A 69,535-nucleotide genomic window follows, 5' to 3' on the forward strand; every position below is an offset into this window, starting at 1 on the left:
GCATCGATTCAGTCCCGCAGCTATCTCCAATTGGCTATTTTACTGACTTCTTAATCGTCGATTAAGGGGAAAATATCAAGCTGTGTGTTTTCCATGGATTCCTTAGATCAACCGCTTCACTTGAAGCTTCCTATCTTACGCTTACTTCTTGCTTCGATTAGTTGCAAGTTGTAATCTTTCACTTGTTATTGAGGAAGGATTACTGCCGATTTAAGGTAATTTCGCTCTGGTTATAAGCTGCTGCTGAAGTGTGATGAAACCTACTTCTAGGGTTTGCTTGATTGATAAAACTGGGCGATAATTGCTTATCCTTGGTTATGGATGCTAGTGAAGGGGAGGAAAATAGAGAAATTGCTAGAAACTAACTTCGATTGGAGATGATTTGAGGTTTGTAGTGGATTTAGGGTTAGGGTTTTCGGTGGAAAGGGGAGGGGGAGAATCGCAGTGGCTGACGTCACGCGAGACACTCTCTCTCCTCGGTGGTTAGCAAACTTGTGTAGGATTCACCAAATGATGTGTTTTTATGATGCATGCCCTCAATAGTGTAAAATGTAAGTTTTGGTTTTGATTATCCCCAAATTTCTTTTGAAGGACATTATGGGTCAAGAAAAAATAAATAAATAATAAAAGAAAGAGGTCAGTTGGTAAAGCTCTGATTAAAGAACGGAAAATATGAATTAGATCCCGTTTAAATGGATTATTTACATGCATTTTAAAAGTTAAGAATCAATTACAGCAAAAATCGAGTTTGTGAAGGAGACGCCATTTGGAGTGTTGCTTGATCTAATATACAAGAATTTAATTACTGCTAGCACAATAAAGACAACATTGCTAGTTTTTTAGTGGACAAAGTACTGAAATATTTTGATTTCAATAGTTTGGGATTCAACATAGCAGACAAAAAGATCAAATTTACTACAGATGATTTTACGCTATTGTTTGGAATTCCAAATCATGGAAAACAAATCTAACAAGAGAAAACCCGAAAAGTTATGATTTTGTACGTAAATATTTCAATTGATCAGGAGAAGTAAGCAAAACAAATATCTCTGACTGTTTGTATGACCTAGAGACCAAGACAGAGGAAAATTATCAAACTTATGATGAAGATTTTGCTAGGCTATTAATTCTATACATGCTAGTGACACTTTTTTATGCAAGTGGTACAGTCTACCACAAAATGTACTTAGTTTTGCCTTTGATTTTGAAAATATGAAAAACATCAATTGGGCAACTAATATTTACAAAGAGTTAATGGACAAGTTGTGAAAATGTGGAAAAATTTCAAATTTATTAGCCAGATGTGCAATTGCTATCTTGTAAGTTTCTAATCATATTTAACTTTATTATTGCCTCTTTTCATTACAAAATGTTTTCTCATGAATCGTCATCTTTTTGTAGTATTTATTTTTTGTGAAAGGGTTGAGGGAAATGAAGCATGAATTCTCCGGGTCGCCAGATGAGATCTTTTTTCTTTACAATCAACCTTAAAAGAAGTTGATCTTGCCAATATAAGGAGCACAATTGTAAGATCTTTTTTTATGTTTTAATGTTAATGCTTTGTCACTATAAAAAAGTTGATTCAAACTGTTTGTAAACATCTTTGCAAGGTCTAGCAAGGTTGTTGCAAGGTCCTGCAAGACCTATCTGCAAGGTTGCTGCAAGGTCTTGCAAAGTGATTGAAACTTTTTGCACATGCCTTTCCTTTTTAATGCTTTTTTGTTGCACTTTAGAATGAACCTTAACAAGTTATCAATTATGTATTCAATACATGTTTATGATGAGTTTGAAGACCATTAAGAAAGACTGTTATTGTCTTCTTAAATCATTTTAGAGAGATTAAAAAGAAATGAAAGCTTACCTATGCAAAGAGTCAATGCTTCTTCAGGAAAAACAACAATTGAAATTCTGACGAAAATGTTGGATGATCAAAATAATGAAATCAACTTGCTGAAGAAAGGGTGTCGTTTTTAGAACAACGTCCCAAAGAAGTTCATCATGGAGAAGAAATGAAAGAGGATGGAGAAAGCAGTGATGAGATAGTACAAAAAGTGATGGAGAGAGCAGTGAAGATTGTTCTGGTTCAACACACTGATAAAAAGGAAGACTTTGACAAAAAAAAGCAGAAGATGATGAAGATAGCGGAGACAAAGAGAAAGAATGAAAACAATATAAGAGGATAAAGAGAATAGTAGAAGAACACAAAGTTAGTCCAGAATCTGAAAAAAAAAAAAAAAAAAAAAAAAAAAAAAGACAGAAAAGGATGGAGAGAGGAGCGGAGAAAATGACGAAGATAGTCCAGATAGTGATAAAAATAAGGATTTTGAAAAAGACAGAATAAGATGAAAAACATACAAGGAAAGAAGATGAATCTGAAAACACTTAAAAGGGTAAGGAGCAAGAAAGAGATCCTTTGAACGATGTGGGAAAAGAAATTCTAGATGTAGTTAGGGACATAAGTGATGGAATAGCAAAACAAAATGAAAAGAACAAAGCAAATGAGGAAAACAACGAAGAAGATGAAAAACCAGAAAGTGATGTTAAAGTTAAAGAAGAAGTAGTCAAAAGCAAAAAAAAGAACATGGGAGGAATTGACGAGGGAATCAATGTAAAAATTGAAACACTTGTTGAAATAAAAAAAAAATTGTTAAAGGGTCCATAAAAAAGAAGGTTAAGGAGCATCCAAAGACAAAACATCTAGAAAAGACCCTCTTATTTTTATGACAAAAGGGCAAAGAAACTAAAAAAACCAATTGATTTTTCAATGGAATCTTTAAAATGTTGACAGAAAAATACAATTATGAAAGATTGGTCTGATTATCAGAGAAGGTAATGAGCAATTACTTTATTTTCAGAAAAATATAACTTTTCTTAAGTAACTTAACTCTGTGTGCATTTCTATAGTGATTTTGTGTGGTGTTTTCAAGAGGATTTGATCAACTAGAAGATCTTTGCTTTAATTCATTTGTAAATAAGGCTATAGTTGACTTTTTGCATACAAATTGAAGACAGAAGGGCTGAGAAGAAGTTCACTTACATACACCACTTCGAAATGGTTTGAACAAAGAGTCATTCTCATAATACAGTGAAGAAAGAAGAAAATAGGAAGATACATCGAAAAAAACATAAGATGAAGAAAGGTTCTTCATTAAAAATGGGTGATAAGAAAAAGATTATGTAATTTCTGGTATACTTATTTTGTGGTTTGTTTAAGAAGGTTAAAGCAATTTATTGAAATAATTAATGTTACTAAGGTTGTGTTTGCTTTTTTATTTTTGTCTGGACCTAAATTAGTTGATTCTAAATTGGTTGAACTGAATTTGCTGAACTAAATTGGCTGAACTAAATTAGCTGAATCTGAATTGGTTAAATTAACTAACGAGTTAAATGTTTGTTTTCCAAGATCCGAATTACTAGGTCTGAATTAAAATTAGACATTTTAGCACTCATTGATATTTTAAGGGGAAAACCCTGGTTTACTTCATCTAGCTCTCTCACATGCTCGTCTCTTCCCTAACTGCTGCTTCTCTCTCTTTTTCCTTTTCTCTCTCTCTAGAAACGAAGATTAGGCATATCTCTAAAACTTGTTCACTTTCTTCCTCTCTCTCTCTCACCTCCTCTCTCTTTCTATCTCTGCACCAAAGATTAGGGCAAAGCTAAACACTCGCCAAAACCGACTAGGGTTTCAAACAAGATGACCGTCGATTCATAGATTTGGAGTGTTCACATGGATCTTTACTACAGTGGTGGTTGTGTGGGATGTTGTGGTTAGATGGATCTGAAAAGAAAAGGTTACATAGAGAAGTTCTTCGTTGAGACTAGATGAGTTTCTGCTTTTGAAGAAAAATATGAAATCCCTAATATTAGGTTGCGAATCACATGAATTTTGTGCTCTTGTGGTGGAGGTGTTGTAGTTTATGGTGATGGTGTAATTTGTGGTGATGGTGTAATTTGTGGTGGTGTTGTTGTAATTTGTGTTAATGGGGGTGTAATTTGTATTATGGATGTGTAATTTGTGTCAGTGGTGTAATTTGTGGTGGTGGTGGTGCTATGATTTATGGTCGTGCTGGTGGTGGTTCTAGTCGTCGATGGTTCTAGTCGGTGGTGGTTTGGATGTAACTGGTGTTGTAAAAAGATGAAAGCAAAAACATTTTCAATTTTTCCGGGGTATACTCGTCATTTGTATTATTTCAGAGGTTTAGACTTTCATTTCAGACTTGTTTTAAAGTCTGAAAGGAGTGGGTTTTATTTAGCCTTTTCAGATGCCAAGCTAGTTTAGGCACAATTCCAAATTTCAGATCTAAAAAATAATACACGACCTAAAGCTTTTTTTGTGTTGCTCACCCAAGGTATAAAAGTTTAAGGAAAACAACAAAACGTTTTTCTTAGCAAAGAAAAAATGCCCATGCTTTTTAGTTCAATTAGGGTGGTGGTGGAAGACAAAGAAACATAATAGAGAAAGACAAGAGGTGGGTGGTCGAAAATTTTGTTAATTGAGAGAGATGTGAAGACGAAAATTAGATAACAAATTATAATGAGTTAAAAATAAAATATGTCTAGTAACTCAATCTTGATTGACCAAGTCTTTTTTGATCTTTCACAATCAGAGAGCAAATTATAATGAGTTAAAAATAAAATGTGCCATTTAATTCTATTTAATTGACTAAAATCATGGGCATGTATTATTAAAGCTAAGTACTACAACTCAGATAGCTTCTGGAATGAAACAAAAAAATCAAATTCTTCGGCTCTATAGTCCTCCTTATTGGAAATCAGAGAAGATCTGCGGAAGCAATGTTGCTAGCAAGTGGGAGATGGATCCTCCATTCAAATCCTTCATGACCCTTAGGTGCCTGACATTCAAAATTTTACTCCTCGGGTTAAATCAAGCTTCCCAGCCAACATCTTTTGGGTTACGGATCTAATAGATCAACAAACAAAAAGTTGAAAATACTATTGATACAGGACCTATTTGAACAAGATTCAGCAAGGGCTATACTAAACATACATCTATCAGAAGCAATTCTATAGACAAACTAATCTCGATAGCTCAATCACAAGGAAGATTTACAGCTAAATCAATATACAGAGAAGTCATTCTGCATCACAACAACCCAAAAGTAGAGGCAAACTTCCAATGGATGAAGCTATGGAATCTGAACCATATTAAACCAAAGGTAAATATGTATCAAAACGAGAATAAACTGATTTACCCATTTTGCCCATTTTGGAGGAAGAAGAAATACATTCAATTTATCAAAACGAGAAACCATGAACCAGAATAGAAGAGAGGTGAATATTCCTGTACTACCCCTTGTTGGTCCCGAGGGACGGAGGAGGCTAGGGTATAACGAACATACCTTGTCTCCATATTGGATCAAGAACGGGGTCAGAAGGATCAAAGGAGTCAAGTTTGCTTATTTAGCTTTAGTTATATTAAATAAACCCGAGATTTTTGGACACTCAATTAAGTTCTGTCTGTTCGTCCTTCAATTTACGGACTAACTTAAGTTAAGTTCTGACCCTCAACATCATGCTCTAGTGGCTAAGGTCCAATCCCCTAGATATAAGGAGTCTTTCCGAGTTCCATTTGCGGCTAGAGGAGTGGCAAAGGAACACGGATCATTCTCTCTTCTGGATAATAGTCAGGGTATCTTGGGACCTGGCCCCGAAACTACTATACCTGAATCAATTCCTCCTAATACAAATAATCTTGGTGAATTACTAACAGTTTTAACGCAGGCCAAAAAAGCTAAATTCATTTGTTCAGATACGGCTGGTCCAAGTAATTGGATGGGAAATTATCATCAATCTGTTTCTACGGTACTTGATGTTACAGATTTTAGGGTCAACAAAAATTTACAAGGTCATCAATTCACATCTACTACAGAGTCCTCTGATATGACATCGGACACTCGGAAAAGACACTCTAAGAGATCGGCCATCCATCTCTCTGAGGAAAATCAAATCACACGGGTCACGGCAACCCCAATGCCGATGGAGCAATGAGTTATCTAGCATGGAACTGTCGGGGTCTCAGGAACGACCCGACAAAGTCTACTTTAAAATCGTTCCTCAATTCCACTACCCCTGACCTTGTTTTCCTCTCTGAAACTCATCTTACTTCTATTACCTCTATGCCTTCTTTTAATTATCTAGGTTTAAATAAAAAATTTATTGTTCCCTCTGCCGGTAGCAGTGGTGGTTTATTACTCTACTGGACTGATAATATTAATGTTCATGTTAATTTTCATTCCAAGAACTTAATTCATGTTACTATTACCGATGTCTCATCTTGCACGTGGGACTTATTTTGCATTTATGGCCCTCCCCGTCTTAGTGACAGACCTAATTTTTGGAGGGAACTTGCCAGTCGTATTCAAAATGTCAATGTTCCTATCGGTTGCATTGGAGATTTTAATACGATTGGATCCCACTCTGATAATTAGGGTGGCTCTGGTACCATTCCTTTTCTTGACCAATTTAAATCCTTAATGAACAATACTGGACTCTTGGACCTTGGTTTCAATGGTCCAGGTTACACTTGGACCAACAGTAGAGCACACCATCATCTAACTAGGGAGAGACTTGATCGGGCGATTTGCAATGCCCCTTGGCTTCTTAACTTCCCTAATGCGGGTCTTTTCCACCTTCCGAGGTATAATAGTGACCATGCCCCTATTCTCTTGCGCCTAGAATCGCGAGATAAGACCCTTGACACTATTGCCAGATACGAAATTCATTGGACTCAACACTCTGACTTTAGTGAGACCTTTAAGAATGTCTGGGAAACGACAAATGATTCCTTTCATGACAGAGTTGTCAAGGTTAAATCATCCCTCCGTGTCTGGAGTAAAAGGGCTTTTGGGATCCTCCAAAACAGACTAAAGATCCTTAGGAAGAGACTGTTAGATATTCAAGAATGTTTGCCCACAGTGGATACCCTTGACATTGAATCTGATTTGCAGGAACAGATATTGCATTTGGAAGAAATACAAAGGATTAAAGCAGAACAGAGATCAAGACAGAGATGGGCTCAGAACGGAGACCGTAATACAAAAGCCTTCCATCTCTCCATGACTCAAAGAAGACAGAAAAATAGAATCAGTCAACTAAAAAACTCGTCAGGAGATATTTTAAAAGAAGATAAGGACAATGCATTGGAATTGGTTGCTCATTTTCAGAACTTGTTCTCCTCGGAACCAGTGGGGCCCTGCCCCTAGAAATCTTACAAGCACATCAAGCCGTACCAGCCGAAGCACTAGGCAGTATATCTTGCGTTCCCACAGAGGAGGAAATAAAGGAGGTGGTTATGAGTATGGGGTCGTCAAAGAGCCCGGGACCCGATGGCCTACCTTGCCACTTCTACCAACACAACTGGGAAGTGGTGGGAGCAGCACTGATAGAGTTCATCCAACAGGTTTTCATCACATGTACCTTTGACCCCAATCTCAATAAAACCACACTGGCCCTCATCCCCAAGGTAAAATCTCCCACTACTGCCACTGATTTTCGGCCGATTGCTTTATGTAACACGGTTTACAAGTTCATCACTAAAATCATAGCAAACCGAATCCGTCCTTTTTTAGAAAATTGCATTAGTTGGAACCAAAACGCTTTTGTCCCTGATAGACAAATTTTAGATAATATTTTGATCACACAAGAGCTGCTCCATTCTATGCATATTTCTCAGGCAAAAAAAGGGGGGTTCGCCCTTAAAATGGATATGGCCAAGGCTTATGATCGCGTCGATTGGTCGTTTTTAGAGACGATTTTATCGGCTACAGGTATCCGTGGCCCTATTTTGAGCTTAATCATGCATTGTGTCACTACGACCTCCTTCAACATTCAAATTAATGGAGGCCTATATGGTGATTTTGAGGCTAGTCGTGGCCTAAGGCAAGGGTGCCCCTTATCACCCTACCTTTTCATTCTCATGGTCCAGTCCCTCTCCCTTCTGATTTCATTATATGAGTCTCGAGATACATTTACAGGGTATAAAATAAATAAAAACTGCCCTCGCATCTCCTACTTATTATTTGCTGATGATCTGATCCTCTTTGGGAATGCCACGGATAAAAACTTATTAGGCATCGAAAAGATCATTGCTGTTTACTCTAACTTTTCTGGACAGATGATCAACCTGGAGAAATCAGCAATCTACTTTGGTTCTCATGTTCCTTTGGATATCCGGAATCGTTTCACCCAAGATCTTCATACTCCTACTATGGATGAATATGCCAAATACTTGGGCTCTCTTATAAGAAAACCTGGAAACAGAATACACAGTTATAATTGGCTTCTTGAAAAATTCGACAATATGCTATCAGGATGGAAAGGGAAAATGGTCACTCAAGCAGGCAGAACTGTTTTGATCAAGTCTGTCCTCAATTCATACTGTACTTATCCTTTCAGCTTGCAAAAAATACCAAAGCATACCATTGATAAACTTGAACAGAAAGAACGAGCATTTTGGTGGGGACATGGCATAGAAGAAAGAAGAATTCACTTCATAAATTGGGGAATCATATCGAGCCCAAAGCAACAAGGGGGTCTAGGAATCAGAACCCTAGAACAAGTCAATGACTCTCTTCTAGCAAAGATTATATGGCCTATTATAACAAATTCAACAGCAACATGGGTCAAACTTTTAAAAGGTAAGTATTTTAATCAAAACAATTTCTGGAGTACAAATAATTCTAGCCCAAAATCTACATTGTGGCAATCTATTATCAAGATCAGACCATTCTTTCGACAACATGTACTCTGGTCAGTAGGGGATGGATCAAATATCAGGATACAACTTGATCCCTGGGTACCAAACATTCAAGACAATACTCCAATTTCTATCTTATCTTTACCTTCTAACATCTATTGGGTGTCTGACCTTATTGACACATCAAATAACAGTTGGAATATTACTTTGATCCACCATTTTTTTTATCATGTTACTGCCAATGCAATTATAAATATCCAAATACCATCAATTATTATACCTGATAAACTGGTTTGGTGTCCTCACCCCTCGGGCAAATTCTCTCCTAAATCCTTTTATGCTTCTATTCACATTCAACCCACTCTTCCTACTAATATCAGTGACTTTCCTTGGATGAAACTATGGGGAAAAAAAGACATGAGCCCTAAGATTCAAATGTTTATTTGGAGGGTACTTCATGATGGAATAGCAGTTTTAAGTAATATAGGAAAAAGAATGTATATTAACAGCCAAGAGTGTCTCATGTGTCATGATGGTACAGAAACTATTCAACATTTATTTGGAACTTGTCCAAAATTCAAACAACTCATTGAGTATACAGATTCAGATTTTCAGAAGCAATTATCTACAGATCCCATCATCAATTTAAAGAACATGCTAAACCAAGGAGAAAGAGGAAATAAAAATTGGTATATATATACTTATCTCCTTTGGGAATGGTGGTCGGGAAGGAACGATCTTCACTTCAATGGAAAACAACCAAATCTTTCTCGGATCTACAGATCGGCCACCCAAAACCTCAGGTATATTCCTTCCTTTATAGTTGATAACAATCCCTCATCAGTTTTGCAGATATCACTTTGGATTCCACCGAATGAAGGGAGAATAAAGATCAATGTTGACAGGAGTTTTACTCTGGAGAGAGGGTCAGCGGCGGCCATTGCAAGAAACTCCAGAGGCGAGATTCTTGCATCAAATAGACAAGAGTTCATCCCCAAATCCCCATTCACAGTGAGCTAAGAGCTGTCCGGCTAGGGTTGCAAATGGGACAACAACTAGGGATTCTAGGTTTTATAATAGAGAGTGATTGCAAATCCATCCTTGGATTTCTATCCAATGGCCTGGATGAGGCTCCATGGCGATTGATGGATATGATTGAGGAAACACGCGTGTTATTCTTCCAAGCGCATGCAGAGATAATTTATTGCCCTAGAGAACAAAACCAGCTGGCACATCTCTTGGCTACTCCACCACTTTAGATGGTTTAGTTTGTAGTCCTGCACTTATGTTAATTTCTTCTTTGGTCCTTTACTTTTTGTATTCAGACCTTTGATATTTATGGATTTATGTGCTTCCAAAAAAAAAAAAAAAAAAATTGTTTGTGGTTGTTTTAAGCTTACAAATTTCTAAGTAAAAGACCAAAAACAAATCATATTTGGTTTGAACGAGAGATCAAACATTTTTTCATACATCTGAAATCTCGTGCTTTTTGGTATTTTCTCATTTAATGTTTGACTTTCTTACTCCACTAATTTGAGTCAGGATTATGTTGTTTTGGAACAATAGGATAACCCTCACGTTAAAAAGGGAGATGCTAGAATGATTTAGAGGATAACTTAGAGGATGACATAATGACGTAGAATTCACTAAAAGACAAGGTTTTTTCAAAGTTTGACTACGGTGGAGACCGCTTTTCTTTCCAAATGAGGAAATATGTTATCCTCTAAGTACCAAATTCTAAGTCACTCTATCATTTCTCCGTTAAAAAGGCACTCCATTGCATGTGTTTTGTCGAGCTTCTAAGTTTAGAGTCAATGATCACTCATATTCAATCCCGGACCAATGAAATATCCAAGTTTGAAGTGGACGAAAAACAATTGAAGTTAACCGAATATTATTAAGTTGGGCAATAAATGAAAATTGAAGACCAAATTATAATGCATGCTGCATGGGGTATCTCTGGGAACAACTCTATCTAACGACCAAGATGCATTCCCTTGTTGGGATTATTTCATGATTTTAGCTTAATCCAATGAATGACATTCCTTGCGTGTTTTGCCTCATATCCAACGCACCTGAACGCAGTCTACTTTTTTTTTATGCCCACAAAGTAAAATGACTGCCAACAGCCACCTAAACTCTTTAGGGTAGCCAACATATGCACCGATTTGAAATCCACCCATTGGAAAGTTTTAAAGAGGACTCAAGACCACTCGGTTTCTCATTTCATTCAATCTCTCTTTTTCTTTTGAGTACATCAAACATTTCATGTATGTTTGGAATATATGCCTTAATCAGGAGATGAAATCAAAATATTCTAGTTTGTCTAAAATACGAATCAAAGTATTCCAGTATGACTAAAATCTAGAATCAAGATTTTCTTAATATGTCCAGAATTTAGAATCAAGAATGTTCTAGTGTATCTAGAATCAAGAGCGTTTTATTGAATTTAGATATTGAAGTCTAGAGCATCCTACGGTGCCTATACAAAATCACATAAGGAGTTATCTCAAAACATAGTCAAGGTTAATAGTTATCTCGAAACCAAGTCAGAAGTTATGAAGAAATCATGTGAGGAGTTAAGAATGTCAAGTCAAGAGAAGTCAAAGAGTTCATATTGGTAATCCCGCTTTCAGAAATTTGAGGTACCATCACGACCCTGAAAGAAAATCGTTGAATAATGGGAGACATACACCTAACTAGTGGTACCACTACAGGGTGTAAAATGTCTTAAGAAAAGTTAATTTATTATCGCCTCGTAAATCACTTTCTGTCTATACTGATTAGGTCGGAAAAAACGTTTATTGTTAGGAAAAAACGTTATCTATCTCTCGTTAATAACGAAGAAGGGATATTTTGTTTCAACTAAAAACAAAAATTCGGTTTTAAAAAAGTAAAACTTAGAGAGTAAAAACTCGCACCATACCATGGGAATGACGAGCTATTACAACTAACTAGGTTTGTGTCGCGCCCTGCAAACGCAACAGATCCCTCTTGGCTAACGTAGGAGATGACATTTAATTCCGATTCACATTTAAATCAAAATTCTTAAGAAAAATCTTTTGGAGATTGAATAAACAGAGAACTATTAGTAATAAAGACATGTCGATTTTGGAAAGAAAATAAAGAAGATAAGGGAGAGAAAATAAGGAAGGGATTAACCGACTCATAAATAAGTTGTTAATCATGAGAGAAAATCGTGGGTAGGGAGAGAAATATAGTTATTGTAGGGATATCCTAACCGATTTTGGTCGATTTACACTAATATCCTTATATTTTGAGTTAATTTAAATGAACATGATTTATATGAACCGTCGAATGTGATCTTTATGAAACTTCCAATAAAAATGGACGGTCAGACGTATACCTCTCATAACCGACTGAGCTGTTTTATTATAAAAGATTTCTACCACAGTGATTTAGAAACGATAAACATTTACTTAAAAGTCTCTCACTCATAATAGCAAAAACATAAAAAATATAACATGCAAATGTTATTTTCTTTGGAACTGTCAAAAAATTTCACTCTACGTGACATTCATTTAAGTTGAATCGTAATGGATGTTGGAGATTTTATAAGATATGTCCAAAGTTGTTAAAGATAATCTCGCTAAAGGAGACCTCCAGTTTGGTCAAAGACGATGTGTGATTAGGAGACAATTCCTAAATCAAAATTTGACCTAACGATGTCAAGCCGTCATGTGGCAGTTTCTTTATCTTCTTCTTCTTCCGCTTCCTCTTCCTTATTCTTCTCTCTTCTACTCTTTTCTCTCTCTCTCTCTCTCCTTTGTCTCCGACAAAGGAGATCCTCCCCTTTGCCGGAGACAGAAGAGAGAGAGAGAGAGAGAGAGTAAAGACTAAAGAGAAGAAGAAGAAGCAAGACGAAGAAGATCAATAGTAGAAGACAGAAGAAGAGATAATTTTTTTTATTTTAGGTTAGGTCACAGGCTAAAAGTTACCGGCTGAATTCGCGACCGACGATTTTCGTTGGAGACAAAGTACATTACCTTCGACAAAGTTAAGACTTTTCATATATAGGGAGAGAGAGAGTTTATTCCGCTATTTTTTTTGGAAGTTTTGTTATAGAAATTTGCCTTGTAAAATGGATCGAATAAAAAAAAAGTACCGTTGGCAAAAAGGGGTGCGGCTAAAAGCACCCGGCCAAATTGTTGTAGGCCCCCGATCAAAACACAAATTGTGAGATGTTACATGTACAACCCGGGTGCCTACAGCACTTTGAGCGGGGGTCTTTAGCCCCTCCCGAGCAAAATAGATTTTTTTTTGTTGTTGAGGGAGTACAGAAACTAAAACAAAAAAGAAGAAACAAGATCTTGCACTGAGTGCCAAGATCGACAACATTGGTTTTTCCTTCCCCATTTCACTAATTTGTCTGCTTCCTTGTTTGCTTGTCTCGGGGCATATGAGAATATAAGACCTTCGAAGCTTTTTTGGAGCTCATAGATTTCGTTCATGTGTTTGCCTGATTGCCATTGAATTGCTGAGGAGTGATTGTTGAGATGTCTGATTAAATTCTGGTTATCGCTCTCTATTTGTATGTGTCGCAGTTTGAGGTGGTTTGCCCATGTAAGAGCTTGTAGGATCGCCTGACATTTGCATTCTTCAGAGTTTTGACCTCGAATAGTATCTGCTAATGCCACTATGAAAGTTGCTTGTTCATCGTACATAATACATCCAATGTCTGCTGGTTCAATTATGGTTGTGAAAGAAGCATCAACATTGATTTTGGTGTAAGGGATTTGTGGGGGGATCCATTCCTTCATCTTGTGCTCTTGTTTTTCTTTTTTCTCTCTCTTTATGCTTGTCGTCGTTCCTTTAATATTGTTGATTATCTGCATAGGAGATTTCTTTCGAGGCAAAAGTTTTTTCACATCTTACTTTCCATATAGACCATAAAATTTTGGCGAATAAAGTTACCTGGTCTTCTTCCATATCTGTAGCGCCCCAAATCCCAAATCTCAAGCTAACCGCCTTGAAATCGAAGATTTGAGACCTTCAAGCTGGATCCACGAGCAACACCTACCATGAGTGCACAATCAATACCTGAAAAACAAAATAGCTGGGTTAAAACCCAACTGCAGTAGATTTCCTCAAACCTAAGTCTCGGGTAGGCAAGCTCAATCCCCAATCAAGGAAGCATTGCATTCATATTCATTATTGACATTATCTGAAATTTAACGGTGAATACTAACATAATATATCAGATTTGTCCAATCCCTCTCGAAACTAATAATTTATGTCCTTTGATTAATTATTAGGTTTTTTGGTTCTCGTATTTTAATCTAATACTAACCCTGATAATACAACGATCTTTCCTTTTTTTTTTCAGCAGATAGAAAATATTATGTCTTTAACTAAGGTAAACCTTTATAGCCACAAACTTGACATGTACGTCGACAAACACATTATGTCGAAAGACACAATCATCAAACTCTCGTTCAGATATCTCAGACCAATACACAACAAACATTGACTCTTATCAAGAATTACAAAAAAGCTCACCAAACAATTCAAGTCAACAACACATGACAAGTCAGAAGGGATGATGCTCATTGTAGATCCTCACGTGGATCGCAATCTCAAACAAGCAAATAAAAATAATAATTAACAAACATAGACTCACCACTAGAAGGTATCTACCTAGGAGATACATTCCCTAAAGAACAGAAACCATGTGAATTATCTCAACAAATTCGTCCATGGGAGACTGTTCTGACACCTTGTACGAAAACAATCATAACTTCTCACTCGAAAATCGGGTCAATGAACTACTAAAAAGTAGACAAACAGACCTTTCCAACCATATAAGAATCACACTTAGATTCATTATATATCTATACTAGATTCAATTTTAATATAAACCGACGTGCAGTAGACACTGTTCTGACACCTTGTACGAAAACTATCGTAACTCTTCACTCGGGACTCGTATTAACAAACCGTTTGAACTGCTAGAAAGTAGACGAAGAGACCTTTACAACCATATAAAAATCACACTTAGATTCGTTATATATCTACGCCAGATTCAATTTTAATATAAACCGACGTTCAGTAGACACTGTTCTGACACCTTGTACGAAAACTATCGTAACTCTTCACTCGGAACTCGTATTAACAAACCGTTTGAACTGCTAGAAAGTAGACAAAGAGACCTTTCCAACCATATAAAAATCACACCGAGATTTTTCATATATCAATACCAGATGTAAGTTGAATTTAGACCGAAATACTGTCCTCTCTATATGTTTTATGAAATTCTAGATAAAACTAGTCTCTAAGCCAATTAATCGTTCTTTGATGTGATTAAAAATACTATACCTATCATGGAATAAATAAATAAAATTATTGTCAAAAAAAATATTCTAACACAGGGTTAAAAGTGAAACGGAAAGTTATATTTATGCAAACAAACCCGCTCATTTATAAGGGACTCATAAGAAAAATCATGGAATTTTTTTGTACACATATGTTACTTGTACTCACAATATAAAAAATATCTATTATATTAAAACATATTATATTAAAACAGATCAGTCGGTTATCCAGGGGTAAGTCTAGCCGTCCATTTTATTTTAGAGATTTAGTTGGGAACACATCCGACGGATAATATAAAATCTTTTTATGTAAATACACTTAAAAAAGAAGGGTATCTATGTAAATCAGTCAAAAATTGGTTAGAATAACTACTCACGTATTTCTCTCCCTATTTTTTTCTCCCACGGATTACATCTTAGAAACTACCAATTTATAGTAGAAAATCGTGTGGGAGAGATCTAAATAACTAACCCACTCTCCAATATCTTCTTAATTTCTCTCCTAACTATTTTACTTAAAATTGAAATTAAAGCTCCCAATTTTTTTTATCAAATCTTTTCTGTCAGTGATATTTCTTCCATAAATACGGTTTTCCCTCTCTTCTCTTTAAACACACGGTTATCTCTCCACTATCGATTTCGGAATATGATTTACAAATTAAGGGAAGTTAATGTAATTTATGTTGTAATTTAAATTTATTTTTCTCTTCTTCAAAGGCGTTAGCCAAGAGGGATCTTCCCCGTCCGTAGGACGGGGAGGAAACCTAGTAATAATAAAAAATGTCGTCGACAGGGGGTTTCCTCGGTCGCGGCAGAGAGGTATAGAGAGATGAAGAGTGAGAATGAGGAAACCTACAAACGTGTCTTCTTCGTCTCCCCTCTCTCTCAGAACCTCTCTCGTTTTTTCTTTAATCCAATTATCTCTATCTTTAATCCGACAATTCCCACCTCCATCCATCCCTCTCGATTTTACTCTCATTTATTTATTTTTGATCATTATCTGTATCACTTGCAAAGATTTTCCCCCACAATCGTTCAATATCTATTTACTTTTTTTTGTTATTGATCAGAATAATTGAAATTGACAAAATTCAAGATAAATGTTGCTCTCGATTCGTAAAATTGGTGGCACACTTGTAACTTCTTAGTGACATAAGAGGCTGGTTGTCAAAAAATAATAAGTAAATTTGTGGTTAGTTGGATAGACATGCATTTGTTTTGTGGACTAGCTTGAGTTTCAAGAAGGTTGTTTAAGCTTATGGTAGATGGCCTTAAGTGTTGGTGTAATCATAAAGGGATGTCAAAATTAGGCCTGTGGGGGCCCATACCCTCATAGGCCCCTATGTGGCCTCGCCACTGTCACATATGTTACTAATATTATCCGTTATCACATTAAAGTGGAACCAAATAGTACGAACATAGTCACAGTGCATGAGAACACGTAGGATTGTTTCCTCGTTATCGCAGAAGGTGCAATTAGTTTTTGTTTTCAATAAATTTACCTATCTCCCGGGCAAAATAGATAGAAAATGAGAGTAAAAGAGGGATGATTGATGGATTATACGTAGATGAAGCGAGGGGAAAGGAGGATAGTAGTAATAGTAGTACAGACGAGATGGAAGGGGGGTGGCATTTAAGGATATGCCATCATTGCTCTACTGCGTCATCATTACAATCTTGTCATTCTCTCTCTTTCATTTGAAATCCTTTTTGTCTTTTCTTCAAAACTAAAAAGAAAATGACAAAAAAAAAAAGCAAACCGATATTATATGGTAAAATACAAGCAAACAAAGGAGCAACTGTTGGGGGTTTAATTTGTCGTGGTGAGTGGGGGAGTTTCAGGTAGGGCCATGGGTTTTGGGTCTAAAAACAAATTCAAAGAAGATTTAGGCAGGGACGGATCCAGGATTTTTACTTAGGGGGTGCGGAGTTATATAACTATTTTTTTTTTGCAAACAAAATACTTGTATTCATTAATTATATTAATACATCAACAATTACAAACACATTAACCTCTACGAGAGCTCATGTTTTGAAATGTTCTGATAATGGACTCATTCCCAATTTTACTAAAAATTCATTTTCAATAAAGACTACTAAACTTTTATTCAACCAAGAATCACTCATCTTGTTTCTTAAACGCATTTTAACTAGCTTCAAAAAAACTCTTTCACTAAAGGCAGGCGCAGCCGGCAAAATTAGTGCTAAAGTGATAAGCAAATAAACTAAATGATATATTTTATTTCTCTTAGTTTCCACCAATATTCTAGCAAAAACTCCAATCTCATCCAAATTTAGAAAATCATCATTCTTCTTCGTACCGTAAATGTAATTATCAAGCTGAGAACTAAGTGGCAAAGTGTCAAGACTAATGAAAGCTGACGGATAAAATTGAACAAGACGCATCAACTTAATTTTGTCGAAAATGGAAAATCTTCTAGATAGACTCAAACATGTAATACAACATAACAACTCGGTACTCTTGAAACGAGTTTTTGGTTCTTGAAGTTGAATATCAATAAAGATACTCGGATCGAATGAATTCAAACATAAAATACTTAAAAATGCTAATAATAATATACAAATATATCTATTAGAAAAAAATACTTAAATTGCTTATGGAGGGATTAGATCCCACGACCTCACACTCATAGCCAAAATCTAACTCATAACCTAACCACCATGCCAAGTGCTTCTTTGTGTCAATATCATACATCATTAGATAAATATATAAATTTATATATACCTATATAAAAAAAATATATTTACTACCACTGTTATTATTTTTCGGGAGGATCCATGGGGTGCGGCCGCACCCCCTCGCACCCCCATGGATCCGTCCCTGGATTTAGGGTCCAATTTTATAGAAGGAAATTTTGAAGTAGGTCTCTTTTACAAAATTTTCTATTTTTTACCTCCCTTCGTTTGTAAATCAGACCTTTATGTTATTCCCCTAATTGCCCCCCGGAAATGGTCAGAACAATTCGTCGTCGCCCTAAACACCTGAATACTCTCCTAGTTAGGATGAGTATTTTCCTTCTAAAAAACAGAGTTATTTTCTCTTCAATTTCTTCTTCAAATAAAAGTTAATTAATGTTTTTTTTTATCTATAGCTTATGTAATATATTAGATCTCTATTTATACTATGTTTCCGATCATTTTTTCTAAAACAAAAATGATGATACAAATGTTTACATTTGGTGATGGTAATGACATTATATTGTAGGTATTAGGGAAAACTAAAACATCATTTGAGGAATGTGTTGACTTTGTAATGCAAACAACGTTTAAGGGGGTGAAACTTTAAGCGGGTTTCATGTTCGGTTATTAGAATCGATGGGGATGGCGCTTTACATTACATTGGAGAGACAAAATTGTTGCTTTTGAAACAACTAAAAGTCGTCTTATGCAATAGCATCGCGTTTTCTTTATGCTTTTAAGGAAGAAACTTCCATTCGATAAAAGTTTTCAGTTACTAAATTCTCTCAATTTCATGAGTTTTCATAGGCACCAACACGAGTAGGATATGTTTTCCTAGTGAGTTTTGGCTAGTTTATTTGCCATCACATTTACCTATCTATTTACATGTCAAAATAATTTCATTCTTAACTTGTTAATGCATTGAGATGACATAAGATAGGGTGAATGTTTTTACTTCTTCATGAGTTAGCCACATCATTCCAACTCCGAGAGGTTGATCTGGTTCACGTTCTGCTTATGCTTCTTTATCTCTGTACACATTATCAGTCTCATCAACTAAATTCCAAAACTCTTTAAATCTTGGGTCATATCCATTTGAGTCAGATTCTATTTCATCATCCAAGGAACTAGCACTATGAAAATTGTCTTCAGGATCAACATCACCCCTGGGTCGATAATCCTTTCTTCATTTTTCTCTTCTTCAGTATTAACTGACATTTAGGTGCCAATCGCAATATCAGGGAACATCCGTCATATCTCTAAGTACAACTCTCCATGAATGTATTCGTTTTCTATTTGGTCCCCTTCATCTATTGTTCCCATATCAGTTTCTGTTGTCAAATGTCCCTTCCGTAAGATGGTCCCATGTCTATATTTGTTCATATTTGCCCCTAATTCTCCGTTTCTCATTTGGCTCCTTTCATTTATTATTTTCATATCTGTATGTGTTCTGAATGGCCACGATTCTTCGCTTTGCCCTTTTCATAAGTTTTTCAATGTCTGTATCTATTCTCGTGTTTGTATTTGTCCCTGTATCTTTTCCTGATTCGCCCGTGGTACGTGAATTGAGGGGGGGGGGGGGGCAGTCGTTCCCCCCTGCTCCTTATTTTTCTTTAATAGTACCAGTAACAAAAACAAATTATGAATATATTTTTATGTACATATATTATTTAATTTAACATTAAAAAAATGGTAGCTTGGTGATTTCTGGTTTAGATGACGCATAAGAGGTCTTAGTTTCAAATCCTTTCAGTTAATTTCTTTATTTGTTGAGGAATTTAAACCTCCCGACTAATGTCAACTTTGTTTCTATATTCATTTAGGTTGGTTCTCATATACAAAAGTAGAGAAAATGTCATTGTTCTTTTGCTTATTCCATTTGTTTAAATCTCTTCCCTATTTTTTGCCTATTTGTCTCGGCTGCTCGTTCCAAAATATTTTATTTTCTTTGTCCATCGTAATTTGTCTACCTTTAAGTTAAGATCTATTTTTTACTAAGATGTACTCCCTCAGTCCCAAAAAGAATGACCTATTTTGAAAACATAAGTTTTTAAGGGAACATCATTAATTGGAGTTTGATTGTAAAAAATAACATGGTTTTTCCAATTGTAATCTCATTAGCTTTTGTAATTTACAATGAAAAAGTTGAATCTACTTTTAAATAAAGTTGTCATTAAATTTATAGTAATGGGCATTGTTGGAAAGAGTGAAAAGTTCATTTCTTTATTTTTAGAAACGAGACACTAAAATGGGACAACTCAAAATAGAAATTAGGTCATTGAATATGGGACGGAGGGAGTATTTTTTATTAAATATTTCTAAAACTTTACTAAGATCTATTTTTTATGTTTTGACATGGACTCAAAAAGTCATTACTTTTAATATGGCATCGACACTGTTTTCGCATCAGAGTCGTTAGAAAGCACACTATAAACCCCTTACTCTGAACAAAAGTACCGACATCTACCATAATTTCTCCATCCGACAATTTGAACGCCCCACACGCAATTTCGATTAACTTCATGTAAGTAAGATCTTCTGAATTGACCCTTATGAGCTACATAGAGTTCTCTCTCTTTCTCCCACTCTTATGTTTCTTTTATTCACTCTTTTCGCGCTAAAATTCAATTGGTACAACTATAAAAATACATAAAACCAAAATTTATATTTTTTTATTTTTAACTTGACAAATTTAATAGTTAGAGGAGCAAGCTCTCTAAAGGGAACAAATGAAAATTAACACAATAAAAGAATAAGAAAACAAACTTGTGTCATAAGAGTGAAATGACTTATAAATTGAAAAGAAGTTTATATTTATCCATGCTCATGGAGGGAGTAATTAACTTTGGATTACTACAATTGTTCACTGTAATGCATATATAAGAGGTTCAACTTGATGAGGAGGAAATAAGTAATATAAATGATAGACATAAACGACCCCATTAAATTTGTATGATAAGAATAACCTCTATTCTGCAACGGGGTTTTTACCCAAAATGCAAAAGAAACTAAGAAAGATTAGAAAGATAGAGAAACACGCTCCCGATCTGCCTTTAGTTATCCTTCCTCCTTTCGAACAGTAATCTGACAAACAATATGTATAATTTTGTTAGTATTAGAGTCCAATTATACTTGCAAACTATCACTTCAATAAAAATAAACTTTTCCTTTGTTCTTAAATGAAATGAGCATATTACATTAAGAAGAAAGGCATTAAGTTAGTAGCGTACACAAGATTTGAGGAAGTATAAGGTAGTCAAATCAAAGTGGGAAGTGATGTTTGAGATTTACTACATAATGATGATGAGTGATGACAATGATGGACGTTTTATGGGTCAAAGATGTGACCTCCCAATATGTATAGGGTAAGTTAGTTAGTCAATCAAGAAAAGTCAGACAGGTTTCTGTTTAGATGATTATGATTAATGAAATTGGTGTTGTTTTGACTTTCATCATCCTTCTTTTCACCTTAATTGCTCATATTTCTTCACTTCATACTTTCATATTAATAATGTTCTCTCTTTCTCTCTCTACATATATATATATATATATATACCTAGATACCTACCTATATATCTATCTCTCTATTTCAGAACAATCAGAACTAGGTCACTCCCCCATCACACAACCGAATCTAGACCGCCAGACTGCATTTTTATCACCACCATTTTACTTAGAACTTGGAAAGCTCCAATTGAAATTCAAATATGTATTGATATAAACTAGTATAGGTTAAAAGTTAGTATATAGTTCTAAAACTCTGACCTAATTATTCAGTGGTACTATATCCCAAAAATAGGATAATTTTCACTAAGCATATTTTGATATTGATACAAGACTCACCAAAAATAACCTTCAAACATCTTCATTAGGTTAAGGAATAAAATTTCTACAAAATTTGCCCTAGCTTTATTCTATTTTATGGAAGAACAATCATATATAAAATATGGATCTGTTTTCCTATTAAAAAAACATTTTTATAAAGAAATAATAATAAGATCTAAATTGGGTCACATATATATATATATATATATATATATATATATATATATATATATATATATGATTTTTTTTTGTTGTTGAAAGATAAATATGATTCTAGGTACTAGTGTGATTTAATTATTAATTTTAGAAGAACAAGAAGAAGAAGAAGAAGAAGAAGAAGAAGAAGAAGATGAAACCCTAGCACAATTATTTTACCAGTATAATAACATAATCATATTAATATATTTTTTTTCTTAAACGAAAGATATAAGCAATCAAAATGATATAATATAATGATAAATGTTGACAAAAGATGTATGTATACCTGAAAGAGATCTGGGTTATGAGTAGATCACTCAAATGAGAAGTAACCCTAAGAAGGACCCATACGATCATCACCGCCGGCGGTTCTTGGCTGCTGAAACTGAGCTAAAGGACTAATAGTAGAGTTGACATTCATGGCAGCAACAAGACCAGTAGCATCATAACCACCATTAGCATCAAAGCTCCTAAGTGCTTGTTGTGGATCCCTAGAAAAGAACTGATGATGATGATGATGGATATGGTGATCTCTTCCAGTTAATAGTCCAATACCCATCTGAGGAGCGGCAGCTGCAAAGAGTCCATCTCCGGTTAGAGCATCTCCAATGGGACACTCTATCAAACACTCTAAAAGTCCTAGTTGTCAAGTGTCAATAGAGATTCTCTTTCCTAAATGTCAATATAGAGACACTCTAAGTTTTATTGGTCTCCAATGGAGATCTCTAAAGTCTCTATACTTTAATACACATGTCCCTCTTCAATCCAATAGAATAAAAAGTAGTTGAAAAGCAAAAATTTTTATTGGTTAGAATTAAAAAGCAACACTTAGAGAGTCTTAAGTAGGCACTCTCATTTTAGAGTTTCTCTCTCTAAACACTCTATAATAAATGTGTCCACCTCATGTTAGAGTGTCTAACAAAGTGTTCCATTGGAGATGGTTTTTTAACAAAAACTCCAAAAAGTCATGTGTGGCACTCAAAGTGTTAGAGATTGAGTGTCCCATTGGAGATGCTCTTAGTCCGACGTTTTGGTACTTAGAGAGTTCAGATTTAGCACAAGTGAGATCCATCTGTAGTTGGCGAAGCTGATGTTGTAGGACAGATATAACACCAACACAACAATAAACAGGATCACGGAGACGCATATCGGCTTCGTAAGCAAGGGAATTAACGGCGTCTTCTCTTTGATGAGGTTGGAGTTCATGTAATTTTTAGTGACATTGCTTGCACCGAAAACCTTATGAACGTCTGCGAATTTTTGGGGCTGATCAGGAGGGAAATACGGGGTGAAAACGCATTCAGGCTGGCATTTACGACGAAGAAACTTGCAGGCAGCACATGGTGAGTTTGATGAGGATGCCATTGAATATTTATTAGACCCCAAATATTAGGTTTCAAATTCAACTAGTCCTTTTGCACAACAAGGAAAAAAAAAAAGACAAGGAGATGATTAGCTAATAGCAGTCAAGGAAAATTCATCATTTTGTATCCATATATGTATATATTAGGGTTACATATGCATAGATCATTAGAGTATGAAATGCAAAAAGAAGAATAAACAAACCCTAGCCCTGCTTACATGAAGTGACAATAGTTTCTTACACTGAAAAAAGTGTAGAATTTTTTTTTTTTTAATCTTGAATCTCAAATGAAATGAAAAATATAGAGATGGAAACTAGGGATCAAGAGAGAGAGAGAGAAGTACTTATAGGAGGGTGGGATTAGGGAAGGACATAACAACAACAACAACAACAACAATCAACAATGGCAGAAGCTGTAATTATGAAGATAAAGTGATGATGATGATGATGATCATCATAGGAAGAAAAGAATTAAAAAGAAGAAGAGACAGAAAAAGAAAGAAAGAAAATGAAGGTTACATATATATACCTGTTAAGAAGATCCGATCTTTGATATTGACTGTGAAGGCTAATAATCTTTATGCTTGTTTTTAGTTTTACTACATATATATGTATATATAGAGAGAGAAAGAAGAAAAAGGGAAGAGAGAGAAAGAGAGTGAGAGAATATGATCTGTGGGTATAATTGAGAAGAAGGTAATTAATAAGGAGGTGTAGAAAATAAAAATATATTATTATTATTATTATTATGAAAAGAAATAAAGTATTAAAGATTGTTGAAGTAAATAGTACTAAATAGCATAGAGACCATTCAACGGTCGTTCTGGTGGGGAAAAAAGAAATCCATTCACACTATCAATTGGGCAGCCATTTGTCGTCCTCGCAAACTAGGAGGCCTCGGCCTTCGGAATCCTCTTCTTGACAACGAAGCTTTCCTATGTAAACTGGGGTGGCGACTCCTCAAATTTCCCAACGCGCCTTGGGCCCGCCTTCTTCAAGCCAAATATTTCCCTAAATCTGCCAAACCCTCTTCTCCTAAACAAAACCACTCTTGGGTTTAGAAATCGCTGGCGGAACCTCTCAGTAAAACCTCCAATCTCATCTTTTGGGATGTCAACAAAGGCAATAAAGTTAGTATTTGGGATGACTTCTGGATTCCTAATCATAAACCTCCTATACCTAACTTAAATAACTGTCCCTTCCACACGGTGGACCACTTGATTTCAAACAACTCATGGAACGAGACTTTGCTTCAGCTTTACTTTAATGAGGACACTTGCAGGGCTATCCTTAGTATTAATCTTCACCAGTCGGCGGAGGATACTATGGTTTGGATGCTGACTAACTCAGGTAATTTCACTATTAAATCCATGTACCAGTTTCTGAGTACAGGCAATCGAGAAGATGATACTATCGATTGGTCTTTTATCTGGAACATTAGAACGATTCCAAGAATTAAACTCTTTCTTTGGAAGTGCTGCACTACTAGTCTTCCAGTTAAAGACAAAATCGGTAAATACATCGGTAACAATTATCAATGTACGTTCTGCGAGGAACGGGAAACGTTGGCACATGTTCTTCTTCACTGCAACTTTGCGAGATCAGTGTGGTTCCATTTCAACGTTAGAACTGAAGGCCTAGCATCAGTGCTGGAGTGGATTAAGTCTTGGCCTTCCCTGGACGATCATACCATGGCGCTCCTCGCCAAAATTATGTGGTTTATCTGGAAAGCAAGATGTGATAAATGTTTTGGAAAAACTGACAGTATGCCCAAGCAAGTGATAAGGGAGATTCAATGTTATATTACTAATGTCCAGGACGATCATATTCCTAAACGAGAGGCCTACCCTCCGATATGGCGGCCACCACCAAAATCCTTCCTCAAAATAAATGTCGATGCATCCTTCAGCAAATACACAGACCCGGCAGGTATCGGTTGCATTATTCACGATGATAAGGGAGACTTCATTATAGCTAAAGCAGAATCAATTAGGGGACAGACGGCGGAGGAATGCGAAAGCTTGGCGATACTGAAGGCAGTTCAATGGGCTCAGGAACTTACCATCTCTCACCTCATCATCGAAAGCGATAATAACAATCTGATCAACCATATCAGTGATAGCAACAAGACCATCAACTGGCAGTCTCTACATCACATGGAACATATCAGAGCCCTCTGTACACACTTCGAACATATACAATTCCACTATAGCCCGAGAAAGACAAACATTTTAGCTGATGCCTTAGCAAAGTGGGGGAGGAAACAAAGGGTTGGTCGAACGTGGCACTCGATGGAAAGCATGAGGAGTGACTTGAAGTTGTAACTGCTTTTCTGTTTTTTGTTTGTGTGTTTGCTTTGTGTTTCCTCAACAAAAAAAAAAGTAAGAGGTAGATATTGAGAATTAAAAGCAAACCTATTAGTTTTACTAGTATTTTTTTTTACTAAATTGTGATTAATCAGAGACACCAAAAGTCAAAGCAGAGAACCCGAAATCAACCAATTTGATTTGAGGGATAAATCTCTCTAGATTTCCATATAAGATTTAGAGAAAATCTTAACCCTTGATTTTATTTTCTCACCAAAATCTATATAATAAAACAAGTTGAAAAGTGCTGACTGGGACAAACCCCTGGATAAATCCAGCCGTCCGTCCCACGTCAGCGCTATCATCCACCTTTAGATCTACATCAGCGCTACCATCTACCTTTAGATCTTTTTTATTATACAGATTATGTTCACCCACTCATTAAATCGTGGCCGTTTGTTTTCTTCCTTCTAGCATCTTCACCGTTTGACTTATCACCTGCCCAAAGAAAAAAATCTGCTCCGTCCACATTGCTTCCGTTACCAACGTCGAATGGATTTTCAACTCTCTCAATCGATATTTCTCTGTCTCTTGAAATCAAAGATAACTTCTCTTCAAATCGATGTTTCTGTACCTCTTGAGAATGACCTAATAAATAACTTCTCTCTGTTAAAAAAATCTCTCTCAATCGATTTCCCTCAGCACGGTTCTCTCCCTCTCCCAGTAATCCTAAAGTCGTGCCTTTGATTTCAGTTAACTCTATGTGTTTCTACTAATTCATTAAGAGTGGTTGCATTTGAATTATTTGCTTCAACAGAAGGTTATCTAATTTTCTGGCTTTAAGGTGATGAGGATCATGATTTCATCTCTCTGTGTTTCTTTTTTTTCAGATTTTATTTTAGGGTTCTAATTCAAGTAACAATCTCTCTCTAGATGCTTCTGATTTCAGGGGACATTTGTGTTGAGGTTTATCTGATGTTTAATCGAAATTAGTTTTAGATTTGCTCCATTTTTTCAGTAGATTCTGGATTTTGGACTGAAATCAAGTTTTCATTAAGTTTTAATGTTTAAGTCGATTTAGGGATCCGATTCAACTAATAATCTCATTCTTCATGCTTTTGATTTCAGGGTACAGTTGAATCGAGGTGAGGATAGGTATTATAGAGTTGAGGTTTATTTGATGTTTAAATTGCCTGGTCTAAAGATGTTGAAAATTGTTTGAAGGAGTATAAGGTGAAGAAAGATATTGGTTTAACGAGTGAAGAAGTAGAGACATGAAGGTGCATCAATTTGGAGTCTTATTCAAAGATACATTAGTAAGAATTCTTCTTGCTGATGTTGTTCCCTCTCAATTCTTCTCAGTTCCCTCTCTCCCTTCTGATTAAACGTTGGTAACAATCTCTCTCTCTTCATGCTTCTGATTTCAGGGTACATTTGTATTGAGGTTTATTTGATGTTTAACCGAAATCGATTTTAGATTATAATCTAATACTTAATCTGGGTTATAATGGATTTAGATTTGCTCCCATTTTTATAAAAAGGGTCTGGGTTTTGGATTGACATCAAGTTTCGAATCAAGGTGATTACTCCATTCTTTTGATATTAGGGTACAGTTGAATCAAGGTGACCGACAGGTATTATATAGTTGTTTGATGTTTAAATCTAAATCGATATAATTAGATTACAATCTAAATCTAGATTTCCAATAGATTTAGGTCCGCTCCCATCGTTGTAGCTGATTCTAGATTTTGGATCATTAGTTTTTGTACGACTACTATTCTTTTATGTTTGAATTTGGGTTTCAATAGATTACTGATAAAGATAGATTTTAAGTGGTAGTTCAAATATCATATACACCCCATGAATAGTGCAGCTAACCATGGATTTTTTTTTTGTTGAGACGGTGGAGGTCTACAATTTCATGGTGTCAATTGGCAGGGGGAAGTTCTTAGTTATTTTACGTATGTATTGGTACCATTCTTTTGTTATCGCATATCTGACTGCCCTGGATTTCTCAGTCATTAAGACCTATTACAGAAAACAAATACTATAAAAGATTGAAACTTTACTTGATAAGTTGACAACAATTTCTCTATCTTTCTCTCATTACTTGTATCTGGTATTTCTAAAACTTTAATGACAGCTTTATAACTCTTTAAGTAATAAGTATACCATGCCTTCTTGTGCAGGAGTTGGATTCAACTCTTTCAGGAACATGAGAATCCAAGTTCTTAGCAGTGAGTATCTTCTAACATCTATGATACATTTTCCTGATACTGTTTCTGCAATGTGCTTAGTGAAATTATTTCTATCTTTAAATGTAAAATGCATTAGCTTAAGTGATTAGTAATAAGGATGAATTTGGTATCTTAAAGCTCCGTATAGTTTTCTGATTCATATAAGCCATGTATGTTTGCCATCTGATTATTATAATTGTCATAATTACCGCTAAGTAAAAATATCATAACAAAACTTCTGACCAATTGACACGTTATATGTTCGAAATAATTTCCTACAACATTATCAGTTCGACGAAAAACCTGTTACAACAATTGTTTTTTCTATTACAACAGTGATAGCTTAAACTCCTAAAGAGTACCTAAGTCATAAACCAAGTTAACTCAATTCTTGTCCAGGATGTTGGTGGTCCCACTATCTTTTTACTGATCCATAAAAAGCGGTTACTTACTTCATATGTTTGTGGACACCAAACGATGAAAACTTTTTAAGAGTATTTCTTAGGGTAAACTAACAATACTCAGTTAGAAAGGTTGGTATCAATGTGGTATTTCATCCCTACTATCTAATAGTCCAACTGTCATTGGTTGATCTTTATCGTTATATGGAAGTTTAAGTGATTTTTGACGTCGGTTCAAACAAATATGGACTCATATCAGAAGTTATAACTGTATAAATGAAAGTCGATGATAAATCACTATGCCATTGGTGAAGTTGGGTTCTTTCGGAATCGTTTTCATTTTTAGTTTTTTTTTTTTTTTTTGATGAGAAGTTTTCATTTTTAGTTTGAAAACCAAAAACTCAACTTGATTTTTGTTTGTTCTGATTTAGGTATGGTGTATGAATAAGTGGAGAAGATATTTCATGGTCCTAATGGAGTGGTGGTCATTAATTCTTAGCTTATTTACAAGGTTGAAATGTGATTCCAGCCTCTTACATATGTTGCCTAGTAATAAGGTTGAAATCTATGATAAGGTTGAAATGGCTTGTGGTTGATTAATTGGGATTTTAATTTTGTACACGATTTATCGTGCAGCTATTGGGGAATGTGATTCCAGTGGTATGTAGGTTATTTGAATTTGTAGGCTGAGAGTTTTGTTGCTTCACGAGGCGATGAAAGATTAGCTCTCTGAAGACTTGAAGCCTGTTGTGAGCAGGTATACTATTCATACATGATCTCTACTTATTATTTTATATCTTGAATTTTAGTTTCTCTTCCACATCTATCGATATTTTTGGCAGCTTATAATGTTCTATCAACTATAGGTAAGCCATATTGTCCGAATATGGAAAATTAGACGCAATTATTGTTTATTCTTCTTTGTGTTTCTTTACTTCACATTTGTATTCTTCGTGGTCTTCAGCACTCTGTCCTGAATATAGGAAGTTGTTCTGCTCTGCCTTCCAGCATTACCTCCGCCATCGACTCCAACTGTCACTACTTATGAAACATCACAATTATGAGACAACTTTTGCAATTATTGTTTTGCTGGTTTTATTTAAAGAAAGCATTGTAACTCATTTGATTTCTGGTATAATTTCGTCACTTTAGAAGGTGTTGCATTTCTTATAATTCGATTTGGATGAAGTGGCGATATATAAAAGCTACCGTGTCGGAGGCACGGGCTATACTCTAGCCTCCCATATTCAGAAGGTGTTGCTGACTGGGACAAACCAATGTGTAAATCCATCCGTCCTTCTATCCCGTGATAAATCTCAGCCTCCCATTTATCTTGAGATTGAGAGAAAAAAAAGAACACGTCTCTTCCTTGATACGTCACACAACCATTGGTTTATTATTAATGACGTGAATAAATGGGGGTTTATATGGATAGTAACGTTTTGCTCCGTCCCTTCAATGCCAAAACCCTAACACACCTCTTCTACTCCTGCATCTTCAACTTTCTGTTGTTCTAATTAATCCTCTTCTACTCCTCCATTTTCTAGACTTGTTCCATCCCTAATCCCTTCAATGGCAAAACCCTAACACACCTCTTCAACTCCTACATTCTCAACATTCGGTTGCTCTAATTAATCCTCATCATCTTCGTCTTTCCAGGTTTTTTCTAGACACACACTCTCTCTTAATTTTATCATTCCCGTTTGTGTTGTCTTATTGGTGAAGGAATTAATTGATGATGAATTTCATTAAGTTGATGAAGGTTTTAACCATTTTTCTGTTTCCATAACTCTTTCAGTAGAAAGAAGAACAAATGGCGAGACTCACTGTTGATTTCTTCCCGTGTCCAATCCTAATCCTTCTTATTGTTTTTCTGTTTCATTTTCTACTATAACCATAACTTTCTTATTATTTTCCTTCTTTATTTGTTTTAGGCAGGAGATATGATTGTTGTTATTGAGAACTTAAGGGCATCTGAGTGAGTTACTAATATGTTAGCTTTAACATCTCTATTCACTCGAAATATTTTTTTGATTTATTTGAAATCTTTTGGAGTTGTTTTAGATTATTGATTGAATTCCAAATGAGAAGTTATTTAAATTGTGATTAGATATTTAAATTGCCATTCGTTTGCTATCTAAGTTTCTATTTGAAGATTGCAAAAGAAAGAGAAAATAAGTAAAAGGAAAATGGCCTGAAAATTGGGTCCCTAGACCCGATTTTACGATGTTTTCTCTCTATTGAGGAACGGGATGGATCGCAGCCGTCTTATCCAGTTTTGCGCCTTTCTCGTAGAAGTAAATTACATAAGTAAAATTTGGTTTTAGTTCAAAAGTTTAGATTGTAGATGTTGATTTTGGTTTCATATTATTGAAGTCCAGATTAGGAAGTTAATATTATTTTTTGTGGAAGTTATATGAATTTTTTCCCCTTTGAATTGTGTTTCAGGAAAAATAGGAGGAAGATGAAAAAGAGTGCATCTTGGGTCAATCTTCATTTGCGAGTTTGAGGTGTTTGATGTAATGCCTGAATGAATTTGTTTTATTGTTTTTTCTTCTCCTTTTCATTGTGATATATATTCACTAATATTTTGTTCTTCATTGGGGTTGCTCTTTATGATTGAATCTTATCAAGTCTTATCGTGGCGTTTAACTTTGCTACGGAACCTTTTGTTGAAATTACGGAATGAAATTGAATTTCTCATTTTTGAACTATTTCTCTCCATCTATCTCTCATTCATTTTCAATTTGCACTCGTGATGCAGGATATGTTAGAACAGTGAATAACAAGGTTAGTATGTAAGACTTTTCAAGTTTTATATTTTACTACTAAGTTAGTAATGTGCAGTGAAATATTTTATGCAATTCTTTACTTTCTTATTCGTTTTCATTGTTGAAGTTCTCACTTCTCTGACATTATAGTTGCCCAAGTTAACTTATGATGTTCTTACTTCATTCTTCCTTTGCATAAAAATGGTTATTTTTGCTTTCTTACCTGATTTTACCTATGCATACAATTGAAGTTGAATAATTTTCTTACTTTATCACTTGAATGATCCATTTCACTAAAAGTATATTAGCTGTAAATCTGAAATGTGTGAATGACAATTGTTGTTCCTTGTGATCGGTTAATGTGATGGCTTGCATCTGATGTTTAAGATTCTTGATGCAACAAATGTGTTTCATCGAAATGTTCCAATGACATTGATGTATCTGCAGACTGCAGTAATATAACTAAAATTTCTTTTGAAGTATGTCAGTTACGTTAAACCTTTTTCTTTATTTCACAGAAGTTTATTTCAACTTCCTCTTTAATTTGATGTTTTTCTATATTGGGTGACGTTTCACTGAAACCTCATACCCGTGTGTGGATCAACATCTGATTATGTTTTTTCTTTATTTTAGGGGGTCTATAGATCTGGAGCTGTATGGATCATTCTATTCTAAGGTAATGTTCCATTGGGGCTCTAAATTTTTATTACTTTTCAACAAAAAATGTTTTTAATTAAATTTGCATCAGCTCATTATAACGTGCCAATATGCTCGTGTATTTAGAACGATTAATAGTTAACAAAACTCAACTCATGTTTGAAGTGTTTATACCCCATCAATCGATAGTTGGAGTATAGGTGGCATCTTTGCTGAAGTATTGACAGGGAAACCATTGTTTTTTTGGCAAAATGTCGTCCAACAGTTGGATTTGATGGTCTACTTATTTGGTACACCTTCATTAGATACTCTTTCTCGGATACGACACATTCGTCATAAATTCTTTTAAGACATCTTATTGTTTGAGCTATGCTTTTCGTATAGAGAAAATCATGGCATCAATATTATGTTTTTATGTGGCTTAGGGTTAAAAATGAGAAGGCAATGAGAAATGAGATACCTAACTAGCATGAGAAAGAAGAAGCTTCGTTCTTTCGCGCAAAAGTTCCCAAATGTTGATTCTTTGACCATCAAACTGTTGGAACATCTCTTAGCACTTGATTCCAACGATCGGACAACTGTTGAATTGGTATTTATTGTACAACCATGCATATAGGTTCGGATTATTTCAACAAAGAATGTTGGTCATATATTTTCATATTGATTAGGTTGTATTTTTTATTAATTTTTTAATATGGAGCTTGCAATGAATTTGAGCTTGGTTAAAATTCAGTGCCCTATCAGAACTTACGTTGGGTCTTAAAATGAACTGTTGTATTAACTCATAAGTTGTAACCCATCTTTTCAATTTACTTCTCATCGACAAATCATGACCTTCGTGGTCACTTTTATCTTACGCAGATGCAAATTATTGTACTTTTTAAATAATGGTAGTTGTTAATTTAATTTATATACTTCCTTTGTGACGTCGATGCATCCAATCTTAATGTTCTTTACCTATATTGTTCATGACAGACATTGGTTGATCCTTACTTCGACGGGCTCACCACGGTGGAGAGGGAACCATCTTGCCAACTAAGCACAAAACTAGGATTTAAGTTTGAAAGGAGGATGGTGACAAAGGAGGAACTAGGGAGCTCATTTTCAGGGAGATAATAGCATACGAGCAACAACTTCTCAAGACTAACGTGAATAGATCTGAAAGAACAAATTTTCTTTATCCTAGGGTTTTCCTTTTTCGTTATCCTAGGGTTTTCCTCGTACCTATTTCGTTTCATGCCGTTAAAATAATAATGTTTCTATTGATCTTTACTATATACTCTGTCGTATTGTAGATTAATTCAAAAAGCAGTTTGGGCTCGAGGACATAATAATTTTGTTACAAATTATTCTTGTAAATTGAAAAACATCTGCCATCGATTGTAAGTTCAGTAGATTTTAAAATATTTTTTATTATATAGTTTCCTTTAGAGATTTATATTTTCAAACATTTAGTATGATTCATATCTATTTAGAAGATACCAAATTTTTTAATAACAGATCTAACTTGGTCATTTCAACAAAAAAAAGTAAATCTAATTTTTGGAGACAAAAGGTGTTCCGATAATAGGTGGTCAGTGATTTCATAAGTATATAGTGCTTAATGGAATCGTCCGTGCCTCCGGCACGGGTTATACCTAGTCTGTCTACATTTTTGGTGCTTGTATGATCACACTCTATTAATCATAAGTGGGTTAAGAAGTTTAGGAGGTGAGAGAGAGAGAGAGAGAGATGGGTGAAATTAGTAATAGGGTTAGGAGTTTAATGAATCGGATCGCGTGAATTTATGGGTAAAAGAGATGACTTTGAAGAAGTTTAGTGAGTAGTATTTTTTTAATTAATCAACCTTATTGTTGTTGTATTAATAAGTAGTCCTAAAAGAAATCGACTTCCTTCCTTCCTTTCTTCTTAAAAAGGCGCAAAAGGGGAGGAGGAGAAGACTTCGATCTACGTTCTCCTAAGAGGAGCCGTCTTCACTTTCTCTCTCTAGAAATCTACAATGTCTCTCTCTCTCTCTCTCTCTTTTTAGGTATTTTACGATTTGAATCTTAGAAGGTCTTTAAAATAATAACTCAAAACTTGCATCTCCCTTTGCTAATCTTGGCAGCTCCCCAACCATAATAGTTCCCCAACAACAATCCTTAGCTCCCCTTACCATTCGCCTCTGTCTTTCACTCTCTCTTCTTCACGGTCTCTCCCTCCCTCATCTTTCTCGCATAGAAACTGTGAGTATCGACTAGGGGTGGGAAAAAGATCCGGAAGACCGCTATCCGACCCGTTCGACCGAGATAAAAAGTGTCCATGGACACCCGATGGTCATAACGGTCAGTGTCCGACAGGCCCGAAAGAATTGACGGACGGTCACGGTCAAAATTCTATGTCGAAGGACCGACCGCTAACCGACCGGTACGAGTGACCGAATAGGTTGACCGACCAAACTGTCCTCATTTTTAGAAGTTGGCCGTTGAATTTTATAGACATATGAATATATGATGATCGTTGGCTATAGTCATATAGTCCTCTAGAAGACCAAATATTAGTGCATGACTTAATTATATCTTGTCAAATGATGATCGACTGTTTTTTTCTTTTTTATATTTACTTTTGATTTCTTGGCTAAACATCGTCATTTGTAAGTAATTTTGTTTGTGGTAATAAAAATAAAGTTCTGAATTAAGTACATTTATTGGAAAGTCCGGACCGAGACCGTCCGGTGTCCGACTGGACCGGTAAAATAAACGGTCTTGGACGGTCAATGGACAAAGAATTCTTGAGAGTGACCGTCCGAGTCCGCCCGAGTAAATAGGTGGTCACCAAAAGTTTATGTCCGAGTCGACCGGTTCGATGAAGTTAGAGTCCGATACCGACCGGTCCGGACCGATTCCCACCCCCACTATCGACCTCTCCTCGCTCATCTTCCATTTTCTTTTTGAAAAGTCTTCTTTCTCACGATATTCTCTGGCTCCCTCGCTCATCTTCCATTTTCGTTTTGAAAAGTCTTCTCTCTGCTCATCTCCACTCAACCCCATCTATCTCTCTCATAGCAGGTATACGTCTCTCTCTCCCTCTCTCTCATAGCAGGTATCTCTAAATCGAGTTAGGGATTTTATTTAGGTTGACGATGATGATTATTCATGGCGATTTAGGGTTTTGATTTCTCTCTCTATCTCAATCTAGAGAGAGAAGTCAATACCTTTCTTTCTTTCTATCTCTGTGTTTATGTAAGTGATTTAGGGTTTTGATTTCTCTCTCTATCTCAATATAGAGAGAGAAATCAAAACCTCTCTTTCTTTCTATCTCTGTGTTTATGTAAGTGATTTAGGGTTTTTGATTTGTCTCTCTATCTCTATCTCTATCTCTGTGATTGATGATGATTATTTACGGTGATTTTAATCCAAACCCGATTTAGGGGTTTTTATGTAAGAGAAATCCAAACCTGATTTAGGGTTTTTTTGCTAATTAAATTCTTCAAGTTGGATGTGCAGATATTTAGCTGAAGTTTGAGAACTTTGTACTGATACTGTCTCCCTCATTTAACTGTGTTAGTAATAAGTTTAAGTTCAAGGTGGGGTTTTGCTTTTAGTACCACTTTTCTTATGTTCTTTCCAAAGCTCAAATGTTGCGAAATCAGTATTGTTGTTACCACAGATTGCAAGTGAAGTGTTTAGGGTCAAATTCTTTAAGAATTATAATTTTTTATGTGATTTCACTATGAATTTTGATTTAAGCTTTCCGGCATGTGTGGCTTGGTGTGAAATCATTTTGGGTTATCTGTTTTTGGTCTCATGCAGATTCTCTCTTCCCCTCTCAAAGTCGATTTGATATACGTAAGATCTACCACTTGATTTGTATCGTATACCGTAAGCCTATTTGTATATATCTTCCTCAAGGCAAGCTTCTTCTCCATCTCTTTTACTACATCAATTTGTATCTTTTTCTTGAAACATTTATTTGTAGCTATTTACCACACTAAACCCACTTCCTTTCAATTCATTTTCGGATATCTGATTTTGTAAATAATTTTTTTTCTGTTTAATAATAGTGCTTTCTCTGATTGTTTAGGTTTTGATCATGAAATGAATATCACTGCTACAAATAAATTGGCTTGTGGATCTTCTGTTTTACAAATTACACCTGGGAAAGAATCCATGGGAGAGGATTCAATAGATAAAACCATCACCACCACTACCCCAATAACAACACCTCCAGTTCAGGCCTCAATTTCACCAGAGATACAATGTGGGTCATCAATGGCTTCAACTACAGCTTCTTGCTTTGGTGCTGGTCATGTTCTTTCTGGTATCACTGACAAGAGAAAATGTAGGCCAAGAGGGGTACTCACAGTAGGAGAAGACTTAGGATTGTCATCAAAAGCTAGGGTTTCTAATAAAGGTTCTGATGATGATGATGATGGAAATTTTCTCAATACTTCTTTGCTCTCCACCCCTAGCAAAGCTTCAATGTGTTGGCTCTTGTCCCCTTGCAAAGAGGAGGAAGATCAGAGGGATATCCCTCAAAATGGGTCACCTCCTGAACTTAGGAGATCAATAAGCCCTAGCTATTTCCATTATCTTTCGTCACCTTCCTCTGCTCATGGATTTCTTTCTGATGATTGCAATTACAGTGAACCTAGCTGTCAAAATAGGAGGGTTGTTGGTGCTTCACCACCACCTTTACGAAACAGACCCGATGATAATTTGGGTTCTTGTTTCTCCCCATCTTCTTCTGTTTCTACTATGTCTCGAAGCAAGGTTTCCATGTTAAAAGAAGATAGAGGACATCGTTACGATTTTATCAACGAGAATTCTCCACTATCCATGGGTTCTTTGGGTAGTCATAATGCAATTTGTACACCTGAATCAGACTCAAGCTCAGGTAGACGCTTGAGGTTTTCTTGGATGAGGAGTGCAATTGATGATCAATGCGAACTTCATACAAAGGCAGAAGTTTTACCTAATGCAAGTTTATTCCCTCGGAGCAGATCGCCAAGGTGGGATCCAGCTGATGTTTTGCCCTTGCCTGAATTGAGTTTCCAGTTCAATTTATCAACTTCACCTTCCAATCTCAGTGACCGAACTGAACTTCATAAAACAAAGAGAGGTTTGGGGATATCGGGTTCTAGCTTTGGGAACTCATCACAGTCCCAGACAAGGATATCTTGGAGAGAAGGGCTCATTAGTCGCATTTTCGATGATGAGTTGGATTGCTGCAGATGGCTATCAGATGAAGAGGAAGAAATTGGTGTCTCTGGTACTAATCAATTTTGTTCAGATTTCAATCATAAACTTGATATGAATGTTGGTGATGATTCATATGTTGATAGTGCTCCTATATGTCCTGAATTTGTTTCCGAGGAACCTGGTATTAGAATGAAAACAGAATCAAATTCTTCTCCTCAGATACCTCGTTCTTGCGCAGAATCCATAAGTACAGAGGGAGGAGGCCTGATTGATTCGAGGGATTCAGATTGGAATATGTGCTACAAAAACCATTTGTTTCGGGTATAGATTCAGTTCGTTCTACTCACGTTTCGGGTATAGATTCAGTTCGTATTTTCAGGTATTTTATCGAAGTTAAAATAATTAAAGAGTTATAATTTTTATACTTGACTATGAATTTTGGTGTGAAAAATCAATTCGATTTATTTTTATACAGGAGCCTCTCTCGAAGTTATCTCTCTTATGCAGGTTCCCTCTTCCTCTCTCGAAGTCGATTTGATCTCCGTAAGATCTACAGTTGATTTGTATCGTATACCCTAAGTCTATTTGTATCTTCCTCAAGGTTAACTTCCTATCCGTCCCTTTTACTACATCAATTTGTATCTTTCTCTTACTATATCGATATGTAGCTATATACCACATTAAACCCACTTCCTTTGAATTCATTTTGGGTGATCTGATTTTGGAAATAGTGGGTTTCTGTTCAGTAACAGAAATTTCTCTCATATTGTAAATTAGGTTTTCTCAATTTGTAGCAATGTACTCTACTAAACCTACGACTGAAATCTTTTGTAGCTATGAACATACCCAAATCCACTTTGGTTGAACTCATGGTAAATAGGCGTTTAAATATATCACAACGGCACTAAGGAACTGTCGGTTTTGGTTTTGTTCCATTTTGACTACAATTCATCTTTTTAGGTATTTTACGATGTTATAATAACTTAGCTTTCTTTTTGTCATAACTATAAGTTGCCTCTTAGCATTTTTTTTTCCGTTCAAGTGGTAGAACATAATTCTAAAAGGAGGTGCATTAGTTTGTATCTGTAAAACTATATGAGAAAGATTTGAATGCTTAACTTATGTGTACGAATTTCCCCCAATAACGAATGTTAAGAGCGAATCCCAAATGTGTCTTTAGCTTTCTTCGACTAAAGGATGGGTTAAACGCAGTAATCTAGAGAGAGAGAGAGAGAGATAGAGAGAGAGAGAGAGAGAGAGTAGAAGAAAAGAATGGCGATGGAGCTTCTAAAGCTTCCCCTATCCCGGTCTTCTTCTGCTGCTGCTGCTGCAACATTTTCTTTCTTCTCCAAATCACCAACAACTTCAACTCTACCCAGTAATTCCTCTCTCTCTCTCTCTCTCTCTCTCTCTCTCTCTCTATCTATCTAACTTTACACTTTACATGTATTTTGTTAACATATTTTGATTGATTAGTTTTGTTATGAATTTCTCAGGCAAGTGGTACAATACCCATATTCGGTTTCCAGTTAGAACTTATGCTGTTTCCAAGTTTGGGAAAGCTCAGCTTCAAAAGAAGTAGGTTTTTTTTTTCATTTGTCATAATTAGGGTCCAAAATCTCTTCTTTTTTGTTCTTCAACTTATACTATTTGCCAATTAGGGTTGTTAACCTTCAGCTACATTTGGTTTTGTTGTATTACAAGTTGGTTACTTTTTACCAGTTTATGAAAAGAAAATGCTTCCTTTATGTCTATTTTGTAAGTATACGAAAACTTGAGAATTATACATCAATAGCCTGTTCTAACGTATGCCCTAAGACTTGTTAAAATTTGTTCTTAAATAGTTCAAATTTAAGTTGAAATTAAAGAGCAAAAGCTTAGCATATTAAGATCAGAGGAAAAGCCATGATTTTGGATCAGGCCACTCAATGTAAAGAGTTCTCGACGTTTCAATCTTACTCTTTATGTATAGAAACCTAACTTATCTTATATAACCCTTGTTCCTGCCTATATGCCCGCGTGAAATTGTCCCACCGAGTTCCCGAGTCTAGGGTTAGCCCGAGTGACTCTCTTCATAGTGTAGGTTTGTTTATGAAAAGATCACATCATTCTGAATCCTCCATTCTTAAATTTTTCACTGTATCTTTGTAGAGTTGTAGAATCATGTGATTGCTTCTGTGAATGAACTAACAACCCTTGGATTATTTCTATATGGTCTCTATAAGTAGGTCTAAGCAAACTGAGTTTTTTGGGTGGAATTATTAGTTTTTGTTTATGAAATAACTCCAAGTTATTACTCAAGAAGGAAAACTTTGTATGCAAGCTAATAGAAAATTTGACAAAGTTAGCTTGGTCTATTTTTTATCCGGAAAACAATAAACGGCATGCTTAATCTTCCTCGAAATCATTGATCAGTTACAACTTTTTTCACTTCAGCTCAAAATTTTTTAGTCATGATATTGCAGTAAGCTGAAGGCAACCTTTACGAGCTTGGAAGTGGTACTTTACATTTTTTACTTATCATCGTACACATCTTCTATGTTTCAGGAGAAAGAGACTAGATGAAGTTTGTCTTGAACGGTTTCAGCAATACAGTCGAACCTATATACAGTCGTGGATTCTACGGGTGAGTTGTGTCCCCTCTCGACCTGCAAGTTGCTTCCCTTTTTATCTGTTTTCGTAAGGAGGAAAAAGGATTCATGTGAGATTTTATAAATCCTAAGGTCCGTGCATTCAAGAGGTATATGTTGCTCTAAATGTACAGACACCGGTGAGCTTTCGAGTCATTTTATTATTGCATAACCTATTGATGCACCAATACTGGAAATTTGTTCCTGTTAATTATTGTGGGCCTTCTAACCCAAACCCAATTTCAGGCAAAGTAATTGTCGATGGAAGAGTTGTAAACAAGGCTGGAACACCTGTATCTGATAAAGCAGTTGTTGAGATAAACGCTGAAATCCCGAAATATGTATGTAGGTGATGACTCTTCAGAATCTACTAGTTTAGCAGCTCAAATTTTTCATATTGCTTCTGTGACAAACCTGGGAAGTCATGCATATTACCTGATTCATGCTTCTAAACCAGGGAAGGATACAAGTTGGAAGCAGCTATTGAACAACTAAGTGTTGATGTCGCTGGAAAAGTAGCTCTAGATTCAGGGTTGTCAACTGGAGGATTTACTGATTGCTTGCTTCAATATGGAGCATCATTTGTTTATGGAGTTGATGTAGGATATGGACAGGTATTTTACATCTCGTGCTATGAGATTTCATTTTAAAGATTCTTTTAAAATGTGTAAAAAGAAAAAAAAAAAAAGGATAAAAGTGTGGTTTTTTCAACTTGGAGTTGTGTTTCATGGAGGTAGACTCACAACCTCTCACATGTTGGGTTTAGCTGTACTGATGCCAGTACGAGGGGTCCGTCCAGAATTAACGGAGTGCGATTACCTTTTTCAAACACTAAATCTGGAAGTCAATAAATGCAGAAGGATGTCTACTGGACCATACCTGAGCACATAAATCTTATACTACAGTTAGCTGCAACTTTTTTTAGTTTCGCGTGGTAACTTAAAATAATTGAAAAATGGAGTTGAAACTTGATTAAGTAATATAAATATAACCTTATATTGCTATCTATTTATTTGCATAGTGTCGTTTTACATTGTATGCTCTAAGCTCTTCCTAGTTTCAGACGTTTCATATCTTTGCAACTCTAGATCTAATTTCGTCTTTGCCATCTTCTGGTTGTTGTACAAAATATTTGGTCGTCTTTTTGTAGTTATTATAAATTTATATAACAGACAACCTTTTCTTTACCAGGTGGCGGATATAATCCGTCGAGATGAACGTGTCTCTGTCATAGAGAGGACAAATTTGAGATATCTTTCTGAACTCCCACAGAAAGTGGACTTGGTGACATTGGACCTTTCATTTATCTCCATACTCCTGGTATACTTTGATGTAGTGTGACATGACTGCAGTGTTGAAAGTAAATGTATAGTATGCTGCAATGTCATCTCGTAATTTTGCCTCATTTCTTGCTCGTTGCCAAGTTTATTAGTAATTCAGGTTTTAATTCTTTTGTTAATAAAGGTGATGCCTGCCGTCATCAAAGTCATGAAAGATGAAGCCACATTAGTTACGCTCGTTAAACCTCAATTTGAAGCTCGCAAATCCCAGGTGTGTAATTTTGCTGAAATTCCTTCATCGTTCATAATTCTTGTTTTGCGTTAATCTCCTTTCATATGAATGTTATTTTGTTAAATTTTCCTTTGTTTTCTTTGTCGAGCTTACAAGTTTGCAACCATAAAGTCCGACAGTTTTTCGAGGTTAACCCTATTATTTAACCAAATCATGGTTGTTTGTGAAGTTGATGCTCTACAAGAAAGAAGATTATGCAAAAGAGACGTATAAATATACCTTATAGAACATCCTGTATAATTTCATAGTGGCAATCAAGTACTGGTTGAGTATAACTTGGCTGAGTTTGCGATAAGAAGGAGGAAACATGTACAGTCTACCAACTCCCGCATTTCCTTTTCTGTAAAAGTTACATGCTTTAGGAGCTTATATACTTTAAGGCCGAGCCATTTTCTAGACTAATGTAGTTAGAGGAGTCCTGCACTTGTAGGAGATATCAAAGCTTAGACTAGACGGCAGACGCTAAGTATTCATAAACTTCCTAAAATTTTTGTAATTTTATTCTTACCCCTACGCCCTTATATATTTTGTTTGTTTGCTTTTGTAGGTGGGGAGCGGCGCTATAGTTAGAGATCCTCTAGTCCACAAAGAGGTTTGTATTCTCCTGTTCTTATATCAGTTTTGAAACAGCTCAAGAGAAGTGTTCATCTTTTGCTTTACCTTTTCTCTTTAACGAAAAAACGTAACGATAACCTCCATATATTTTACATATTCAAATCCAACCTTCCTTCATGTTGTAGGTTCTTGAGAGAATAATTGCGGGTGTTGAGAATTTTGGGTTCTCCAGCAAAGGTTGGATTGAGTCTCCCCTAAAGGGTGCCGAGGGAAACACAGAATTCCTGGTTTGCTTTCATAGAACATCTGAGAAGCCGGCGGCAGATAATCAATGTTCTTCTGATAAAGAAGAAAACGTCAGCTTGGAAACTGCACGCTGTTAACTTTCTAGTTGCATACGTAAAATAGAAATAGGTTGAAAATTGCTCAGTGTGAACGACAATATGTTCTCTATCAAGTTATATTTATTTGCATTTTTTTTTGTTTTGGGGCCGGGGGATTATTCCTTTAAGATGTTCATATTTTGAGATTTGATATCTTCCTAATCAAAATATAAGAGGTTGTTCTATTAAAACACACAATAATTGAAGTTATTAGCATTTCTATGAAGTTCTCTTTTCTTACTAGATGAAATTACACTGCTTATTACAACAATGGTACAAGAAGAAGAACTGAGTGTGGATTCTTAGACCAACATAGCCAAAAAGGCTAGGGGTGTGAAAAAATAGACCGAACCAATCAAACCAAACCTATCCAAACCGGTCCAGTCGGTTTTTAAACCAAACCAAACACCGAGTGGTTTGGTACGGTTGTCGATTTCTATAAACCAACTGGCTTGGTTCGGTAAGTGGATGTAATTTTTAAGAACCATTAAAACCAAACCGAACCAGTCAAGTTAAATTAATAATATATATATATATATATATATATATATATATAATTATATACATTATTTTTTCTAAAATGTATCTACATATCTCTATAATTTCATACAAATACATATGTTTCATCAAGTTCTACCCATACAAAACAACAACACTACTACAATATAATGTTACTAGCTACTATAAAATATTTCGGTCGGTGGCCTGCACATGTCTTCAATGTTTCAAATGTTTTTTCGATGTATTATATTAATTTGATTGTTTCTCTTGGTTTTTAAGCAGTGTTGTCTTTATTTTATATGTCAATGTATGAAGAAAGCTATTCGATTTGCCGATTTTCATGGAGAACAAATTATTTTTATAGATGATTTGGTATCCAGTGGTATCCAAACCGCTTATGATGGTTTGGTTAGTAACCGAACCAAACTCTGAGTGGTTTGGTAACGGTTTGAAAAAGCACTAACCAAACCATGAGTGGTTTGGTAACGGTTTGAAAAAGCACTAACCAAACTCTGTTCGTTGGTTCGTTATCCAGTATTTTGACTCGGTTAATAAGATTCAAAAGGTTTATCGATCCCGGTGCAAATTCATAAGAAAGGCCAAATTTGACTTTACACAAATACTGAGGCCATATTTTCCAATCAGTCACAAATCGAAGGCCAAATTGAAATTAACCCTTTATAGAACAATAATACTCTTATAGGACAACTCTTTCCTGCATTAGGTATAGAAAGAACATAAGCACAACGCAATCTCCTTCCATGATCATTTGCGGTCTTGCAAACTTGTACACAATGTATAAAAACTAAACAAAAAGGTACGACCTCCTTTTGAGTGGAGTACGATAGACTGACACAGACGATAGTCCACGGCAGTACTATTGGATATTTAGGAAAGAAAAAACTACCTGAATACACTTAAGAAGCAAAAGATGAATAGACATCATATCAAAACAAAAGAATTTCCCGAGTAAAGAGAGGAGTGGTTATAATGTGACCTCATAAAGTGGATAATATGATTCTCCTACACGAAAAACATATGACATCGTCGTACATTTTTGATCAAACCATAGCCCTAACTGCAAAAATGCCTTGTACCTCCTCAAAATCAAATGAACTGTTACAACAAATAGAACATGCGAGCACTACTGAATGTATAATCATCGCATGTTACCCTCCCCCAAGACGTCAATCATGTTATATATGCGCTTTTCCTCCTTGGACTTCACCTGCTCAGGAAAACCAAATAAAACTAAGAAATTTCATTAGAACACCATCCCGGGACAACGAGATGGCACAGAGGAGTTACCGACCTTCTTTGCCAGGAAAATGGTAGCATCAATAGTACCCTCAGCATAGATTGACCTCCCACAAACATTATGCTGAAACTCGAACGATACCCTGCACCAATATAAGATGCTGCTTTTATTGAATATCCAAAATTATTACTCCCTCTGTCCCAATTAAGAGTCCCGTATTCCTTTTTCGTCTGTCCCAAATTAAGAGTCTCATTCCTCTTTTATCATATAAAATCCATAGATTTTCCAATTATACCCGTGTTGACAATATATAACGTATTTATTACTTAATTAAAACAATTCGTATTTTGGTAATCTTTTAGAAAGAGATGAGAATAATTTGTGTTTATGGAAACTAATCTTATATATAGTACTAATTCTTTTTAATTCTAGAAAACATGTTAAAAATTAATGTGGGTAAAAATGGAAAAGTAAAAGTTGTGAAAAAAAGTTACGTTTTTAAAATGGGACTCTTAATTTGGGACGGAGGGAGTACAATACACTTCAGTCGAAGTGGTAAAAGAATTACGTACGTTTGATCAGGTGATGTAAGATGATACATATGAAATGCATGTCCTGAATAGTAGCATACATGTAGCTTTTTAGTGTCCATAGAAAACTATCTACTCATTAACGAATATCGATGAATCAGTCTTGTTAATGATCAGGAAACCTGAGTTGAACATAAGTTCCTGTTTTGGCAAATTTGTGCATCGTGCTTCACGATTATGGGCATGCTAAGACAAGACGTAAAATGGGTTGACGGTACCAAAGAAGGCAGGGAAAACGGGAAAATGAGAAAGATACCCTTAAAACAACCTACCTGTAAAGAATAGCCCGAGAAAGCTCCAGGAAATTGCTCTGCCATGATCTCCATGGCTGCAATGAACGCAACAACCTACCAGCCCAATATATAGCACATGTTATGCAAAATCATGAAAACAGAACAAAGAAGACATTTCGGTTGAATGAGAGAAAGGCCAAGGTTCAACTACCTGCTTTCCCATCTATGGAGAGATCACAGCATATACTTTTGATTCCTCCACGGTCTTGTACAACTTATCTCTGTCTCCGCCAGTAGTTCCCATCACAAAGGGAACTCCAACTTTGCTATATAGATCCGCATTACCTAAAATCAAAGAGTACTTAAAAAGAACGGAAGACAACAAATAAAACTCAGCACCTTAATCATTGTATATAAGATACAAATGACCAACTAATGTATTAGACAGTCTCTCCCGTAAGACGTTATTCGTCCTGCACAGGTTTTGAACAATTTACAATGTCAAAATGTCTCCAAGGATACGACAATATTACCTTGCCAAAGTAAGCACTAGGTGGGCAATTTAGAATCTCATGTGACGATCCATAGAGGTTCCATGCCTCTTCATAAACGCAATTACTTAAAATGTAGTTTCCAATTCATACTAAGAACTGGTGAAACCATCACCCTCTTCCAACTAGAAGATCCCGATTAAGTGAATATTTGTAGTCGGAAATGTATTCTTTATAGATCTAACATCGAGTAGGTGAGTATTGTAGTTGGTGTGAACTTGTAAAATAATGGATGGTGAAGGCTATGAATAAGAGAGGGAACTACGCTCAAGTTTGGAGTTCAAGTACATTATATAATATACTACATGTTTATATAAGAAGCAATACCATTGACAGCATCAGGGATGGTAAAATCTACAACAATCATGTCAGGGTATTGTTTATACAAGGAGGCAAGAACGGTTTCTCTATCCGAAGGACCGTGGACGTGAATATCCTGACCATCAACACTGACAATTTGACCATCCTCCGATTGGCAACCAAATGATGCAGGAACCGTATATGAATTGCACATATTTTGATGCGATCCATTGAGAAATTTCAGTAAAATACAGTGTAGGCATGCCACACGCCTACGGCACCAAGAATCCCGTCAAGCGAGTTAAGTGAGACGTTCTTTAAATGTGGCATGAATACTTTGTATGTTTAATTCCACAAACTCAAGTTCAAATACACTATTTTTGACTTGATTGCCCACGGAAAACTCGTAGTATGGAAAAACCTACTGTACGAAGAGTACATTATATCCTATGTGTGGGCTATCCAAGGCGTATGCAAATAGTACTTAAATGTATATATATATAGTTCCTAACACCGAAGGATTGACTCGACGATCAGAAGTGCTGCGATACCCTCGTCACCTGTCATATGAAATGGAAACACGACATATAATGCTTTGAAATAACAAAACTTGCTAAATGATAACAAATTCCAACAGTTTTTAGTGTATGTTGTTTTCATGGCCAAACTAGATGAAGGAAGCCATTTTACTGCCTACCTTAGGGTGATGAACAAATAAAAGTAGAATGTGTAACAAAAGAAACAAAATTATGTAAACTATTTGTTTCTTAGGGTGGTTTCTAGAACCTAGGGTTTTAAAGATTTCATTAATGGAGAAAGAAAGAGTTTAGAGAGAGAGATAAGTTGGAGATTTGAAGAATCAAATACCTGAAACAGAAGAGAATTGACGTTGAGGAATATTGTGAATCTCGTTTTTCTGAACAACAGGTTGAAAATCTATAGGGTTTTAGAGCAATAGAGATAGAGAGTGAGAGAACTATTATTCGTTTTTCCCTTCTGACAATAGTTATGAAAATAAGTTTTTAACCCCTCAACTATTGGAATTGAGCTTATACCCCATTCAGATAACATTTTCCGTTACTGTTCTGTTAGGATGAAATTTTTGTGACCAAAATATCCCGTCCCGGTTCAAATTATAGATAACTGGGTTCTTATCACCTATAAATCTCCATATTTGCTTTTACCTATGTATTATAAAATGGAAATGTTTTGCCGCTGCTACTGTCTTTCAGTTTGGAACGTATCCACTTCTCTTAGTAAAGGTGTAAGCAAGATACTATTAGATCTGAAAAGCTCCTTGATAAGATATCTGACACATAAAAAATTTTGGTTTACGAATTTGAATCTGATAAGTTTATTGAATATCGGATGATATAATTCATTGTAATAGATCTTGTGTTTATAACCTATGTCAATATAGGATGGTATAATTGTAGTAGTACTTGGCCTAAGGCCATTCATCATAAAGTGATTTCTTCCATGAACCCAGAGAAAATTACTTGTTCTTCAACAAAAAAAAAAGAGAAAATTACTTGTTTAGTCTTCTAGGAGAAGGTTCTTAATGTGATGATTTGTGATTATGCACTCTTAACATATACAAAATATCTGAGGCCCGAGAAAGCAACGGGGGATCGTGAGTGTGCCAGAGGAACACCTGCATAGACATGCATTTCATATGTATCATCTTACACACCTGATCAAAGATATGTATTATTTTTGCCACTTCGATTGAAGTGTATTTTGGAATTTTTGATATTCAATAAAAGCAGTATCTTAGAATACTTATTTCTATTCTACTAAATTTCGATAAAGGAAGTACTCGGACTGATAGTTATCAGATTTCTATTTATCTTTTTCTGTTAAGATTAACTCCACAAAAGATAGATATTGACATAGATTATAAACTGTTAGAGTGTGTGAGAGATTGTTAGACATATAGTCCCACATGGGTTAGAGGTGGAATGTCGCTCTCTTATGTAGCCTATATAAAGGCCTCAATGTGTAAGCCTTTCTCTCTTTCTCGAGCCCAAGTGGGTCTATAAGCTTTTATCTCTTTCTCAAACCCAAGCAGGACTAGCTATCAATGCTTCTCTCCTTTTCAAGCCCAAGTGGGCAAAACTACCAAGTTTCTATATCATCTTTCTCTCAAGCAACAGAACAAACACATCAAAGCAACAACAACATTTGTAGCGAAAGAAATTCAAACGTTATCAAGGCGACGTCTACACTAACTCGTGGTCTTCCATACTTGCAAGTATCATTAGTTTGAGGGGGAGTATTATGGAGGAAATCAAATCACAATGAAGTACAAGTAAATAACAAAAGTTGTTCTGCATTTTAATGTTTGTTTTTAGATAATATAGTAATGTGTAAGGTATTTATGGTAGCAAATCTGCTTAGCAATGTCCTGATAAGTACATTAGTTTGAGGAAAAGTGATAGTGTATGTGAGAAATTGTTAGACATGTAGTCCCATATGGGTTAGAGATGAAGTGTCACTCTCTTATTTAACCTATATAAAGGCCTCAATGTGAATAAATTTAGATACTCAATTAACACTTTCTCCATATTTTTTCCACATGTTAGAGATTGTTAGCATATAGTCTCACATGGGTTAGAGGTGGAATGTCACTCTCTTATGTAGCCTATACAAAGGCCTCAATGTGTAAAATAATATGGAGACAATATTGATTATCTAAACTTACACAATGAGGCCTTTATTTAGACTACAAGAGAGTGACATTCTAGCTTTAACCCCATGTGGGACTACATGTCTAACAATCTCACACACACTAACATAAACAAAAGATCTATTACAAATCAATGAACTTGCTGGATTTAAATTCATATACCAGAATTTTCTATTTGTCAGGATATCTTAAGGCATATCAAGGAGCTTGTTAGGTCCTATAGTCTATTGTTTACACCTTTACTGAGAGAAGTGGACAAGTTCCAAACTGAAACACCATAACCAGAGTATTGGTTGTACAAAAGCATTACCATTTTATAATACCAACTGATTTCTTATGTTAACCTTTTTGGCATCTGGTTTGACTATAGAAACAATGAAAATTGTCCATAGAAACTATCTAGTAGGAAGATGTATAGACTAACAATGACCACGCAATTATTCTCTGAATTTTATTCAATAACAACAAGCGACAAATGAGAAAACGTGTAAACAAAATCTACATAGACTTTTATTACAAAGAGAAGGGTGAAAACCATTGCAGCTAAGTCTGCAATAAATCGAACTCTATATGGTTAACTTAAACTTCAAAATGTTCCCTCAACAAACATAAATAACAACAAAAAAGTAAAAGAGAAAATGCGACACCGCTTTTGAATGTATCAATGGAATATTGGTGAGCCGGAACTACTCCTTGAGATGATGTTCAAACAATGATGCCATTTCAATCTGCATCAAAATTACATAAAACCGGATCACTAACTACAAGCATTGTAAATTCATACTACTGTTATACTAAAGGATAGAGAGAAGACATCATGATGCCTCCTGGTACATGAAGTATTAGAATCGACTTACAGCAGTCAGTGCAGCTTCAGCTCCTTTGTTTCCAACTTTACCACCAGCTCGATTCAAAGCCTACACATAATGATTACAGAATAAGAGTTGCCTTCATATGGAAAGAGATGAGTCAGACATGTTAAAAAAGTTGGACTCATCAGAAAAATTGAATGACGAAGAAGTATATGGCCTTTTTATTAACAATTTTCAACCTGGACTAGCCGAGCTGACTTTCTAGAAAAGTCTAAGCCAATTAGACTTTTGTCAAACCAGCACTGAGGTTCCGCCACAACTCTAAACCCCTCTATTTTATATTTTGGACGCGATGTATCTTAGATCTAACGCATCTTCGACTGACCATAGTATCCTTCCGTATTTGGTATTCAAAGAAAAGACATTCAATAATATATAAGTATATATAATGTGGGCCTCCTTCCTATGTCGCCTTGCCCCACTAATTTTAGACTCCATCGGAGCCACATTTTTATCCCGGCAGCCTTGCATTGGAGAACCCAAATATTACAAAAAAGTTGTAAAATTACCTGATCCATGTCTTCAGTTGTCAGAACACCAAAGACGCATGGCACTCCTGAAAAATGAACAACAGACTTGCTTTAATTTATTTTTCATATTCCAGTAAATTTTGTTCTTAAAAGTATCCAAATAAATAAGAGAGATAAACTGGAAAATGAACCTAAGGTTCCCAACTAGATGATAGTTTCAGCGTATGCAATCACAAAACTACATCCGTAGTTTCTTTCAAGCAGCACATCCAACAACTCCAACTCTCTGAGTATCAACTAAGCGAGCTTTTAGTAGTGTTAAGGGATGCACTTCTCCAGGCGGAAACCAACTTTACATGGTAAGTGAGAATACTGGTTGTGCAGAACATTTTAAATAGACTATGCTACACTAGTTATAGAACCCCATTATTTTCCCACTTCATATACCAATTGTGTTTTTTTCTTTATGGTATGCTAGCTACAGACACTAAAGCATTTCGGCCCCATTAGATGAATGCAGTCTGACTATGGGACATTATAATGTCAGACACCGAAGAACATACAGTTTCCATTGAGTTCAACACACTAGTGCAACCAAACTCTTAAACTAGAACTGGAAAGTGGAAAGGACATGTTGAAGAGAATTATACAGAGCAAACTGGAATTGAACCGAGTTAAGTACGAGAGTGAGAGAGAGAGACCAACCTGAATTTAAGCCTGCAGATAGTACCCCCGATGCAACTGAATTAGCAACAGCGTCATAGTGAGAAGTATCACCCCTTACCTACAGATAAAAAATAGTTATTTGTTAGAACAGCGGCACTGCGGCAGCAAGCATGAAATCAACCGACCAACTAAAAAATGGCCTACATTAAACCATCAATACTTCACTATATAACAATGATTAAATCTGAGATGGGATAGTTCATAGTGTTTCTTATAAGTTCCAAAAGTAAACTGGTCGGAAGTTTGGCTGATACAGTGAGAGCTAACGCAGTATCTTTTCTTGTCTAATATTCCGCTAGAAAAACTATTAATTGGTAATAAAAATACATGGAATCCAACAAGTAAAGTTTATTGTTAATTAGAAGAGAATTGGTGGCAAAGAAGATGCCATGAAATTGCATTGCCAGGTGCTTGTTGTAACTGATGGATGGCAAACATGTTACCAAGCAATAGCAACAACTAACAATATGAGTTTGGGTTGTGCAGGGACTCTAGGAGGTTCAAAAACTAACATTAAAGGAAAGATGTTTGTGAAGAGGAGTTATACCACAGCTCCAATACATATAATTGCTTGATATTTTCCTAATTTTCCAAGTCTTTCTGCAACCAAAGGAATTTCAAAGCTTCCAGGAACCCAGACAACCTGAAGAAAGTAAGTGAAGACAATTTATCATGGTAATGCAAGAAATCTCTACAAGCTTGAAGCAACCGCGTCAAAGAAGAAAAAAAAAACTTGCTTTCCGTAACACATGATGCATCAAACTCTTGAAAGCTCAGTAAGAGTAGATACACTAAACCATGTTCAGTTTTAGAGAGCTAACATACATCAATGTTTTCATCTTTAACTGAGTATCTCTTGAAGGCATCCAATGCTCCCTCCAGTAGTAACCTTGTAATGACCTTGTTAAACCTTGCCACAACCTAACACACGAATAAATTACAATTAGGATACCAAGAAGGAAGAAACCACAAGACTAAATATCATCTTATGTGATTTTTAATTTGAAACTGTAATACTATCTCAATAAAGTGGATGAGTCGCTTCAACCAAATGATAAAATGGAAAGGTAATTCAAAAATTAAGACATGAAAATCCAAGTACTTTTCTGTAGAAAAACGGTATTAGATGATATATAGTAACAGGGAAATTTTGAACTTGATTTCCTTATAAAATAATGGAACTTTAAGAACATCAGCTTTCGAGCATTAAAAGAAAATGAAAAATCACTAAAGAACATGTCCAAAATAAGCTTCTACATGGCATGTACGAAGAAGAGATTCTCTTAAGTAGATTTAGGGGTTGGAGCCTTGGAGGTGAAAGTTGAGGTAGAAATACTTACGATAGCAAAGCGATGCCCCTCTGCTTTGGTGAGGGATCCGACCAGATGTCGAACTGCAGCTGTTTTGGCGAAAGATGAACGATCATCTTCCTTCCATACGTTGGAGTTGAACTTCATGGAATCTAATAAGAAACTGAGGGTTAAAGAAACTATATAAAAGAAAAAATAAAGCAATCGTATATGAACTCTACTAACCTCGATGTGAAATTGAAGCAAAGGAAGTGAGTGGTTTGGACGCATATGAGCAGCGAGTTTGCTGATGACTGGCTAAGTTTAACCGCCTAGGTGAGAACTGTTGTTGCTGCGGAAGAAGCAGTTTGGTGGCAGAAGCAGCATCAATGGAAGCCATCTCTTTTTAATCTTTCTCTACTTATCTCTCGTAGCAACCTTTCACTGAAAACAAAAATAAAACATTAACATTTCCAGAATTAATTTTATTTTTGTATTAATCAAATCAGTAGCATTGTTAAAAAATTAGAAAAGAAAAGGAAATTCAGAAAATAAGCTGTGTCAAATTTCGGAAATTTTGATTATATAACTTTCTGATTGAAGAAACATTAGGGGAATTATTGATTATATGAACACAATTCACTGAAAAAATTCAGGGAAAGCAATCTAGGTATAATACGTCTTTTTGCAATGTGGGCAACCCATCAAGAACATCATATAAGTAAGTATATTTTGTGAATGTGTAAATACTTTTTTTTTTATTTAGATCCGCAAACTGAAGTTTAAACACACTATTTCACTCGATTGTTCACGGAAAACCCATAGTATGGAAAATCCATTGTAAGCAAGACCAGGGGCGGAACCAGGATTTCAAGTTGAGGGGGACTAACCACCAACTTGAAGTTAGTATATTCTTTTGTAAAGAAGTTACTATGAACTTATCTTTTACTTAAGATGCATCAACTACTTGCAAAACTAAAATCTAAAAGCATTGTTAATTTTCCAATTAAAAATTTAAAATGGTTCACAAATGAGATTTCGAAATAGTTATTCTCCTACATACCATGAGCAATTAATTGAGCCAGTTTCCAAAAAGAAATCTAGAAAGTACAAATTACATAAACTAAGTAAAAAAAGTCAAAACTAATAAAGAGAAATATTTTTAGTAATGTGGTAGATTTCTACTAGACAAATTATCAAACACTTTATGTGCATAAGTACATAGACAAAATTGTGTAAACTATGTGTCTCTTATACAACCAATTAATTGAATTGTGAGCTTTTTCAAATGGAGCAACTAAAAAAAGTTAGGTTTTGAGATGATTATTAGAAAATGGAATGTTATTGGGATGTCTAATTATCTTTGAGATGCCAAGTACAACAAGTTAAAGAGTTGTAAAGACAAAAAAATGAAGAATCTTTTTAGAGAGAGAAAGTGAAGAAAGATTGAACAAGAGAAATTCGACCTGAAACTCCGAAGAAGAAGAAGAAGAAGAAGAAGAAGGAAGCTGAGGACGATCGGGGAATACCAAAGAGTGAGGAGAAGTTGGAGTTTTAGGGATTAAGAGCAACTCCAATGTGGGGCTCGGGCTCCCAATTTTGGGAGCCCCTGAATTTTGGGAGCCCGGGGCTTAGAGCAACTCCAACGTTGGGCTCCCAAGAGGGGCTCCCAAATCCAAAATATGCACATGTGTGGTGTATGTGTGTGAGGGTTGTGTTTTAAATTTTGGCTCTAATATATTAAATTTCAAATTTTTTAAAAAATGGGGGGGAATTTGAATTTCAAATTTTAAAATTTTGGGGGGAATTTGAATTTCAAATTTTAAAATTTTGGGGGGAATTTGAATTTCGAATTTTCCAAAAAATTTGGGGGGAATTTGAATTTCGATTTTTTTTTACTTTTTGTTCACCTATAAATACAATCACTTATCCATTAAGTTTTCTACATCTTGTTTCTATATTCTCTACATTTTCCTTCTACATTCTTTCCATCTTCTCTCTCCCTTCAATGAATGATAATTTTGAGTTAACAAATATGATCATTCAACAAGAGTTGGAAGATAGGGAAGAAGATGAATTTTTATTTGGATTGTATCTATCAGAGTTACAGGAAAGGGAAAGGGATCAACGACCACGTTCCCGTCATGTTGGTTCTGTTCCGGGTCATCGTACGATAAATCGTAACAGGAAAGATGGTCATGAACGACTGATGCGTGACTATTTTGTTGAGAATCCAATTTATGATGCTGCTACATTCCGAAATCGATATCGCATGAGTCGTGATTTATTTCTTCACATCCTCAATACGTTGGTTGCTCATAATCACTATTTTGCACAAGAGCCAGACGCCTTCGGCAAAATGGGTTTATCGCCACATCAAAAGATAACTGCGGCTATGAGAATGCTTGCTTATGCCACACCAGCAGATGCAATTGACGAATACCTTCGACTTGGAAAGACGACTACAATCGATTCACTACGACAATTTGTATCAACGATCGTCAATGTGTTTGGTCCTCGTTACTTAAGGTCTCCTAATGAATCTGATATTTGTAGGCTTTTAACACTTGGTGAAAAGCAAGGATTTCCTGGAATGCTCGGTAGTATAGATTGTATGCATTGGCGATGGAAAAATTGTCCGACCTCATGGCACGGACCGTATACTGGCCATTGCCACAATCCAACAGTCATACTAGAAGCTGTTGCATCGTCGGATCTTTGGATTTGGCATGCATTTTTTGGGTTGCCTGGATCATTGAATGACATCAATGTGTTGGAGCGTTCTCCGGTGTTCGATGCAATTGCCACAGGTAAGGCTCCAACTGTTAATTTTGAGATTAATGGTAAGCATTATGATACGGGTTATTATCTCGCTGATGGGATATATCCACAATGGGGTTGTTTTGTTAAAAGCATACAAAAATTGTTTACTCCACAAGAACAATATTTTACGAGACGTCAAGAATCGGTAAGAAAAGATGTTGAACGAGCCTTTGGTGTATTGCAAGCTCGATTTGCTATCATCCGAGAACCGGCACGTCTTTGGGATGTAGAAACACTAGGTGATATCATGAAGGCATGTATTATATTGCATAACATGATAATCGAAGATGAAGGACCTAATGCGACTAATGATTTTGACGGAAGTATTCCAGAAGAAGTGGTTGTTGGGGGAAATGAAGAAATGTTTAATCGTCTTGGTCGAGTGACAAGCAAAGATTTGCATACACGATTAAGGGCAGATCTTGTACAACACGTGTGGAATACTAAAGATCGCAACGACTAAACGGAACTATTTCCGTTATTATGTATTTCGATTATGTGTTTGTAGGGAGTTATTATGTATTTCGATTATGTGTTTGTAGGGAGTTATTATGTATTTCGATTATGTGTTTGTAGGGAGTTATTATGTATTTCGATTATGTGTTTGTAGGGAGTTATTATGTATTTCGATTATGTGTTTGTAGGGAGTTATTATGTATTTCGATTATGTATTTGGTTTTCAATCAATGAAGTGCTATTTAAAAAAAATACATAAATTCCGGGTTTAATAAAAAACAACTAAAATTCATACATAACCAAAACAACTAAAATTCAAACATAATCAAAACAAAAAACAAAGTCATACATAATCAAATCAACTAAAATTCATAGATTTTTCTTTTGCCAATTTGAGATCAACATCCTATGAAGAGCAAGTTGTTCGGGAGTCATGTTCGAAGTATCTTTGCCCGCCAAGTCTATCCCCATTTGCCACACTTTAGCGTCTACTTTTTTTTCTTCAATGGCTAATTCTTTTTCTTTCATTTCTAATTGTTTGTTTTGAAGTAGTCGATTTTCTTTTTGCGAAATAATGGCTTCATTGATAAGTATATCTCTACTATCTTGTTTCTCCATTTTCTCTTTCCAAAATTCAAGCACCGCGGAAATTTCACTACCTTTGGATTTATCTCTAGCCTCCTTGCTTGCTTTTCTTCCAAGTGGTCTTTGTTGGGTTATTGAGGGAGATCCTTCGTCTTGGTCAAAAGAATTTTTTCTTTTGTGTGACGAAGATTGAGATAAATTTAATGACCATTTGGGATGGTCTTTCAAAATTGTATAACAATGTTCGAACCTAAAATCTTTGTTGCCGTTTTGTTTAAACATCGCCTTTGCGGATTTTATCTACAAAAATAAAATTTTAAAATTTCAAATATGTGTTAAAAATAAATCATAATGTTGTCAAAATGTAAAATAAGAGTAATTACCCGATCATTATCATTTTCTCCGCTTTTTGGGTTCCTTTGCAACAATGCCAAATACCCACAAAACTTCGCGCATTGCTTGTTAATTTCGCCCCAACGACATTTAAGACCTTTTGGTACACGATTTTGATTTGTACGTTCGTTGAAGTGTTCGGTAATTTTGCTCCAAAAAGTACCCCCTCTTTGATCATTACCAATAATCGCATCGGTGGCAATATGCAAATAAGCATGAACGAGCAAAATATCATCATCATTAGTATAACGCTTATTAGAAACCGACGACATTGGTGTTTCATTACAATCAAGACTTTCTTCGACCCTTTCTTCGAACCCATCATTGGATAAATTAACTTCATCGACATAATTGAAATCGGAGTTCAACATTTCCACATAGCCTAAATTATGTAAATTGGCATTTGGATCCATTGAAAAAAAAATTAATAGAGAGAGAGGAGATGAAAATATGAAATAGATAGAGAGAGAGGAGATGAAAATATGAAATAGATAGAGAGAGAGATAAAATAGAGAGAGAGAAGGAGCATATGAAAAAAATTGGGGTGGATCCCCTTTTAAAGGGGATCCACCCCAATATTCCCGTTGGGAGCTCCCAACTAGCCATTGGGAGTTCCCAACGGGAAGATTATTGGGGCTGGGAGCCCCCAGCCCGGACTCCCAGCCCCACCGGGAGCCCAGCCCCTGGGCTCCCGGGTTGGAGTGGTGAGGCTGGGGGCTGGGGCTCCCAAATTCAAATTGGGAGCCCCAGCCCTATGCACGTTGGAGCTGCTCTAAGAGTTGGATGATTGATTTGGAAGGAAAGCTCCTTCCCTTTTTATATAGTACTACTACTTTCAACTGAAGTAAGAAGATTTAAGGTTGGTTCTATAAGCGCCCTAGTTATTGTTATTGGCGCACCTTTAGGAACAAAATTCAGAGGCAATTGGGGCGTGAAAAGAAATTACACCATTTAATTATCATTTGTAATGCACAACCACCCACCCTGGCGTGACTCATGCTGCATATTTAAAAAAACGATGGTGAGTCAACAGTTGGTAGCCCAAGTGGTTCCAAGGTGTTGACATAAACTCCAGAAATCCCTGGAGGTCTCAGGTTCGAATCACTAGAGAAGGTGGAATCTTTGGTTATTTGATTTGAGATTATTAGGGTGTAAATAATGTAGTTGGGCTTAAGGCCATTGTCATGTTGGGCTATAGGCCCGGTTCCTGTTTCAGTTTGAGTGGGCAGTTATTGACGTATCACATCTTTGATGTATCAATGCCAAATGTAACGACATACGTAGATCGTAGTCGACTTCCAAAAAAAAAAAAGATTATTTCCCTAATGGCCCCCTACTTTGTGACCAGCTTCCCGCCTGGCCCCCTACTTTGTGACCAGCTTCCCGCCTGGCCCCCTACTTTACAAGAAATACCCATATGGCCCCCTTCCGTTATAACACCGTCACTCTCTCTCCTCCATCATGTTTTCTCTCTCTGCCAACTCACGCCACATCATCTGTTACGCCACCTCATCACCTTCTCCTGCAGAGGTCGCCGGCAGGCCAAATTTCCAGCCGGCGACCTTCAATTTTTTTCTCTCTCTCTCTAAAAAAAAAATATATTTTTTTTTTAAATTTCCTCTCACATCTCTCTCTCTCTAAACTCCGGCGAAGGGGGTTTCCCTTCGCCGGAGCTGTTCGTGATGAACAGACCTGGTCTGTTGATCACGAACAGATCTGGTGTTCGTGATGAACAGACCAGGTCTGTTCATCACGAACAGCTCCGGCGAAGGGAAACCCCCTTCGCCGGAGTTTAGAGAGAGAGAGAGAGATGTGAGAAGAAATAAAAAAAAAATTATTTTTTAAAGAGAGAGAGAAAAAATTGAAGGTCGCCGGCCGGAAATTTGGCTGGCCGGCGACCTCTGTCGGAGAAGGTGATGAGGTGGCGTAATAGATGATGTGGCGTGACTTGGCAGAGAGAGAAAACATGATGGAGGAGAGAGAGTGACGGTGTTATAACGGAAGGGGGCCATATGGGTATTTATTGTAAAGTAGGGGGCCAGGCGGGAAGCTGGTCACAAAGTAGGGGGCCATTAGGGAAATAACCCAAAAAAAATGATGGTGCTATGTTTGCCCACCCTTTAGCAGGGCACACATATAAATTCATTTTCTTTTTGCTTCTTTTATATCTCAGCCTTTAGAAAATGAAGGGTTGAGAAGTTGTTTAACTTAAAACACCCTAAAACTTATCTCGGTTGAAGGGTTAGATCATCTCCACTGCAAAACTGTCTTTCGTCCTAACGTTTATTAAGATTCTCATTTTGAAGTGACAAAATAGAAATCCTCTTATTTTGTGCATGTCAAATGTAAATTTCTAAAGTTGTTCAGTTGACTGATGTGACATGATAAGCTTTTTTTTTTTTTTTTTTTTTTTTTGTTGAACTTTCAGATTTATATAAATTTAAGAGCCATTACAAGAGAGTAACATATTATTACAGTAAAACCTAATAATAATATACGGAACATTGCGCCAAGTCTTGGGTGAATTTTTTTTTCTCGTCCATTTGGCTAATTTGTCGGCTTGAACGTTGAGATTCCTGTTGGTGTAATGGAAGCGCACTGTTTCAAACCTGTGTTTCATTTCATGGATTTTTTTAATATGCATTTTTGATTGCCACTGTATTTCATGAGATTTATCTGATATGTTATTGATAATATTTAGATTGTCACTTTCAATAATGATATTATGGTAGTTTTGAGATTCATCCCATATGAGGCTATTATGGACTGCTATCGCTTCACTTTCTTCGCTTGTTCTACATCTAACTATAGAGGTGTGAGCAGCTATAAACCTCGATTCTGAGTTGTGGACAATGAGACTAAGACCAACAATTGATTGGTTATTAATATAAGATGCATCAACATTTATTTTAAGGCAGTTAGGAGGAGGATGCTGCCATTTGGTTTGATGTTTTTGGTTAGTAAGTTTAGTTATATTCTTGAGTTCAGGAAATGTAATGATCATATTTCTTACTGTTTCTAGTTTGTTGATTTCATATTGAAAGCAGTGGTCACATCGCGTTTTCCAGATAATCCATAAGATCGTTGCAAAGTGAATGTTGTTCGAAGTTTTGTTTTGATTTGGTGTTGTCTGCCAGGAGAAGATCCACTCCGTGATTGAGTTGATGTTTCCTGCAATGATATTAAAATGGAACCAAATATTTCTAGCTAGAGAGCAATGTAGCAAGGCATGCTCAATAGTTTCAATATCATCACAGTTCGGGCAGTTAACATTGTTATCAATATATTTTCCTATTTTATTTCTCACTGGTAGTGCTTTGGTGCAAATTTTCCACAGGAATAGTTGAATGCGAGGTACAGTGAGGATATGCCAAATAAAATTCCAGTCATAGTTGTTCGAGAGAGGGGTGTTAAGACTATTATTAAGGTAATTGTACATAGATTTAACCGTGAAATTCCCAGATTTAGTAACCGTCCATTTTCTTTGATCTTTTCCATTATTGATAAGCGGATTAGATTTGATTAAGTTGACCGTAGCTTCTTCAAAGGTGGAATTGAGTTTTTCTTCATTCCATTTGTTGTTGTCAATGAGATTTGATACTTTGGTGTAATCCGAGGTGTTATTCTTGTGATCAGGGATTTGATTTTCAGGGATCCAGTTATCTTTCCATATGTCAATGTCTTCTCCATTATGAACTTCCCATGTAGTTAGATCATGATTCACACTAAAATGTTTGCTGATAGTTTTCCAGTTCCAAGAGTGTGAGGCTTTGGCCGGTCCCGGAGTTTCCCTGTGTGGGTAGTATTTGGCTTTAAGAAATTTGACCCACATCACATTAGGTTCAGATTTGACTCTCCATGCTAGTTTGCTTAACAGTGCAGTGTTGTCTATCTCCGGTTTGTGAATTCCCAGACCTCCTAACTTTTTGGGAGTGCAGATGGTGTCCCACGATTTTGTGCAAATAGCTTTAGACTTATCCTACCAGAAAGACCTTTGAATAGTCTTAATGCTTTTGCTTATGCCTTTGGGTATGGCGAAGCATTTCATTTGGTATCGGGGTACGGCTGCTGCAACCGCTGAAATGACTACAACGCGCCCTGCTTGAGAAATGAAAGAGTTACTCCATTTCTCTAATTTGGATTTAATTTGCTGAACTATATCTTTAAATACAGTTGTTTTTGAGCTCCTATAAAAAGTTGAGCTCCAAGGTATTTCTCCGAGGTGGTAGCATATTTCACTTTGGGAGATCTCATGATAAGACGCTTGAATTTGGGGTGACATGATAAGCTTTGCAGAAGAAAAAATATTTAGATATTTTAGAGATATATAAATAATTTATTTCTATTAGTTTAAGTTTAAAACTAATGAGTTGGACAATCAGAAATACCTCATAAGTAACCTCTATAAATTCTATGTGACACTCTGAGTGTCTAAAATTAATTCTTGCATCAGACTAACCTTATAAAATATATATAACTTTTCGTGTTCATCACCACCTTGCACCACCACTATCTTCGTCTTCTCATCAACAACACCACTATCTTTAATTCTTTATCTTATTTTTCAACCACCACCATTTTCATCTTCTTTTCAACAATCTATCTTCATCTTCTTTATCAACCACGATCATTTTCATATTCATACTCACCCTTCCAAAACAAAGATCTAGCTTTTGGAATCCCTTCGTCATGTTCGGGGGTTCCCGACACCAGAACTCCGTCTAGGGTTCGGGGAATCCCGAAAATATTCATCTTCTTCATTTATGGTTTGGGGTAAAGAAAAGAGAGATAAAAAGATTTTTTTTTTTAAATTGTCAGTGAGCCTCGAACCCTTGACCTCTAAGGCGGAAGACTAAACATCTTACTACTTTAGCTAAGGGTTGTTGACGAGAAATTGAAAAGATGATGGTATTGGTGGTAAAATAAAGGAGTTTGAATTTTTTTATGTGAAGGTCATCAACAGAGGGTCCATCGGCCGCCGGTAAAGGGTCTGTCAGGGAACAACCTCTTGTCGGTGACCTCAAATTAAAGAATAAAAGGTGAGGTGGAGGATATTGAGAGATGAAGTGAAGAGATGAGCGAGTAGTGAGGTGGATAAAAAAATTTATAGAAATGTCATAAGAATAAAATTGGAAAAATAAAAATTGTTGAGGTCTTGGAATCTAAATCATGGACCAAAACGATCAGTTAATAACAAATTTGGGGGGCAAATAAATTGAAATTAATAATTATCATATGTGATCACAATAGTTGGAGAGATGAGACTCGTCGGACGAACTACAAACTTGTTGAGAAAGCCCATAAATTAGACGAGGATTTCAGGAAGTAGAGGATAACGAGTAAAGAGATAAAATATTGGCACAAAAGATTAATTTTTTTTAATCTGTAAACATCGTATTATTAACAGATTAAAGTTTACAAAAAGAAAAGCAATGTTACAACATCAGAATTACAAACTAAAAAAAAGTATAACTCTCAGCACATCCTCCAGCTTGTAACTTTCACGACTGTAATAAAAGTCGCTACGTATATCTTCTCGAAACTAACAGTTTTCCAGCCAAACCAAGAACTTACCCACTATTGCTTGAAAGAAAAATTCCTGTCAACAGGTGAGCCTCTACCATAACACAACTCAACCAAGACAACCAGTTTAAAACCTGAAATCGCTCAAACCACACCAGAAGAAGCATATGGAAAAAGAAATACACAACTGCATAAAAGTCATGTGATTTCTTTAGAGTGGAACCGGAAGATTCTAGAGTACCCCACTAAAAATTGGTTTCAAGTTTATTATTTTAGAAAGTCTATAAAAGGGTATTGAGGGAAGAGCTGGGATTCGGTCGGGCACTGGCCCCCGCGAACATATTTTTGACGGACACGGGCACAGGAAGTTCAAGCCACCATTGACCGCCGGGCTGATCGGGCCAGACTAATTTGACATTCAAAGTGTCTGCGACCCGTTTCTGTCCGCGAGCTTGCTCGGGTTATGGCGGAGGCGGGCGGCCGGTTCGCGGGCTCGAAGAATTAAAAAAAGTATATATTAAACCACTTAATTTTCGAGAGTCCATGGGTATATAGACCAAAATCATTTTCATAATAGGTATATAGACCAATCTTCCCAAAATATGGACATTTAGTCCTTAATAAGGGCATAAATAACTCATACTTTATTGATAAATACCCTCCATGTCCCTCGTCTAAAAAATCCGGGGTTTTTAAATTTCGGAATGAATCCGGAAAGTTTCCCAAACCAGGAGGCGTGATTTGGGGAAGATATTTAGGTTACAAACTGAAAAGATTTAATAGGAAGTAACAGATCAAGGATATTTTCCAAAAAAGATTTTTCGAAACAGATTTGGAAAACGGATATTTTCCAAAACAGATTTTTTCTCTCATCCTTTCAGATTTGGAAACCAAATCTATATATCACTTTCTCTCACTTAATTTTCAGATTTGGAAAGAGTATATTTTCTGAGATCAATTAGCGTGATTTGGGGGTTAATATTCAAAACATATATATCAACTTTCTCTCACTTAACTTTCATTTTTTACTCATACATAAACACACATCGAATACAAATTATGAAACAAGTTCGTAAATTATGTGTTATTTATGACGAGGAAACCATCATTTGTCATGTATACAACGTAAATTATCATATGCGTGTGTGTCATCCATTATGTACCATTGAATACTTAAATTATTTTCTGACATAAATTACTTGTTTTTTATCTCATGTTAGGAAATGTACCATTGAATCCATTATGTACCATTGAATACTTAGATTATCCATAATGTACCATAAATTATAGTAACTTGTTAGGAAATGTAAATCTGAAATCATGTTTTTTGTTATAAAGCATGTGATTTATCATAAATTATGTATATTGTATAGTAAATAACACAACCTTTGTACGACTGCAAGGAAATTTTATTGAACAATAATCTGTGTTTTATTGTAAATGAAAAGAACATAGTAGACTAGGTAACTTAAAAACAAACTCCGTCAAAATGTTGCCCGAGCTCTCGATCCTTACTGTCTTTGGTCTTCCAGGTTTACGGCGAATCAAACATGGTAGTGTTTTTGACTCTTCATTAAATGTACATGGTTCATCGAAGTTAGGGGCAGGGTTTATATGTTCCTTGTAAGTCTTCACGTAAGACTCCGTTGTCCAAACAGGATCATAGAAACAATCTTCTTCATCGTAATTTATACTTCTATAGTTTATGTGATGATTCTGTAAGAAATTCCATCAGTCCTGGTTTACTACAAGAAAAAAAAACGTATGTATTAGTTAAAAAAAATTATAATCAAATTTACATACATTAATAATGAAACATTTAATAAAAAAACAAATGAGAGAAAGTTAAATAGCAGGTACAGATTAATAAATTATGTATAATGTATGGAAAAGTACAATTGTTTATTAGGTTAAGAGAAGTTTTATATGCTTGTCATGACCACTGTTCTGGTAAAAAAAGGACGTGTAATGTTGGATAAATTTTTCATACTTTACGAACCTTTGATCATTAATACTATCATCTTACGTGAAATGTATGCAAATTGTATCAGAAAGTATGGTAATTTATCGTAACGTAACTGTAATTTTTATTCTGTTACAAGAATAAAAAAGGATAAACATCAAGATATTATTAGCAAATTTTATCAGAAAACATGGAAAGTTATCATAAAGTACCTGTACTTTATATTCTGTTATAGGAATAAGTGTGGATAATCACAAAGATCAAGAACTGTACGGACAGATGATTCTGATCTGCAAAAAAACAAAAAAAGAAGAGGATTTAACGTAGATCTGAAGAAATATACAATGAACATTGGAAGGAGAAATAACATACTAACATTGAACAAATCATTAAATAAGAAATAAACATCAAAGATCTTAAAGAATTATGAAAGTTTTAGAGAGAGAAAATATAAATCTTCCATTCGAAGGTAGTTAAGATTACATCAAAACAGATTGAAAGTTGTTGAAATGGAAAACAAGAAAAGAAAGACCTAAATCAAGATTTGATGTTTTCAACGATTATATGAATCTTTAACCTATAAAGCAATAAAGATAAGATTTTAAACCTGAATAACAATGGCTAGAATAAAGAGATAAACAGTATAAAACCTAAATAACAATGGAGGTTTTGATGAAAGCTCTTGATTGAATATTAAACAATGAAATTCTTAACAGCTGGTGGTGAGTTTAATTTATGTTTAATGAAGATTTCGTTTTTAGAGAGAGAGATGGAAAGTTACCGGATTTCAGTTACGGAATATTATCAACATAGTAGTTAGTTACAATTCAAACGTGATTGGAGAGAGAAAGTTGAGATAAAAATGGAAAAAATATCTTTAACAGTTTAGAATGTAAATCACGTTTTGATATTAAAGAAGGTTAATATAGACATTAAATCTTTAATATGTATTATATGGATTTGTGTTTTCTCTCTAGATGAGACCAAAAAGACTAGATATCCATTTAAATTATTATTTAGGTTTTGAAATCCTTTTTAGGATTATAGAGGACTATATCTCCTATTAGGACCCTATTTTTGGTCTATAAACTCAAAAATTACTTAATTTTCATCCATTAAACAAAAAAAAAAATCAATCAAAAGAAATTTACTACCAAATGCATAAATTTTTTTATAGAAAACCAAAAAATTAAATAACAAAAAAATTTGAATTCTCCAAATCTTCAAGTCCCAACTTTCATCTGCAAACAAAAAAGAAAGTGTGTAAGAAAAAAAATTAATACAACATATAAATTATATAATATAACTGACTTACAACATTTAGATCTATTTCAGATAAATTTACATCATCACCATGAGATAATTCCATATCTGATTCACCAGGTACAGATCTGTTACAAAATATAACTCATATCAAAAAATAAACAGATCTGATTCATCAGAAATAATAGTTGAAATTTGATCCTTCATAAAAATAAATCACAGATATTTCTTGAAATAGAGAGTATTTCTTTGCAATTAATCTAAATCTGGTTCATTTGAAGAAAAAAAATCTTCATGTACAAATATAGATCTGATTCATTAATAATTTTCATCTAGATCTAGAGAAAGCAAGGGGTAGTCTCCTTAACGTTTTTCTGTTACCCTTAAGAACTCATTTTGATCTTCATCTAAACATTGAATTATTGAAAGCAAGCAAGGATTCTTCACAAAGCAAAAGTCGGGATTTTAAAAAACCCTAGAAGGTTAAACTCTAAAACAACCTAGAAGGTTAATTAAGATCTCCACACAGTTTTTCTCCCTCTCATTCTCTCTCTATAAAATAATATCTCTCTGTAAAATAAACTCCCTTTTTCTCTCTGAAACTCTAAGAAACCCTAGTATGTAAAAAAGATGCAGTAAAAACAAGTTTATATAGATTAACCCTAAGTATGATAGGGAAATAAGGATTCTCAGTTGTTGGATCATTGAATCCAACGGACCCTTATCGAGCGGGCTTTCGGGCAATTCTCGGACGGGTATAACGGGTCGGGACTCGGGTAGAAGGCCCTACCCGAGTCCCGACCGCTTTAACCCAAACCAGACGGTTCGGGCAACGGGTCCTCACAGACCATACGGTTAGGGTTGGGTCTCGGGTTTCCGAACCGTTTTCCCAACCCTAATTGCGCCTATTGTGCTAATATGGTTTAGCCATATACCTCAACGTTTTTTTGAGAAGGTTTTGGGTTAATTCCATTATGGCCCCCATAAGATGACAAATTCACCAGAATGAACCCAAATGATGACCAACTTTTCTTTTCTTTATTTTATTCACTAGTCGACCTTAATTGTTGGATTTTGTTTTCCTTTTGGACACTTCTCTTCAAAACTTTCCCTCTCCCTATCTATTGTCACTTTCTTTATTGTTGGCGACGGTCGTTGATGAACGGTCAATCACCAGTCGGCGACCATTAAAAAAATTCTTTTTTCTTCGTCTTTTCTCCTTCTACCCAACACCATCTCTCCATTCTCCTTTTCTCTACTTCTTCTTCTTCTTTTTCTTTGTCATCTTCTTATTCTCTCTCTGTCTCTATGTCTCTCACACTCTCTCTCTTTCTTTCCCACTCTCTCTCTATATCTTTCACCTTCCCACTTGGTATCTCTATCGCGATTTATCTCTCTCTCTCTCTCTAGAAACATGTTAAAGTTTCAGCTCGAGAAACTAAATGGGCTTTCACAAACTGAAACCCCAACTGGATTTCTCAAATGGAAACATCAATGGGTTTTGCTAATCGAATGAAGTCCCATTACATTTTAGGTTCAATTGATTGAAACCCTGTTAGGGTTTTAGTTTGAAGTAACCCCGATAGAGTCTAAATTGATCAAACTTGCAACCTCGGTGGGGCCCTTAGAAAAAGAGGTGGAGAAACAAGGAGAGGAGGAGGGATAGAGAAACCAGGTGGTGAAGAAAGAGATTGAAAGAAAAAAGGAGTGAAAAAGAGAGAAAAGTAGAAAGAGGAAGAAGAACAAGTTTTTTTTGCTTCTATGGTCATCCGTCGGTGATCGGACGACCGTCTACAATCAAAGAAGAAGGTGACAAAGAATATAAGGAAGAGTGGAAAGAAGAGTAAAAAAAGGAAAAGAATAGTCAATAGTTAAAATTGTCTGAAAGAAAATATCAAAAAAGGGCCAAAATAATAAGGGGAATTTAGCATTACCCCCTCACGACTAATGTACAAAAACAACATTATTATTTTTTCTTTCTCTTCGTCTCAAATCCCTATCGGTAACGTAACATTGTAATTTCTATCTCCCCGTGAATTCCTATCTAATTTGTAAGTTCAATTAATAATTTCTCTTCTAAAAATTTCATTGTTCGTTCGGTTCATCATTTAAAGTTTTATTTGCATTCTTTGAATGTACACGATTTATAATTAGAAAGAACAACAAATATCAAAAGTTCTTCGAAATTGGTTCCACTTGGAAACATCAGTTTTGCTGATGTAAAAAAATGTCAATTCCGGTTATCAGCCATGATATAGAGACCTTGATGTTGGATCGTCTGTTTGATTGATGCTCCATTTTGATGAACAATACTTCTCCTCTTAATTCCCGCTCCTTGCTCTTGGAAACCTGGGGGAAAACCTGCAAAGAGTTCAGAAACCTTTTTGACAGTCAAGACAGTCAGATTGCCCTTTTGCAGTTAAAGAATGATTATTGAGTGATCGTTGTGGAACGTAATGAGCTTACCTTGGTGAAGGTGATGTTGAAGGATATAGTCCTTCGGTCTGAAGAAGATGTCCTTATGAAGGAGTGTCCTTCGACCAAGGTGGCAATGCGTACAATTTTTCAATTAGGATGACGATGACTTTATCCAGAAGATTATCTAGTGCGGTCCAATTAGGGATCGTAATGCTTAGCTAGAAGCCGCTTACGATCGTCGGATCACTTCGGTAATCTACGGCTAACATAGACCGGATCCTACAACGGGTTACACCAAAGAGTGGTAGCTTGATCAAAGAAAGTTGACTCGTGGGAGCTTGCCTATAGATGGATATGATCCAGTTTGATAGTGCTCAAAAGATAGAAAAGAATCGGGCTCGAAAGGGAAACCCGAAAAAGGACAAAACCCACTTTTAAGGGCAACCAAGGGATTCCCTCAGAGGGAGATCCCTGGCCTGCCACTTAAGGGGTATGGGCCAGACAGACTAAGCCCATTAAAGGCTAGTCTGGCCGCCATAGCATTACGAAAGCCTAAATAGGATTTTATCCCTAATTAGGAGTTTCAGTTAGATTAAACTCTAACTTGTGCTTATCTTTTTTGAGGGACATTTGAGTAGGACTCTACTAAGGTAATGCCTATGTAAGGACCAGTTATGAGAAAAGAAAAGGTGTGGATGTTTCTCAGGAGAAAACTTTATCTCTCTCACAATATACAACTAATTGGAGAGAGAGGGTTTTAGAGAAATAACTCTCAATCTATCTATGGAGTCAAAAGAAGAATGGTTCTTCTTCTCAACCTTCAATGGGGTTCTAGCAGACAACAAAGAAGGGAGATCAAATTATTTACTCGGGTGTCTCAAGTAGAGGAGCTGCATATGAAGCTCTCATCTTCTTCAGGATAAAGTTAATGGAATCTCTTTCATCAGAAAGGACCACACACAAAGGTAAAAGGCCTTTGGACATCAAAGATCCATAGGAATAGATCGAGAAGATGATAAGACTTATTTAAGAAAAGTCTCAACTAGAGCATTTCTACCCAAGTCTCATGGCATACAACTTAGCAAGATTCAACATCTGAAAGATTCTGATGAGCAAGCACACATGAGAAAGATGGTTATGCTCAAGGCATAAAATCGGTCATGTTGGACATGATTAGCATTCGCCTCGACGTCTCCAAGTACTTGAAGTATTTATGGTCGTCACCAATCAAATTCAGAAAAGATAATCTGGATTGCTTAAAGTTTTTGAGAAAAACTTATTCACGATAGGAAAATAAAACGGTTGAAAAGTCATATGTTGCAAACTTCCAGAATAAGATGACAATCTTGACTTGGAAAAACAGCAAGCTGGAAGGGTTTTAGGCAAAGACTGTTGCAAACTTTACAGATAAAAGAAAGTAGTTAAAGCTTAAGAAGCTTTAATTTAGTATTAAAATACTAAAGATTATCATAGGGATGAGAACCAGCAAAATCCGCATAGACTAGATCTACTAACTAAACTGTCACGTTAGACTAAGTACGAAAGTCATACTAGGGTCATAAGCATTAAGCTTTCCTGAAAAGCTTAGACTAGTAAACTTGAGGGTGTAAGAAGTTACACTGGGAGGCTCAAGATTTACAAACTCTTATTATCTGAAATAATTATTTCGTCGTTAAATCGTGGTTTAGTATTTAACCGACATTCCAAAAAATAGTGAAGCATTCCAAGTAGGATTATCAGATACGTGATCTGGTAAATGAAACCCTACCAAGTGAATTTGGAATAGATTCATTATTAAGTCCGTAGTCCAGGTCATTGAATGGACAACAATGACTTACGAAGACTAGCATGTGAGATTGACTGATAGCGCAGTTTCATGGGCTATGCGAATTGGGAATTCGAGTCAATTACATGGGTGTATGATTGGGAATATACATTGGATAACCCAACATGAGAGTTCTTCAATGAGTATTGAAATACGTCATGAACTCTCTGATGGGCCTAGAAAGTTTCCTAAAAATGTCACCACCCGCAAGTATACGGGCGTCAAGTAATAGTTCCGGTAAGACCGGGTCGATCCGCAGGGACTAAGTGAAACCTATTCTAAGACTTAGAAGTAACACGGTTTTTGTTTGGAAATTGGTTTTGGTGATACAAATAAAGTACTCAAAGAAAATAACGAAAACAAATAATCACACTAAGATGATCAATGGGAGAGAAATCTAGGATTTCAGAATCCATCTTAACATTTATCAAGGATAATCTAATCATGCATATCTTTTTATCACTCAAGTTTTGGTAACCGAATGTACCAAACCCCGAAAAGTATTCTAGTTAAAGCCGAATAAGACTAAAGTCTAAACTCTAAGTTTTCAAATACCAAAGTCGCAACTATTAACTATCAATCTATAAGCATGACTCATTAAAGGACTTAACCTAAACATGAACCATCAAATCAAAAGCATAGCTAATGAAGAAATCTTCCTATACCAAGTCTAAGAATTTAATATTATAACGATTAAAGCTTTTAAGATATTAAGCCATGAAAAAATTGTCAAAATCATATGTCAAAACTTCATCGAAATTCCTAGATTGGGAGATTAGTTACGCATGATTGAAGAGATAAAACTAATAAGTATGAATGATAAGAGGGAAAAGAAAGAACTCAACTTTTCTTGAAAAATGTTTTTCCTCTGGCCGCCAAACAGTCCCCTAAGGAAAATAGTTTTTCTGCAACGTGAGAAAATTATTTTCCAGCAATGGTTGCAACCAAACGCGGTCTTCTTCTTCCTAAGAAAATTTCTCT

The 69,535-nt window shown here is 35.7% G+C and overlaps 3 protein-coding genes, 2 long non-coding RNA genes and 2 pseudogenes across 12 annotated transcripts; 3 read left to right on the forward strand and 4 right to left on the reverse strand.

The window, feature by feature from the left end:
* Positions 1-6,469: 6,469 nt before the first annotated feature.
* LOC147557482 (uncharacterized) lies at positions 6,470-9,497 on the reverse strand. The gene is made up of 2 exons (XR_015235272.1): positions 9,418-9,497; positions 6,470-8,270 (listed from the first exon to the last, which is right to left on the reverse strand). It is a non-coding gene; the product is annotated as an uncharacterized LOC147557482 (long non-coding RNA).
* Positions 9,498-20,543: 11,046 nt separating this feature from the next.
* Positions 20,544-23,902, reverse strand: LOC147557483 (protein ASYMMETRIC LEAVES 2-like; annotated as a pseudogene). The gene is made up of 4 exons (XR_015234032.1): positions 23,664-23,902; positions 22,750-23,183; positions 22,058-22,359; positions 20,544-20,832 (listed from the first exon to the last, which is right to left on the reverse strand). The product of XR_015234032.1 is annotated as a protein ASYMMETRIC LEAVES 2-like (transcript).
* Positions 23,903-26,025: 2,123 nt separating this feature from the next.
* LOC147557484 (uncharacterized) lies at positions 26,026-32,745 on the forward strand. Of its 3 annotated transcripts, XR_015234033.1 has the most exons (10): positions 26,026-26,398; positions 26,569-27,006; positions 27,047-27,401; positions 27,630-27,677; positions 28,510-28,835; positions 30,013-30,056; positions 30,527-30,597; positions 30,843-30,868; positions 31,483-31,525; positions 32,482-32,745. It is a non-coding gene; the product is annotated as an uncharacterized LOC147557484 (long non-coding RNA). The 3 variants fall into 3 exon arrangements; XR_015234034.1 differs by lacking the exons at positions 30,527-30,597; positions 30,843-30,868; positions 31,483-31,525; positions 32,482-32,745 and having other exon boundaries at positions 26,331-26,398; positions 28,510-28,589; positions 28,715-28,835; positions 28,945-30,057; XR_015234035.1 differs by lacking the exons at positions 27,047-27,401; positions 30,527-30,597; positions 30,843-30,868; positions 31,483-31,525; positions 32,482-32,745 and having other exon boundaries at positions 26,032-26,284; positions 26,569-26,831; positions 29,043-30,057.
* Positions 32,746-34,406: 1,661 nt separating this feature from the next.
* On the forward strand, positions 34,407-37,375 carry LOC147557485 (uncharacterized). Its single transcript, XM_086658329.1, has 4 exons — positions 34,407-34,553; positions 35,298-35,396; positions 35,569-37,065; positions 37,162-37,375. Exon 3 carries the CDS (start codon positions 35,583-35,585, stop codon positions 37,011-37,013), a length of 1,431 nt encoding a protein of 476 aa, XP_086514455.1. The 5' UTR covers positions 34,407-34,553; positions 35,298-35,396; positions 35,569-35,582; the 3' UTR covers positions 37,014-37,065; positions 37,162-37,375.
* LOC147557486 (uncharacterized) lies at positions 37,288-42,052 on the forward strand. Its single transcript, XM_086658330.1, has 9 exons — positions 37,288-38,064; positions 38,183-38,264; positions 39,234-39,316; positions 39,563-39,665; positions 39,774-39,930; positions 40,508-40,636; positions 40,781-40,867; positions 41,436-41,480; positions 41,629-42,052. Exons 1-9 carry the CDS (start codon positions 37,959-37,961, stop codon positions 41,824-41,826), a joined length of 990 nt encoding a protein of 329 aa, XP_086514456.1. The 5' UTR covers positions 37,288-37,958; the 3' UTR covers positions 41,827-42,052.
* A 1,222-nt stretch (positions 42,053-43,274) lies between these two features.
* On the reverse strand, positions 43,275-45,899 carry LOC147557487 (4-hydroxy-tetrahydrodipicolinate reductase 2, chloroplastic-like; annotated as a pseudogene). Its single transcript, XR_015234135.1, has 6 exons — positions 45,287-45,899; positions 44,620-44,753; positions 44,298-44,522; positions 44,158-44,222; positions 43,640-43,727; positions 43,275-43,555 (listed from the first exon to the last, which is right to left on the reverse strand). The product of XR_015234135.1 is annotated as a 4-hydroxy-tetrahydrodipicolinate reductase 2, chloroplastic-like (transcript).
* Positions 45,900-48,374: 2,475 nt separating this feature from the next.
* LOC147557488 (6,7-dimethyl-8-ribityllumazine synthase, chloroplastic-like) lies at positions 48,375-52,976 on the reverse strand. Of its 4 annotated transcripts, none has more exons than XM_086658331.1 (9): positions 52,772-52,976; positions 51,552-51,749; positions 51,357-51,478; positions 50,842-50,937; positions 50,564-50,659; positions 49,996-50,074; positions 49,330-49,376; positions 48,806-48,865; positions 48,375-48,676 (listed from the first exon to the last, which is right to left on the reverse strand). In XM_086658331.1, exons 2-9 carry the CDS (start codon positions 51,703-51,705, stop codon positions 48,635-48,637), a joined length of 696 nt encoding a protein of 231 aa, XP_086514457.1. In that variant the 5' UTR covers positions 51,706-51,749; positions 52,772-52,976; the 3' UTR covers positions 48,375-48,634. The 4 variants fall into 4 exon arrangements, with proteins under 4 accessions (XP_086514457.1, XP_086514458.1, XP_086514460.1 ...); XM_086658332.1 differs by having other exon boundaries at positions 52,835-52,873; XM_086658334.1 differs by lacking the exon at positions 52,772-52,976 and adding an exon at positions 52,196-52,333.
* Positions 52,977-69,535: the final 16,559 nt, after the last annotated feature.

The sequence above is a fragment of the Eschscholzia californica genome, unplaced genomic scaffold (genome assembly GCF_041429995.1).
Source record: "Eschscholzia californica isolate CP2 unplaced genomic scaffold, dmEscCali1.0.p SCAF_2, whole genome shotgun sequence".
NCBI classification, from domain to species: Eukaryota; Viridiplantae; Streptophyta; class Magnoliopsida; order Ranunculales; family Papaveraceae; genus Eschscholzia; species Eschscholzia californica.

Coding starts and splice junctions, on each gene's coding strand:
- LOC147557485 (XM_086658329.1), top strand. CDS start 35,583: ATGAATATCACTGCTACAAATAAATTGGCTTGTGGATCTTCTGTTTTA.
- LOC147557486 (XM_086658330.1), top strand. CDS start 37,959: ATGGCGATGGAGCTTCTAAAGCTTCCCCTATCCCGGTCTTCTTCTGCT. Junction 39,666..39,773: donor ATCCCGAAATATGTATGTAG/GTGATGACTCTT, acceptor CTTCTAAACCAG/GGAAGGATACAAGTTGGAAG. Junction 41,481..41,628: donor ATCCTCTAGTCCACAAAGAG/GTTTGTATTCTC, acceptor TTCATGTTGTAG/GTTCTTGAGAGAATAATTGC.
- LOC147557488 (XM_086658331.1), bottom strand. CDS start 51,705: ATGGCTTCCATTGATGCTGCTTCTGCCACCAAACTGCTTCTTCCGCAG. Junction 50,938..51,356: donor AGGGGCATCGCTTTGCTATC/GTAAGTATTTCT, acceptor TTCGTGTGTTAG/GTTGTGGCAAGGTTTAACAA. Junction 48,866..49,329: donor CAACTGAAGACATGGATCAG/GTAATTTTACAA, acceptor CATTATGTGTAG/GCTTTGAATCGAGCTGGTGG.